The sequence below is a fragment of the Castanea sativa genome, chromosome 10 (genome assembly GCF_040712315.1).
Source record: "Castanea sativa cultivar Marrone di Chiusa Pesio chromosome 10, ASM4071231v1".
NCBI lineage: Eukaryota > Viridiplantae > Streptophyta > Magnoliopsida > Fagales > Fagaceae > Castanea > Castanea sativa.
The window spans coordinates 6,728,685-6,800,773 of NC_134022.1; the positions used below are offsets into that span (position 1 = coordinate 6,728,685).

Here is a 72,089-nt window from a genome sequence, read left to right on the forward strand (position 1 = left end):
CATTCTCTTTATCTTGACTAGGATTTACAATTAAATGGTGCCCTGACATAGTGTAAATGGTTGTTGTGGAGTTGTCTTTTTTCTCTTTTTGCCTTTTATTTACTTCTAGAAGAATGAAAGAGCGGTGGGAAATGTTAGGTCATGGTTAACAGTTGTATTGCTCGTAACAAATTTTTTATTTTTTATTTATAGCTTTGTGCTGAGAAAGTCCCTACTGATTAAGACATATTATTAAGTTAAATGAATTAAGCAAAACTGAAAGAAAATAGGATGAGAATGTCACGACAAAAGCTTTGCGGCTGAGGTCCACTTGGATTGAGTGTCGGTAGACCAAAGCTGAAATTCCTCGAACTTTTTGCTACATTTAGTAAATTGATTAAGGCCGTGATAGGGTTAGAAAGGGTGCACTTTATTGAAGTAACTAATGGGTTATTTGTGCAATTTATGGAATTTTTTTTTATATCAAAATATGATTTTGAATCAATTTTAATTTATGCTTTTGAAGTTAGAGATCATTTTTTTTTTTTTTTTTTTTGCTAAATAAGTTAGTGATCATTTTGATTTTAGTCTTTACAATTTCAAAATTTGAATTCACATTTACAACATTATATAATGTTTGGATTTAACCCTTCCGTCCATTTCCATTAATGAAATAATTGTTAAGTGTAACATGCATCTACAATTTTTACAAATGATCCAATTAAAATATGTCACTTCATTTAAAAATATACATAAGTAAAATAAAATAATTATTATCAAAATTTTTCTTAATAAGAAAAAAACAAAAGGATAAAATTTTCTCCTTCCACTCATCTATCTCTCTCTCTCTCTCTCTCTCTCTCTCTCTCTCCTTTGGAGAACTCAAAGCAACAATTACACCCACTGCAGCCAAGGAAGCCGTTGGAATCTGAAAAATAATAATAATAATAATAATAATAATAATAATAATAATAACAATAATAAAATCACAATGTTTTGCTGGAAAAACTCAATATGAGAGTTGACCTCAGGGACGGTCCTATGCATAGGGGTCTAAGACGACAATGAAATTGAGACATTTTAATATTAAAATTATATATATATATATATATATATATATATATATATATATATATATATATATATTACTTAAAATCTATTATTCTCGCTATTTAAGATGCAAAATTAATACTTAAATTTTTGTATGAAGTTTATCTAGACACATTTTTTGACTCAATTAATTTTTCTATTCTTCTTTTTTTTTTCTTTTTTTTTTCTAAGTTTCTCATATTCAAATGTATATTTTTGAGTAGATATTTATAATTAAAAAATAGTTTCCACCAAAAGAAACTTTATCTATAATTAACTAGAATTATTAAAAAAAAAATTCAAGCAGCACAATACTACTAAAACAAACACTATATATCTGTATCAAATAGTTTTTTTTAATAAAATAATATTTTTATATCTCAAAAGCATAGTGGATGAGGTTGTGTAAGTCAAAACCAAATAGTATAATAGATTACTCACAACAAAGGTTCCAAAAAAGTTTAAATTATAGCAATTCAGAAAAATTAATTTATCTATTTTAACACTTCATTTTACAATACATCCTACATCAAATACTCTATTATTTTATCATTTCATTTAAATATTCTTTCTTTATTTTTTTTTTTATTCTTTCCTTTATGCTCAGGTCTCTTTCTCTCTCTCTAGCTACAATATAGTGCCAAAGGAGGCAGTTTACTGTAGTTAGGTATTAAAACAATTGACTTTTGGCACCATTAATATAGTGGGTTTTGAGTACACATTTGATGTGAATGCTTTAATATATACATGCATTGTTCATTTTAGTAATTATAGGGACACGACAAAATATTATAAAATTTTCACTACATTCTTAAATTAGCATGCCAGCTCACACATGGCCTCACTACAGTCTTGATTAAATTTTTTTTTTTTTATGAAATCTCAATTTAAATATTTTGATATGTTAATTTGGAAATGTTATAAATTTTTGCTGTATTCACATAATAACTCTTCTTTTTATTGTTCTACTTTGTCGGTACCTTCCCCTAGTTAAAAAAATAATAATAAATAATAATATCAGTGCTTTCTTGTCTACAACTTGACAATTGACTTGTTGTAATTGTACAAGCATTTTTAAGTCACACATTTCAACAAGAAGAAAATGTATGGCAGAACATAATATAGTGAGTCAAAGGACTAAACAGTTCTCTAAAAAATGGAAAAAAAAAAAAAAAAAAAAAAAAAAAAAAAAAAAGAAAGAAGAAGAAGAAGAAGAAGAAGCAACAACTACACAATGGATAAAGAGCAAAGAATAGTAGAAGCTTAACACAGATCTAAAAATTTTTTAGAGCAAAACCGGAAGAGACGGAAAAGAAGAATTCGAGTCCGGCCATCGATGTTGATATAGGACACTGTTTAATGTTAAGTTTTTGTAAATATTAAATTTTAGAATTATTATGTAATTTTTGTCACCGAAATTACTTCTAGAGGCCACAATGCGTTTAAACATTTCTTTCAACTTGTCGCGGAAATTACTATTTAAATGCGGAAATGACCTTAGGGTTTTGATGTTTTTACTATTTATACGCATTTAATTCAATTATGTAAAATAAATCTTCTAAATCAAGTAACCAATCAAAAAAATCTTCTTTTATAAAATAACCATTAGAACTTGCAATTCTCTTATAAGGCCTATATAAGATTTGCTTACCAATACATTGCTCATGAGTTATGTCTCCGCTGCAATTATGCCTATTGTTTCTGTATGGCATATGGCAAGAGGCTCATCTTCCCCAGGGCCTAAATCCAAATCCGCCCATGAACAGTATTCAGCCTTGGGCCCACCATTCCTCATGGCCAATCTTAAGCAGTCCAAAGACGACAGCCTATCATTTGGGAATTCAACGCACGGCAAGACAATCCTTATAGACAGTAGTCTCAGCACCGCCATTGTTCGGCTATACCTCGGTGTGTCAGGAGTGCCTTGGAAAATACCACTGTCGAGCAACATTTAGTGGCTAGTACTAGTTCCAACATCCAAGCTCCTATTCCCAACACAAAGCAAATTCCTGTCAGGAATAATCAAATTGGGTCTCACCCACACGAGTGGTGCCAAAAGGCAATCATTATCAGCCCATTACCACCAGGCTATAAATAGGCGAAGAGAAGGAAAAGAAGGGGTTAAACACTAGAGAGGAGGGATTAGGAAAGTAATCGAGCATAAAAAGGAAGGCTTTTGGTTAGAGAGGCTAGCTACTTTAACGGGCCTTAAGTGAATCTACTCAGGAGCTACCCATTGTAGGATACTCAAAAACCCACCAAAACAAGTAAATTGTGAGCCTAATTACTAGGTTGGCCCATCAGTAGAAAATTGGGTACGCACAGTTTCCATTCTTCAACAGCGTCATTCTAGCATCAGTATGTGTGTGTCTGTGTGTGTGTTTTTTTCAACAAAAAAAAATATATATATATATATATATATATATATATATATTTGCGAATGCTTGTTGTACGTCACATAATACTCGCTAAGTTATTCGTCATTATTGTCTTAGTGGTTACTGTCTCGCTGGTTAGAAATCAAACTTGGGTAAGTCAAGGCTTTGATACCAACTGATGTCGCAGAAGCAAGCACACATAATGCTCTCTTTGATGGACAAAAACTAAAATGTTAACTTCTGGGTAATTAACCTCAAATTTACGAGAGGTTCTTTGAATCCACAAAGAGATAAACTGGAATCCCTTAGAAAAAGAGTTGACAAAAAGTCTATATTTATTGATAATAGTCTGATAACTGAATTGCCTTAAAAAGCTTCAATGCATTTAAATAGTAAAAACAAAACCTAAGGCAACTAGAAACCTTAAAATGACTACGAAAACATATAAAATCATAATTTGACTAAGGGTCTGTTTGGATAAAATTTATTGCTGAAAACTGAAAACACTGTAGCAAAATAATTTTTAAATGTATGAATAGTGCCGTAGAATCTATTTTTAATTAAAAAATTGTTGAAAAGTGAAGTTTGTGGGTCCCGTAAACAGTGCACGGGACCCATTGATGTGATGAAAATGGCTGAAAAGTCAACAATATACAACTATTGTTCATGAACAATAAAAATTGTCCCCCTAACACATGTAGCAGCAAAAGAAAAAAAAAAAAAAAAGAAGGAAACGTGATGTATAAAACGCAGACATACAATAAGTTGGATCCAAACGCCACATAAGGCAACTTGAATTTTTTTTTTTTTTAAAGCTTTGCTTTGTTGAGAGAGAGAGAGAGAGAGAGAGTTTTTAGTTCTCAAACTCCCACGTTAGAAAACGAGTTAAGACTCAGAGCACATCCCATGAGCCACAAAGTTTTTTTAATTTTTTTTCTTTTTTCTGTTACACGAGCCATATAGAGGGTTTTTTTTCTGGTTTTTCTTTTGAATTTTTTTTTTTCCTATTAGCTAATAGTTGGCCTTAATTAATACTCCTATAAGTAAAGAAATAACCATATTGGTTATAATTTGAGTATCTTCTTTCACTTGGCACCTTGGACAGTTGCCTCAATTTCCCTAGAGTAAGGGCTAGCCTTGGTTGATGTGTGAAGGAAACATTGTGCTCAAAAAACCTCACAGATATGTATAGCTTTTGTAGAAACGATGATGCAGATTTCATTACGATCTTTGAAAATTTGCAGAAAAAAAAGGTTGGAGGTGGTGTACAATGTTGTGGAAAGGAGGGTTGGGTTTGATTCTACTGATTGTGCCAAAAATGCTTGGAAAAATAATCATGTAATAAATCATTGATAAATTCAATGAAATTTCTAAAATATGCAATTTCAATTTGTGCATTTTTTTTATTCATAAAAATAGGGTATTATTGTTAATTTGATAAATAGCAAAAGTGATAAAGTACTAAAATCATTCGCATGTTAAAGCAGCCTATCTAAAATAACATTTTGACACCTTTTTTTTTATATAACAAAACTCAAGTAAAACTATCACACATCAGCCTTAACAATTTGTTCCAAAATTCATAACAATGTACAGTAGCCTCAATATACAACTATTGATGCACTAGTCACCACCAAACTATTAAAAAATATAAAGCATCTCTCTCTCTTTCACCATTTTCAGCAAGGAGGAATAGGTCAGAGATCGTAGTTGATCTTTGTAGATTTGGGTTGCTGGCGGTGGCAAAGCTCACAAATCGATACTTTGAATGACAAATCAGAGATAATATTTGCAAATTTTGTTGATATGAGTTAATTTGGGCTGCTAGAGGTGACAAAGCATGCTATTTGTTTGTGTTATGGTGGTAGAACTTGGTGGTTGTCTATTCTTGAAGGTATTTTTCCATCACATTTCTTAAATAATGCATGCATGTATGTAATTTTAACCTTATTTTTATTTGCTGAAATGGTGCTAAATTTTAATGACACAGGCTGGATAATGATTGAATACATATTTGATTAATATATATCTATTATTAAAGAAATCATTAAAGGAAAATATTAGGGATATAAGGAATTACAAACTACCTCTGTAAAGAGAGGTCAAATCTATTTTATTTAATAAAAATCACAACACTCAACATCTTATTCAGGAAAACTCTTCTTTTAAAGGATTTTTCTTCTTTTAGAAGAACTCTTCTTCTAAAAGTTTTCTCCTCTAACCACATGGGAAGATCCTTGACCCAATTTTACCAAACCATTTACTACATCTATATATTCTACTTCAATTCATATTCTTTGGTAAACAAGAAATATCAATTACGTCTTTGAAAAGAAATAGAAATTCCTTTCATATAATTAAACTCCCAAAAAAGAAAAGAAAAAAAAAATTATATATATATATATATATGTATGTATATATCTTTTCTTTCACAACAAGAAAAGTGAGATAGATGCAGATTAAGTCCAAAATTTAAGGTAATTTTCAACACAATCCTATTCCAATTAGTAGTATAGCTACAACAAATTGGCAAGTTGTTACTAGGGCTTAAATTGTTTATATTTGAAATCAATTTTGACAAAGTTTTCTTCAATATGCACATGTATTTTAAATAAAAGCACATGTAAATGATCATTATATATTGTCCTCCTAGTGGCTTGAAAGAAGTTTACTCATCAAGTTTGGGAGACAATTCTGTCCAATTAGCATACATTCGTTGCTCATCCAACATGCCTTTTAAACTATTAGATCAATGTCAGATTCGAAAATGACTACACATGTATCGATCGCTTGCATAAAATTTCATGTATTAGGCTTGTAATTGATCAATGTGTGGACAACAGATTCCGCAAATTTTGAATTTCCCGCAAACACAAATTGATATAATATTCCTTTCCAATGTCATATTTTGAATATATTTGTTTTAATATATCTACCAGTAAAATTGATAAACAACCATTTCTAACCTCCAATATGATCTTAGTGACAAAATTACTTCCAATATGATAAGCAATACAATTCAACTGGCCTACCTACCCTAACAATTGAGAGATCCTTTAATTTATTCTGTGTGACGCAGTTGTCCCTTTACAGTAAAACAATTGCACTTTTAGTTGCATGAGAAAACTTTTTTATTAATATATGCTGTTCTATTCTTGAGATTTAATGCTCTATATGATGGCCACAAGATTGTGGAATATTACAACCATTTTAGACATGGATGGTTATAAATTTCGGAGGTTTAATTTCCTGGGTTTTCTCAGCCATTAAATGTTTAATACAAAAAATTTAACCAAAAGATGTGGAAACCTGAAATTGTCACACTTCCAAGCGTTTAACGGTATATGTTGTCTAGCTAAAAAGATTCGAAATGTTTAATTTTAAAGGGGATTGTGATAAAAGATGCTTTATGTCGTGCTTACAGTTGAGGAATTTGATGATGCAATTTTCTAGGGTAAATTGAGAACGTGTTTCATAGAGAATCAGAAGGGGAATATATAAAGCACGAAAGCACCTAGCATTTTATCTTATGTATTCTTCAACAATTCAATGGGAAAACGCTGGCCAAAAGTACAGAATAAAAGAAAATCGGTAGATAGAACTTAGAAGAGCTCAAGAACCTCTAATCTAGTACTGTGATGATGGGTATATTACTTTTATTTATCCAGCAAAAAAGAACTATATTGCTCTTAATTTCTTTTTTTGGTTAGCAAAAAAGAAGAAAAAAAAAAAAAAAGGGAGGGGGGGGGGGGGTATATTACCTTTTCTTTTGTGTGTCTATGTGCAAGTAATTTCGGGTGGAGGGGTCAGGATGTTATGACAATGTTATAGCAAGATAAGACAGGGCACAAAAATTACTCTAGGAAAAATGAATTCCTTATTTTTAAAGAAATTGAGTGCCAACAATTATCTATTAAATAATTGTAGACAAAGTGCTATTGGGCATACCTTAGGATGACAAAGCAAAAAGGCATATATGAGGATATATGTGTGGGAATGTCTTAGCAAGTTGATTAAAGAAGTGTATTATTTGATCATAATTCAACATTCACTTAAAGAGATCTTCAATATGCCAATGTTTCCACCAAGGAATGAAATAAAACTGCAATCTGGTGTCATTTAAATGAATAAGCATATAGTTATGGAATCCTATCCTTAGTAATAATTGAGCAACTAAGGTATTGAAATATTTGATGCATATCTACATAATACATAATTAAATAACTATTTAATTCCTTTATTCCATAAGCTAAGATGAATTATTTATAGAATCATCTTCTTATTCATTATGAGACTAAAATAGATTTCTACTTTTTTTTTCTTGTCGATCTTCATCTAGATTCTACTTTAGAAAACACAATTCCGAATGAATTATTTCTAAAATCATCTTCTTATTCATTATGAGACTAAACTAGATTTCTACTCTTTTTTTTTTTTCCTTTTTGATCTTCAACTAGATTTCTACTTTAGAAAACACAATTCTGAATGAATTATTTTTTAGAAGCATTTTAGAAATAACAAAACTTAAGTACAATACTTAAGGTGTTATTCCTTAAGTTTCTCATTTAAAATTGAACTATGTGACTACTTAACTAAAAAATACACTTCTATCCCACGAGAAAAAATTCACATAGCAAAATCTTAAAATGAAAACTTACAAAACCTTACCTAATTACTGTACCTAAGTCTTGGTATCTTAGTCTAACGATAAAGAGTTATCATCAAAAGTGGACGTCATAAGTTAAAACTCTCTAAAATATATATATATATATATATATATATATATATATATTTGGAGACCATCTTCTTAAACCAAAGTGTACATTAATTGTCAAATTCATTGTGTATTAAAATCCCAACTTGTATTAATCCTCTCCATATATCGTTTCTCTTAATGTTCATTTGGGTATTTGTAGTTTCCGATAATTTATTTATATAGTGTTTAATAAAATTACTAACTTAAACAAAAAAAAATTTTAAAAAAAATTTTAATTTTAAAATCTTAAAATTTTAAAATCTCGCCTCTAAAAATCTAAAATTTGGAACTTAAACCTTTATAATCTGGCCCATCAACTTTTTGTAGAAAGAACCCAAAAATAAATAAATAAATTATAATATATATAATAAAAATAAATAAATAAATAAAAACCCATCAGATGGCAAATTTCCCAGCCCATGGCCCTCCAAATATACTAACAAAATCCAAATTCTCCTTTAAACACACACCAAATCAATAGAGATCCACATTAAAATTAAAAAAATAAAACAACAACAACAACAATTATGTCTGCATTACTGCGTGTGTGCTGTGCGTGCATCTATCCTTAGCGCCGCCTGTCCCCCCGCATGAATCCATGGGTTTCCGCTCAACTCAGGCTCTTGCTTCAATCCAAACCAGCAACCCAACCATTGGATCTCTCTCTCTCTCTCTCGATCTACTGTTAATGCTTAAGAAATTGCAATTTACTTCGGTAGTTTGCTAGTTTACCGTGGGGCGTGGGCTATTTTACTGTGCGCTATGTGTTATACTCTTATACAGATTTTTTTTTTTTTCTTTTCTTAAGTTATTTCAACTTTGTTAACTTTCAGTTTGTGGCTGCTATTAGTGCTATATAATAAGAACTTGGTTGGCAATCTTTTTAAATATAATATAATATATAACTTCTTATTGAGTGAACATATAACACTAACAATATTGTTGGGAGTGAATCTTTTTTTTTATATATATATTATTAAGTGAAAGTGTCAAATTAAGCAAATTTTTTTTTTTTTCTTATAACTTCCTACTAAATTTTGACAATCGATATTTCGTTAGTCAACAAATCGTACTAGATTATAACCATTGATATTTGGTTAATCAACAAATTAATGAAATCAGTCAAGCATTTTTCAAAATTTGACACTTCTTAAAAAAAAAAAAAAAAAAAAAAAGGCTCCGTCACTAAATTGGATCAAATTCCTTTTTGCCTTTTTCCTTCTCTTCTCCCGGTCCTTATATAGATACCGTCCATCCATTTTTATGGATACGTTATGGCATTTTGCACTTTCCATCTAAAAACCACGTGACAATGTTCATGAGGACAACCTCATCTAAGCATTACCCTTTTAATTAAAATGGTACGTTTCAAATGTGTCAACCTCAAACCAAATTACACCATGAGAGACAACGTGGATATAAGAGAGGACCTATACTTTTCTCTTTTTCCTTTTTCTTTTTTTTTTCTTTTTTTTTGGGGGGGGGGGGGGGGGTGTTGTTAATAAGGGACCCCTAATTCCCTATACTTTTTACCAATGACCCTCCTAAGTTGTACCTAGAACAAATATAGTAGAAACACTTTCCAACCCATTCACATCACAAACAAATTGCATCTTACACCAATTTTTTTATGATTTGGTCATGTGGGTGTCCCCACTTTTTATTTCTCTAAATCTACACCGTCCATTACATTTCCCTTACCTCTATTTATACTTCCTCTCAATTCATTTTCTGTCCCAAGCTCTGTCTTCTTTGACACTAACCAATCACCTCTTTCCCCTGTTTATATCCCCTGCATTATATCTCCAAATTCTCCCTCTTCAAGCTCATCAATGGCTTGCTTGGAGCTGAGTAAGAGGGTGAGTAAAAAGTCTCATATTGTTCTTTTTCTCCATAGATAAATATTAACTCATTTTCTCACTCCTTTTTTTTTTTTTCTCCCTATCTCTTTTTCTCCAAGGTACCATTTTTTACCATTGCATGTCATGTTTGTCTTTGAATTTTGATTGGTTATATACAGAAAGAATTGTACATGCATTCTTAGAGCAAAGTTGTGTGATGATAATGATCACATCTACTATATATAATTTGAATTTCTATTGATTTTGTTTTTATTTTTCCCAAGAACTTGCAGGGTAAGTTCAAAGAAGATCAAGACGCATGCACTCTTGATGGAACTGTTGACATGCATGGTCGCCCTGCAATCAGAACAAAATCTGGACGATGGGTTGCTGGAATTATCATACTTTGTAAGTTTTTAACACCTCACTTATTGTTTATAGGACTTTTCATTAATTTTACTAGTTTATATGGCAAACCCCCTTTTCAATGATCCCCTTCTTATAAGCTGGTATGCGTAAATTATAAAGGATCTTGAAGACCATATAATTCATATAATGTTAATAATTTTGTTAGTAACTTCTTCTTCTTCTTTTTTCCATATTCCTCTTTATTTAAGAAAGTCATGGAAATCACTTTCAAAGATCCTCCACTTTTTAATTCTCATCAGAAAGAAAAGAAAAAGGTCCAGCATCTGGCCTCCTAGGATTATGGATGCACGATAGAGGCATATTCATCATGCTTCTGTTGCTTAATCCCAACGCACTTGAGAATTTTCAGAGACCCATCACCCATGCCATGCATTTCTTCATAAATACATTTACATGTGAGTGATCGGTGTGCGTCCAGTTCTATGATTTTGCTGGCACTTTCAGGTGCAACAACATTTAAGGCCCTTCAAAGAGTTGAGTGAGAACTTTGTCTTGATGTCACCCTTTTATAAATATATATATAAGCAGTTATAACAAGAGCTTTGATAAGAGCTCCTTGTTACCAAAACCCGCATAAGGACAATAGTAAAGTTGAAAAATAAAGGGTTGGTGTAACATTTGGCACTCAAAAACCTAACCAGGTGTTTGCAAACTGCAACAGCCTCGTTGCATGTTGAGCTTTAGCCAGCTAACTATGAGTTTGAGAAAGGTACTCTTCCTAGGCGTCACCACCCACCCCCACTATTTGAGATCTTCATCATGACCATGCTTCCCTCATTGATTCTCTCTCTCTCTCACTCTGACACAGAGAGAGAGAGAGAGAGAGAGAGAGAGAGAGAGAATGAAAAGGGCGCTGGTAAAAGACATCAAGGTAAGAAAAGCATGCACATAAAAGTAAGACATATATGCCTGACACGTAAGCACATCTTTTACATGACGTGGGTATTTGCCACGTGTCTATTCGTCTCTAACTAATTACATTAAAGAATGTATTTGAAAATGAAAGATAAGCCCACTCAACCCCCGCGTGAGTTTGGTACACCAGTGCTCATAGCCATGTCTTCCCAATCCAATTCCTTTGTCAAAAATTTCAAAACCAAAAAAGCAAATTGGAAAAGATAGAAAGAAAGAGATCGAATAAGTGAGAAATTTGGTGCGTTCCGCACGTGTTAGTTAAAAGGAAAAACTTTTTAGGGCAATTATAATTTGATTATGTTGTTGCACTAAAAGTTAGGTAATAAACAAAAAGAAAACACCAACAAATAAAATAATGATGACAAATATAGTTGTCTTATGTCATATTTCATAAACATCGTTTTCTTGTAGTTCCATGTTTCTAACTATCTTAGATTGCTGAAAAAACTAATTATAAAATATAAAGTATTCTTTTAAATCCAAAATAATTTTATCATACCCAGCTTTCCCAGTTTTTTCTTGGGATAAGGGTCCTTCCTTCAAACTTGAGCAATTCTAAAATTTAAGTATTCTTGTAAATCCAAATTAACTTTATCATACCGGCTTTTCAGTTTATTTTTCTTTTTAGGTATATGGGTCCTTCCTTCAAACCAGTGGTAGTTGTTTGTATGAAGTCTTATCATATATGTTATGTTAAAGTGTGTTTGACAATTCCTTAAAAAAAAATCAGGATTTTAGGTATTTTGAAATTACTATTGACCACTTCCACACAGAAAAAAAAAAAAATCCTCTTTTAAATTTTTTTTTAAAAAAGTACTTTAAGCAAATAAGAAACCAACAAAGCGTTTATCCAAATGCACACTTGCCAAATAGTTTGTTTCTCCTCCAATAGTACTAATTTTAAATTAACATTTTTTTATAGGAATTTTTATAATTAATATTTAAAATGTAGTTTGGTCCTTTCTCTCCTATTCCACTAGCTGGCTAATGAGTAATGACATGAAATTCACTTGCATACAGGATTAGTGGAAGAGAATTAAAAAGAAAAAAATAAATAAATAAAAATTTTACTAATACCATTTGAAAGTTAAATATATGGTCTTCAAGTAATTGTTACAATTCACTACGGCAAAAGAGCAAAAGAGCTAATGTGCTTGCTTCATTACTCACGAAAGATTCTAGGGATGGCCTTTACCAAGCTTTTAAAGAAAGATCCTGAAGATATATACCTCTAATCTACTTGTCAAGTTGTTAAAACATTTGGTTTTTATGCACATGTATCATTTAGGATGAATGGTGCTTATTAATGGCCGACCTGTCTTCTAGACAAAAGAGTCAAATTAATTGAGATGGTTGTAACCGTTCATCTATAGGAAAGATACTGCACATGCAAAAAGATGTGACATTTTTTGCCATGATTATATGTTCTGGGCATGCAATATTCTAGGGATGGTCTTTACTAGCAAGCTTTTCACATCCTCTAGGTGTAAGATGAATTGATATATTCTTGACCTTAACTTAGCCATTTCAAGGGGTACTTTCTTCTGAATTAAGCCAAACAAATTGTTTTATATCCTTGAGTATACAAGCCCATAACTTTGTGTGCGTTTGCATTTTAAATAAATGTTCACCTAGCTTAAATTTCTCAAGCAAATGCGATTGCTAACTTTGTGTTCTGCTTTTATTTTTGTTCAATGAACCAATAGTGAACCAAGGTCTGGCTACCCTAGCCTTTTTTGGAGTGGGAGTGAACCTGGTGTTGTTCCTGACAAGGGTTGTCGGTGAGAACAATGCTGATGCTGCTAATAGTGTGAGCAAATGGACTGGGACAGTGTACATCTTTTCTCTGATTGGTGCTTTCCTTAGTGATTCCTACTGGGGAAGATACAAAACTTGTGCCATATTTCAGGTCATCTTTGTCATAGTAAGTGTCCTGAAGTTGCTGTATATTCAATTCCTGGATTAAATTTTAACCAGAGGAGAATTGAGTACTAATGTTCTTCCCATTCTTATGGTAACTATATATGTAAATGATGACAGGGTTTGGTATCACTATCTTTATCATCATACCTTTTCTTGCTCAAGCCTAGAGGTTGTGGGGATGAATTAAATCCATGTGGTGCCCATTCTAGCATGGAGATGGGGTTATTCTACCTTTCTATCTATCTTGTTGCCCTAGGAAATGGAGGGTATCAACCTAACATCGTCTCACTTGGGGCTGATCAGTTCGATGAAGAAAACCCCAAGGAGGGACATTCAAAAGTTTCCTTTTTTAGCTACTTCTACTTAGCTCTAAACCTTGGGGAGCTTATCTCCAACACCATACTGGTCTACTTTGAGGATGAAGGGATGTGGGCTTTGGGATTTTGGGTTTCAGCTGGGTCTGCATTTGCAGCACTGGTCTTGTTTCTTGTTGGGACCCCAAGGTACAGGCACTTCAAGCCGAGTGGCAACCCTCTCTCAAGGTTTTCCCAGGTCATAGTTGCCGCGGTGAAGAAATGGAGAGTCGAGGTGCCATCAAATGCAAAGGATTTGTATACTGTTGCTGGAAATGAGTCTTCCACAAATGGTAATAGGAGAATACTTCACACCCATGGATTCAAGTAAGTACAAGAGCATGATCACTAGCATATATATACTACTAATTACTTCATGTTACTAACCATTACAATGCTAACTTTTTCACATCTATATTATAGGTTCTTGGATAAGGCTGCACTTATCTCATCAAAGGATTTTGTTGACCAAAACCAATGTATTCGCAACCCATGGCGCCTCTGCCCAATTACCCAAGTGGAAGAAGTTAAATGCATTCTGAGACTACTTCCAATTTGGCTCTGCACCATAATATACTCAGTAGTCTTCACACAAATGGCCTCCCTCTTTGTGGAGCAAGGTGCTGTAATGAAAACTACTATCTCAAGCTTCCGAATCCCACCTGCAAGCATGTCTAGCTTTGACATACTCAGTGTGGCACTTTTTATCTTCCTTTACCGGCGAATTCTTGACCCATTAGTGGGTAGAATTAAGAAATCAGATTCCAAGGGGCTTACTGAGCTGCAGAGAATGGGAATTGGCCTTGTTATAGCAGTGATGGCAATGGTTTCCGCCGGAATAGTGGAGTGCTATAGACTAAAGTATGCAATAAAAGATTGCACAACATGTGATGGGTCAAGCTCCTTAAGCATCTTTTGGCAAATTCCTCAGTATGCATTCATAGGAGCTTCTGAAGTTTTTATGTATGTGGGTCAATTGGAGTTCTTCAATGCACAGACACCAGATGGGTTAAAGAGCTTTGGAAGTGCACTTTGCATGACGTCTATCTCGCTTGGGAACTATGTGAGCAGTTTGCTTGTAAGCATTGTTATGAAGATATCAACTGAGGATCACATACCAGGATGGATCCCAGGAAATCTCAACAAAGGTCACCTAGACAGGTTTTTCTTCCTTTTAGCAGCCTTGACAACAGTAGATTTGGTCGTCTATATTGGCTCTGCTAAGTGGTACAAGTGTATCAAGTTGGAAGGGAAATTTGAAGAGGCGGATGAGGAAGATGACATTGAAGTATGATGTAAGGTCTGTGGTACCCAGCTTATATAAATAAGAGAGAGGAATGGGGGTTGCAACAAGCACTTGCATAAAGACTTCACGCTTGAAGATATGTGGAGTAAGAGAAACATGTTTTCTTCCAACCAAGTCTCTTATTACGCTCACTTCTAGCTGTTTCCACTACACCTGACTCAATGTAGTATTTATCTTCATGCTCTAGGGACTAAGAGCTAGCTTAGCTTATATAGTGTTGGGTTTGAAGAGGTGTAGTTTCTGGCTTGAAGGCTTTTAGATCATCTTCCAACATCTTTGTCATCCGTTGGTTCCATTGCCACAACGGATTTAACTAATCTTCAGAACTTTTAGGGTAAAAAAATGACTTGGTTCTCTGTATAAACTGTACCACATATCTTTGCGTGGGAGCTAATCTTTGAACATTAATAGATGATTCCCCTTCCACTTCAAATGTATTTGGATCTTTTAGTTGCAAATAATTAATTATATATCTAGCTATATAAATAAAATCGCACTGTTATTATCTGAATTATTTGTTTTATATAATTGAGATCATTGCTGTGCATACATGAGTCTGAGTGAGATGATAAACTAATGAAATGGCTGGTATCATCTGCAAAAGAAGAACAAAAGATTGATTTAAACACATGGATTTTTTTTTTTTTAAATGTAAACACATGGAGATTTTGATGTTGTAACCGATATTAAGCTAAATCATTAATGAGGAAGATTACAGTGGAAAAATGAAATTTAATAGAAGCACATTTTAGTTTAGCACTGACCAAAAATTTTCTACACCAATTCCAAGTTGATTAAGGCCCCCATGTGCAATCAGAGAGACAAAACAAGCAGAGCTGCGGCATCTTACCGTTTCCCTAGCCAACAAGACCTGTCCAAGTTATTGACTTTATAAATCTGACAAATTACTGCTACAAAAAATAAATGATAGGGAGTTCACCAGGTGGGTCAAGAAGGTGACACCCTCCCAAGAAGACAAAAAGAGAACCATCTGTTCACGTAGTATGGAGAGGCAGGTGCTCTTCTAGGAGGGCATACTAATTAACAAGCTTGTACAGGAGTCCGCGGACAAGCAATTCATTTTTCTGGCAAATCTCCTTATTAGACTTTTGGGGCATCCCAGGCTTCAATCTCATTGATTATACGTTTGAATGATAACCTGAGTTTGCCAAATGAATGCTACGACCCTTTGATACTCCCAAGAATGGGGGGAGGCAATTGGCACTTTGTTAAAAGGAAGACAATCAGAATAGCTTATCGTATCATGTACAGATGACACATAAACATAATAATAGCACTAATATGATCTATATATAGTCAACGTGTACTTGAACCTCAAAAGAATGTAGGCTAGTGAGACCATTTCCATTTTTTGAATCTTCAACAATTAATAAAGATTTTTTCTGCACTACATTCCCAATAATCACCCAGCTCTAGTGGTTCTCAAACTAGTTAGAATCAGCTCGAGTTCAAACTAGGAAGAAGTCACAAGATTGCTAGTATCCAAAACTAATACGATGATTTTATTTTAGTATGAGCTATACGCTAACATAATATCTATTTAGGAGCCTTTTCACTAGTGCAAAATCAACCTTTTGAACCACATTGGACAAGAGTACGTAACATGCTCTCCCTACTTTGGCAGACAGAGAATCCTGAAGCATAGAATTTAGCATTTTACTTATTTAACATTAAAATTCTGTTGAAAAACATGGTTTTACATCTCATACAGAATCAAATAGCAGAATCAATAAAAGATCTACTCCATTCATGCAAGATAAAGAATAAAGAAACATATCTTGATATAGTGAAATTTAAAACAAAGAAGAAGATTGATCTTGGAAAAACTTTCAATCTTCGCCCAAATTCTACAAATGACTAAGGTGTGTGATCTCTCAATCAATTTTGTATTTCTTTTCCCAAAAGCAGTGTACTTGAAAAAGAAAAACTATTTTTCTTTTTTACAAATAACTGCCTAGAGAGTTATTCTATTTAATAACTCCTATTAATTAAATAATTAATTAATTATCTAATTTGGTCAACCTTTTGGTTTAGCCTTAGTTGTGACTTGGGATGGGACCAAGGAGACAAAACAAAGCTCTAACTTCAATTAGTTTCAGGTTTCTTCGTCAACTCTTGACAAGCTCAAAATTCTCATTAATTATATTTAATACCACTATAAAGATATAATTGCACTCTAGGTTTAATTAATAATATTATATCCTGAGACTTTATTATCTAATTAATTAAACCCTCCATGAAATTTTTTTTTTTTTTATGAAATTCATGAAAATATTCATAGTAACACAAAGTCATAATATATAATTGTCACTTTGAAAATTACTATCTCTTGATCATTTAGTTCCTAATTTAATCCTTTTAAGTTATTCATATATTTATGAAATCTTATTTCATAAAATATTGTTAAGGACATATTTTATGTAATTGTCTAATCCTTTGACAAAATGCACTTTACTTATAATTGAATAGATCTAGAATGGGTTTAGTACTTCAAGAAACATGTTGTTCAAGCCAAGTATTAAAGCCATGAAGATTGGACCAAGAAACAAGTGAAGAAAGTTTGTTCATTAAAGCTCGACAGATACCTCGACAGAAATGGTATCTATTGAGACTTAATAAAGAAAGCTCGACAGAAGCTGAATTTGTCAAGATCTACGAAATCAAAATTTTCAGATCTGATTTTCGGCCCATGCTGAATTATTTGTGTAAGGTTTCTTTTCTCACAACCCTAAACATATATAAGGCTTATTTTAAAAGCCGTCACAATGTGTATGCACATAGATAATATATGAAAAAGTGACCGAGTGCCTTATTTTCTCTATAAGAAGTTACAGCGCCTTTTGCGCCTTAGGGTTTTGTAACTAAGTACTTTTTGATCGTCATCGTTGATGAAGTAAAAAAATTTGCAGCCAACAACATCTTCTTCAAGTTGCTAGAGTTAGTCACATACTGGGAGCCGTGCATCATTGGTTAGTCACGTACTGGGATCCGTGCAAAAGGGTGGCATTCATATATTGAAGAGTGCAAAGGTTCTGAAGCGAAAAAAAGTTTTTGCTGTAAGTTCATCTATGAGGATTGTAGAGTCTAATAACAAAGGTTTTGTACTAGATCTGAAACTTCTTTTTGCTATAGCGAATTGCTTTTCGAGAAGATTTTCTCCCAGGTTTTTTACTATGAAACTAGTTTGTTTCATTGGTTTTCCTAGGTCATCATATCTTGTCCTATTTACTATTCTGATGTGCATGATATTGATGTTTGTTTGTTTTAACAAGATTTATTTATAATAAATCTAACTAACAACTTGGGTTTGAATCTTGTTAATTCTATCAACCGGGATCTAAATTTCCCAACAAATATAATATTTAGTAACTCTTTACTAAAGTGGTTAAGCCTGATGACACCCTAAATAACTAAATCCATTAAACTTATCTCAATAGAATATTTTATATCTTTAGAAATGACTATGGATTTCATTTTGAATTTTGAGAATATATGTTCTCTTATTACTACGTGTGATTTTCCAACATACATTTGAATATGTTCATTTAATAATACCGCAAGTTTTAATAGTCATTTCATAAAACATAATTAAAATTAATATCATCATTAGATTGGACAAATAGGTCAGATCGGTCAGGTAGGGTCAAATCAGGTACAATTTAGAAATGGGTCATCCTAAATGCATTACAAAACGGGTCAAGTCGATTCCAATTTCTAACTTATATCACCCTTCTCAACAATGGGCCCTCAAATAACATTCTTGATGTGGCCAAGGGTAGCCCTTCCAATTGACACGTAATAGTAATTTGTTGGGTTAAGATAAATTGATCCCGATTAATTAATTCAATTATCCAAGTTAATTAATTAGGTCAAATTACATGAAAATTTTGGAAGCACCAACAAATCACCAAATAAACTAAATGCAGTGAAAAATAAATTAATACAGTGATTTGTTAACAAATGGGGAAAACCTCTCTCAAAGCAAAAACCCCACCAAGTGAATTTAAGGTCATCACTTCCGAAAATCCACTAATCAATAATCAAGCGATTACAAGTATAAGAAATCTTACCACTACCCTGGCTTATCCCAAAATACCAACCTACAGTTGAACCTTCACTTCAATACCCAATTGAACTTGATCTTGTAGCAAACTTATTTGCTTTACACGAATCTCCAATCTGTGACTAGCTCATTTACACGGATCACAATACGTGACTAACTCCAGCAACTTGATTGATTATTATTGGCTGCAAAGTTCTTCACTTCATAAACGATGAAGATCATGAAGCATTTGCTTACAAAATCCTAAAGCGTACAAAAACAGTAACTTCACACAGAATATATGAGTTCTAAGTCTCTGTTTCCATACTTGAAGACTTTTAAAATAAGTCTTATATATGACTAGAGTTATAGAGAGAGAAAGTCTAATCATTCAAGTCATCATGGACTGAATTTCAGATCAAAGAAATTTGAAATCGTAATTCTTAATAGATCGAGTTTGTATCAAGCTTCTTCATTAATCTTCGATAACAGCTAGTGTCGAGCTTTAATGAAACAGTTTTTCTTCACTTATTTCTTGGATCAAACTTCATGTTTTTAATGATACCACTTTATATGTTTGAACAACATACTACTTGATACATTAAACCTAACTTAGATCTACCTAATTTCAAGTAAAGTGCATTTTGTCAAAAGATTAGTCAATCACATAGAAAATATGACCCTAACAAAAATATGTGTCATATTTCAGCTCCTCTTTCTCATAGTAAGTTATGAATTTGCTAGCTATTTAATTCTTGCTCTAAATTACCATTAGGAGAACAAGTGATGGTCTTTACATTCTTAGGGTGCATACATGCATTTGATGACAAGGTTTGGTATCACTATCGCTATCATCATACTTCTTCTTACTCAAACCTAGAGGTTGTGGAGATGAAAAAGCTCAATGTGGTACTCATTCAAGCATGGGGATGGGGTTATTTTACCTTTCGATATACCTTGTTGCCATAGGAAATGGAGGTTATCAACCAAACATTGTTACATTTGGGGCAGATCAGTTTGAAGAAGACAACCCTAAGGAGGGACATTCAAAAGTTTCCTTTTTTAGCTACTTTTACCCAGCTCTAAACATTGGTTACCTCTTCTCCAACACCATACTAGGCTACTTTGAAAATGAAGGGATGTGGGCTTTGGGATTTTGGGTGTCAGCAGGGTCTGCATTTGCAGCTCTGGTCTTGTTTCTTGTTGGGAGCTCAAGGTACAGGCACTTCAAGCCAAATGGCAACCCTCTCTCCAAATTTTGCCAGGTCATAGTTGCCACGGCGAAGAAATTGAGGGTTAAGCTGTCACCAAATGCAGAGGACTTATATGTTGTGGACGGAATACAGTCTTCGACAAATGGTAATAGGAGAATACTCCACAAGCATGGATTCAGGTAAGTATAAGAGCATGATCATTAACATATATAATTCCATTAGGCTCGTGTTACTTGGCAAAAGATCCATCAAATTGCTTAATTTTTAATAGGAATGGATTGTGTTTCATGAAATATTAAATTTTAAGACCTCTAAAAGTTATTTGGACCAATGGTTTTCCAATGTTCAAGGTAGGAGTCTTGATAAGGTTAAAACTAGTATTGCCAAACAAGCCAATAATTATTCAAGCTAAACCCACATAGAAATGATAAAACTCATGTGACTGTCCACTACAATGCTAACTTTTTTCATCTTTATTATGGGTTCTTGGATAAGGCTGCATTTATCACATCAGAGGATTTTGATGACCAGAACCAGGCTATTTACAAACCCTGGCGTCTCTGTCCAATTACCAAAGTGGAAGAAGTTAAATGCATTCTGAGACTACTTCCAATCTGGATCTGCACCATAATCTACTCAATAGTCTCCACACAAATGGCCTTTCTCTTCGTGGAGCAAGGTGCTGTCATGAAAACTACCGTCTCAAACTTGCAAATTCCACCTGCACGTCTAGCTTTAACATACTCAGTTTGGTAGTTGTTAGCTTCCTTTGCTAGTGAGTTATTGACCCACTTGTGAGAAGAATTAAGAAATCAGATTCCAAGGGGCTTACTGGGCTTCAATGAATGGGAATTGGTCTTGCTATAGCAACAGTGGCAATGGTTTCAGCTGGAATAGTGGGGTGCTATAGACTAAAATTTGCAATAAAAGAATGCACAGAGTGTGAAAGGTCAAGCTCCTTAGGCATCTTTTGGCAAATTCCACAGTACGCATTTGTAGGAGCTTCTGAAGTTTTTATGTATGTAGCCGAATTGGAGTTCTTCAATGCGCAGACACCACATCGGCTAAAGAGCTAGCTTTGGAAGTACCTTGCTTGTTATCTATCTCACTTGGGAACTACATGAGTATCTTACTTGTGAGCATGGTTATGAATATTTCAACTAAGGATCACATGCTAGGATGGATCCCAGGAAATCTCAACAACGATCACCTTGACAGGTTTTACTTTCTTTTAGCCGCCTTGACATTCCTAGATTTGGTTGCCTATATTGGTTGTGCTAAGTGCTACAAGCGTATCAAATGGGAAGGGAAATTTGGAGAGAGATGAGGCAAAATAAAGTAGAACAATGCTAGAACCACAAAAAAATTGCATAACTTTTGTCGCAACTTGCCACGTGCCAAGTTGTGAATGGTCACAACTTGCCATGTGATAAATTGTGGCAAAAATTGTACAATTTTTTATGGTCTTAGCATTTTTCATTAAAGTCAGATGTAAAGCTTGTTGTCCAAGCCTTTTCTTCTTTATCTTCTTCTTTTTTCTTAAAAAAATAATATATTAGAAAGCTTTATTAATAGGTAACATTATAAAGCATCATCAGCTAAAACTACTGTCACTGCAACAAAAGTGGGCTATGGTGACGAAATCTAGTGAGGATAAACAATTTCGTCACCAAATGACAACATTTAGTGAGGAAAAGAAGAATTCATCACCAAATATTATAAAAATATTAAAATGGGTGACAAAATCAATATTTCGTCACCAAAGATGTACAAATTGGTGACAAAATATTTATTTTGTCACTATAGGTCATGAAAAAAGGCAAACCTAGGGTGACGAAATATTCGCGTCACTAAAGACTTACCAGAGGTGACGAAATTTTAAATGTGTCACCCAATATTAGGATGTAGGTGTTTTTGGTGACGAAATAAATTTGTCACCTATTGTTTAACCAAAGACTAACCGGAGGTGATGAAATTCCAAATTCATCATCCAATATTAAGATGGAGGTATTTTTGGTGACAAAATAAGTATTTGTCACCTATTGTTTACAAATAATTAAGGATTGCCATGGGCATGGTATACCCATATATACCCGGTTTGTTTATCCATAGATATCCATACCCTACCCAAAGCTAATTTTTATAAAATCAACAAATATGCTCAAAAACCACTAAAATGACCAATATATCCTCAAAATCTCTAAAATAAGCAAAATACCCATGAAACCTTTAAAATGACCAAAATATTCCTACAATCTCTAAAATCACCAATTATGCTAAAAACCCACTAAAATGAGCAAAATACCCATAAAATAACCTCAAAATGACCAAAATACCCCCAAAATCACCAAATATGCTCAAAAATCACTAAAAATTACCAAAATATCCCCTAAACCTCATAAATGACCGAAATCCTCTAATCCTAAAAAATGACCAAAGTACACACAAAACCTAAAAAATTACCCCCCGAAACCTAAAATTTGGCCAAAATACCCCCAAAACAAAAAATTACCAAAATAACCCCTAAACCCAAAAAATAACCGAAATAGCTTTGAAACCTAAAAATTAACCAAAATAGCCTTAATGCTTTAAAATTACCAAAATACTCCTAATCCTTAAAAAATGACCAAAATACCCCCAAAAACTTAAAAAATGACCAAAATACCCCTGAAACCTATAAAATGACAAAAATGGCCCTAAAACCTATACGATGATAAAAATACACCCTAAACCTAAAAGATGATCGAAATGCCCTCAAACCTAAAAGTGACCAAAATACCCCTAAATGACAAAAATACTCATTTTTATAATTTCTGGCTATTTTGGTCATTTTTTAGGTTTAGGGGGTATTTTGGTCATTTTATTGGGTTTCGAGAGTATCTTCGGTTATTTTTTAGGTTTAGGGGGGTATTTTGGTAATTTTCATATTTCAAGGGTATTTTGGCCATTTTTAGGTTTCATGGGTATTTTGGTCATGTTTAAGTTTTGGGGAGTATTTCGGTCATTTCTTAGATTTAGGACGTATTTTTGTCATTTTTAAGTTTCGGGGGGTATTTTGGTCATTTTGAAGGTTCCTGAGGTATTTCAATTATTTCTTAGCTTTAGGGTGAATTTTGGTATTTTTTTAATTTCGGGGGATATTTTGGTAATGTTTTAAGTTTTAGGGGTATTTTGGTAATTTTATGATTTTAGAGGTATTTCGGTCATTTTTTAGGTTTAAGGTGCATTTCGGCAATTTTAGAGGATTTTAGGAGTACTTTGGTTATTTGCAAGCTTTAGAGGCAATTTGGTAATTTTGATAATCGGGTAATTGAGTGGATTGGAGTTTACCCATAATAATTTGGTTGAGTTAGGTTTGGGTTAGATTTAATTAGTTAAATGGATAATAATGTGTAAATTACACCCGATTGGCAGGAAAATTGGCATGCATGTTAAGAACAAATAGAACATGTAATCCAACGGTTGGATTTTCAAAATATGAATTCAATAATAAGTTATTGGGTGGTGTAACATTTTTTAGAATTACATCAGGTGTAACTTGAACCCAAACTTATATTTTTTAATTCAATGTGAATTTCGACAAATCTACCGTTAGATTACATTATCTTCATATGTTTTTCATGCTTACAAAATTTCAAGGTGATTAAAGATTAGGCATGTCATCAATCAATTGTCTAAATTCAAGTTTTTGTAGTTTAAAATAACGCATAAAAGATGAGTTTAAAGATCAAATGGCAAATTACACCCGATTGGCATGAAAATTGGCATGCATGTTCAGAACATATATAGAATGTAATCTAACAGTTGGATTTCCAAAATATGAATTCAGTAATAAGTTATTGGGTGATGTAACATTTTTTAGAGTTACATTAGGTGTAACTTGAACCTAGCCCTATATTTCTTAATTCAATGTGAATTTTGACAAATTTACCGTTATATTACATTATCTTCATATGTTTTTCATGCTCACAAATTTTAAAGGTGATCAAAGATTAATAGGCATGTCATCAATCAATTTTTTAAATTCAAGTTTTTGTCGTTTAAAATAACGCATAATAGATGAGTTTAAAGTCAAATGGTAAATTACACCCGATTGGCATGAAAATTGATGTGCATGTTAAGAACATATAGAACATGTAATCCAATGGTTGGATTTTCAAAATATGAATTTAATAATAATTTATTGTGTGGTGTAACACTTTTTAGAGTTACACCAGGTGTAATCTGAATCCAGACCTATATTTCTTAATTCAATGTAAATTTTTACAAATCTACCGTTAGATTACATTATCTTCATATTTTTTTCATGCTTACAAAATTTCAAGGTGATCAAAGATTAATAGGCATGTCATCAATCAATTGTCTAAATTTAAGTTTTTGTAGTTTAAACTAACGCAGAATAGATGAGTTTAAAGATTAAATGACAAATTACACCTGATTGGCATGAAAATTGGCATACATTTTAAGAACATATAGAAAATGTAATCCAACGGTTGGATTTTCAAAATATGAATTCAATAATAAGTTATTGGGTAGTGTAACATTATTTAGAGTTACATCAAGTGTAACCTAAACACGACCTATATTTCCTAATTCAATGTGAATTTCGACAAATCTACCATTAGATTACATTATCTTTATATATTTTTCATACTTACAAATTTTCAAGGTGATCAAAGATTAATAGGCATGTCATCAATCAATTGTCTAAATTCAAATTTTTGTAATTTAAAATAACGCATAAAAGATGAGTTTAAAGATCAAATGGCAAATTACACCCGATTAGCATGAAAATTGGTATGCATGGTCAAAGCATATAGAACATGTAATCCAACGGTTGGATTTTCAAAATATGAATTCAATAATAAGTTATTGGGTGGTGTAACACTTTTTAGAGTTACACCAGGTGTAATTTGAACCCAAACCTATATTTCTTAATTCAATGTGAATTTTGACAAATCTACCGTCATATTATATTATCTTCATATGTTTTTCATGCTCACAAATTTTAAAGGTAATCAAATATTAATAGGCATTGATGATGCAAAGAAGATCAGTGGGATGGATGCTTCGGACTTGAAAGGACTACTGGTTTTCTCTGCGGCCTGAAAAAGAAAGAAAAGCGAATCAAAGGCGACCGGGGCTGCCGGCCAAACACCCTCCGATGGCAAAGTTAGTTTTTCTCTCTATGTTATCTGAGTTCCAACTTTTTTGGAGTAAAAAAAAAAATGAACATACCTTGGCCTTGTCTGAAACAGCCTTTATATAGTGTTCTTATAGACGATTACCAAAATTGGAACTTCTCCTGGATTCAAGGAGAGGTAGAAATCAAACGTAACTTGCATAACCGTTTAGAAGTTATGCTTTTGTCTCCACAACGGATACCTGACAGTTATGCGTGGGATAAGGAATTACCGCGTTATATTCGGAGATTTTTCTAAGTATGATACTCTCGTCCTAGGATTCCTTAGTCAAGTATGTTTCGGCACAGGCGCAGAGGCTACCTCGTCTAACAGTCACACCTTCAGGACGAGGTTATCCGCGCTTTGGACGAGTGTCTATTTTCTGGTGGTGCTTACCTCGTCCAGAGCTCTTCTTACCTGGACGAGGTAGCTGCAAGTAGGTTTCGAAGGGTGTTTACAATTCCCAACCGGCCACGGACGACCTTTATGGACGACTTGGAGATAGGCAAAATCAGTACCCCATCAGGCATGTCATCAATCAATTGCCTAAATTCAAATTTTTGTAGTTTAAAATAACACTTAAAAGATGAGTTTAAAGATCAAATAACAAATTACACCTAATTGGCATGAAAGTTGGCATGCATGTTCATAGCATATAGAACATGTAATCCAACGGTTGGATTTTCAAATTTTGAATTCAATAATAAGTTATTAGGCGGTGTAACACTTTTTAGAGTTACATTAGGTGTAACTTGAACCTAGCCTTATATTTCTTAATTCAATGTGAATTTTGACAAATCTACCGTTAGATTACATTATCTTCATATGATTTTCATTCTCACAAATTTTAAAGGTGATCAAATATTAATAGGCATGTCATCAATCAATTGTCTAAATTTAAGTTTTTGTAGTTTAAAATAACGCATAAAAGATGAGTTTAAAGATCATATGGCAAATTACACCCGATTGCCATGAAAATTGGCATGCATATTCAGGGCATATAGAAAATGTAATCCAACAGTTGGATTTCTAAAATATAAATTCAATAAGAAGTTATTGGGTGGTGTAACATTTTTTAGATTTACATTAGGTGTAACTTGAACCTAGCCCTATATTTCTTAATTCAATGTGAATTTTGACAAATCTACCGTTAGATTACATTATATTCATATTTTTTTCATGCTCACAAATTTTAAAGGTGATCAAAGATTAATTGGCATGTCATCAATCAATTGTCTAAATTTAAGTTTTTGTAGTTTAAAATAACGCATAAAAGATGAGGTTAAAGATCATATGGCAAATTACACTCGATTGACATGAAAATTGGCATGCATGTTAAGAACATATAGAACATGTAATCCAACGGTTGGATTTTCAAAATATGAATTCAATAATAAGTTATTGGGTGGTGTAACATTTTTTGGAGTTACATTAGAATCAACTTGAATCTAGTCCTATATTTCTTAATTCAATGTGAATTTTGATAAATCTACCGTTAGATTACATTATATTCATATGTTTTTCATGCTCACAAATTTTAAAGGTGATCAAAGATTAATTGGCATGTCATCAATCAATTGTCTAAATTTAAGTTTTTGTAGTTTAAAATAATGCATAAAAGATGAGTTTAAAGATCATATGGCCAATTACACCCGATTGGCATGAAAATTGGCATGCATGTTCAGAGCATATATAAAATGTAATCCAACGGTTAGATTTCTAAAATATGAATTCAATAAGAAGTTATTGGGTGGTGTAACATTTTTTAGATTTACATTAGATGAAACTTGAACCTAGTCCTATATTTCTTAATTCAATGTGAATTTTGACAAATCTACCGTTAGATTATATTATCTTCATATGTTTTTCATGCTCACAATTTTTAAAGGTGATAAAAGATTAATTGGCATGTCATCAATCAATTGTCTAAATTTAAGTTTTTGTAATTTATAATAACGCATAAAAAATGAGTTTAAAGATCAAATGACAAATTACACTCGATTGACATGAAAATTGGCATGCATGTTAAGAACATATAGAACATGTAATCCAACGGTTGGATTTTTAAAATATGAATTCAATAATAAGTTATTGGGTGGTGTAACATTTTTTAGAGTTACATCATAATCAACTTGAATCCAGTCCTATATTTCTTAATTCAATGTGAATTTTGACAAATTTTCCGTTAGATTACATTATCTTCATATGTTTTTCATGCTCACAACTATTAAAGGTAATCAAAGATTAATAGACATGTCATCAATCAATTTTCTAAATTTAAGTTTTTGTAGTTTATAATAACGCATAAAAAATGTTTTTAAATTTATTAACTTAATTAATTAAAACTACTATTTTTTTTTCCTAATAATAATTATCATAAGAAGAATGAAAAAAACTAAATTCCGTGAATATCAATGCTAAATCATAATTATCAAGTAGTAGTGGTAATATATATATATATAAAATAATAATAATAATAATCTTTTTGAATAGTAGTACATAGTATAATGTACACTTAAACAAAAAAAAATATACACTTAACCAAAAAAGAAAAAGAAAAAGTATTATAACGTACAGTGTTACAAGTAAAACAAAATCTAAATGCTTAAAAGAATGTAAAACTTGTGTGGCTCCTATTCATTCAATATTAAAAACTAAAAAACAAAGGTGTGGCTCTCATTGACTATTTGTGTATACAAATATCACTGCTGCACTTGCAGACTAGCAAGGCAGTGAAGCGCACACCGTTTAGAAACTAAAAGTAGAGGTTCGGTTTTTTCTTTTGAGCAGTGAATAGCACGTAGTGAAATTTTTTGAGTTCTTTGTGCGTGGTGAGCAATTTTTAGGCGGGTTCTGAATTTTTAAAGTTTCTTCTTTTTATTATTATTTTTTATTAGATAAAATTCATGTGTAATATTTTAGGTGCTATTGTTTAAGTTCATCTCTTAAGATTCTTCCACGTGGCTACTTAATTTTAAAAATACACTTCCATCATGAGAAAAAAGCCACGTGTATTTAATAATTTTTGATTCCCTATTATTTGTTCATGTATATTTCTATTTGATGTTCCAATTTATGTTTCGTACTTGGGAAGAATTTGTAATGAATAGACATTATATTTTATTTTCTATATAAATCTATAGTTGCAGAAATGGCCAAAAAGCGCAAAGATACTCATAATAAAATAACAGAATATGAGATGGAAAGAGCACAAAGAATCAAGCAAAACCAAGAGAGAATAAATGCTTTGGAATTGAAGCATTTGTCAACTTTTCTGCCTAAATCTGGAAATGTGGGAAGAAAAAGAGTAAGTGTTCAGGTAGATGACGACGACTATGTACCAGCTATTGGTGATGATGAGTTATCTAGTCCTTTAAATAATGAGGTACTATATATATGATTTGGTGTATGCAATACTTCGTACTTTGTAATATTGTGATGAAATAACTTTTTTTTTATGAATTTAAAAATCTGTACATATTTTAGTATGATACAGATGACACCAAGACGTAGCACTTGTTCATGCCGTGAGAAATTTACCCCAACAGTCCAACATAAGGGTCCATTATCGAGCCTACTTCTCGGTGGAGATTCTGAGGTATTATATACATGATTTGGTGCCTGAGATACTTTGTAATATTGTGTTTGGAATGATCAATGACAATCATCGATTGAAGATATTTTAAATGATGAAATAACTTGTTTATATCTTAACTTGTAATAAATTTAGATATTTTTGCATGATACAGATGACTCGTTATAAGCATAAGGAATCTACACCAGTAGTCCAGCATACCGGCCCATCATCGCACACGCATCTTGGTGGAGATTCTCTTGCCCAAATTTCTACTAATGTTGAGGCACAGCTTGTGGGCACACCGTCTACCACGGATGGTGAGATATTTAAGTTCCATTACTTGATTTCATAATCACACTATATTTGGTTCACTTGTTGATTTAATTTTTATTATGTCTTGATAGCATCGACTTGTAGACGTGCCCGTGGCATGACGCGTGGATTAGTGGTACAAGGACTTGTTGAGAAATATGGGAAGCTACCGGTCCGCATTGCCCCAGAGTTTTGTGCTCCTGTTGGTGAACATGCAGGGAAGTTTGCTAGCCAAATTGGTGTACAAGTGCGTATGAACTTGTCCACTATGAATGTTTATAGTTGGAAGAATGTTGATAGCAGTGAAAAAGATGTGATCATTCAAAATGTGGCGGTATTTTAAATGTTTATAGTTGTCCATGAGCTTGATTTTATTGTTTTAATTACATTGCTTTATACTTTATGTTGTATTTTATAGTGTATTGTTGATGCTGTCACTAAGCATATTGAATTCAATGAATGATATTTTCTTTATACATACCTCACTTTGCAGGATCAATTTGATATACAAGGAGAATCTGTACTTGTGAACAAATCTCTAAATACAAAGTGTGGTAGATTATTGAGCAGCCACTACAACAAGTTGTTCGCAAAATATAAGAAACTTGTGAAGGATGAAGGAAACACATATGCAAGAAACCACCCACCAAAAAATGTCACACGAGAAAAATGGATTGAACTAATTGATGAAAAGTGGAGTGATGAAGATTGGCTGGTAATTAATACTTTGAAAATTTTAATTACAAGTGAAGTATGTTCTCACCTTTCACCTACATAATCCCTACCTATATATGCATTGGAGTAATATTTTATGTAGATCTTATTATGGTGTCATGTCTACTAGATTATTCGTTCTATCAAATTTGTTTGATTAATATTTATTTGGAAGGTGGAGTAGATTTATATTATAATCTATGTGTATATATATATATATATATATATATATATATATATATATATATATATATATGATGGTACTGACGAATACTTAACTGACGAGGATAGTTATAGACGAAGTTGCCTTCACCGACGAACATGAACAGTATCCGCGTCACCAAAAAGAATTAATGCCATTCAATGCTGCCAATAAAGCTCCAACCGTTACAAGACCAGCTGGACGAACCGACGGAAACGCATTAAAGTCCATAACTCCACCAGAGACGTTATCAAGGAGTCATTAACACTCCAACGGCTACAATCCCCAAGGGTATATAAAACCCTCACAACACCAATACAAGGTACATAAAAAAAACAACATCACCACCTGAATCATTTTTGCTGGTATTTCAATCATTATCTTCTTCGATACTGACTTTACCATCGGAGGCGTTGTGGCAGGCACCACACCGGTGACCACTTGAGTAAATTCCTGCTCCCACAGGTTCGTCAGAGTACTTACCGGAGCCGTTTGGACGAATCCAAGCAAACCAACGAGATACTGCTTCATCAGTTTGGCGCCGTCTGTGGGAACGACTTTCTTATACAACCATAACGTGGTTCCTACCAGCTCCAGATGGAATCTAACCAAGACTCAGCGGCCTTGGCGCAGCAAGTGCGAAACCTCGCGGCCACCGTCGAAGAACTTACAAGACAGAATCAAGAGATGAGACAGAGGTTACAGCAAGAGGAGAACCGGTCCAGAGCTGTTCAAGAAGACGAAGGGGACAGCCATGGAAGGAGTGACCGACGGAGAACGGTAACCCCCGAAGAGCAGCACTCTGACATCCTCCAAGAGATGAGGAAAGAGATGGATGAATTACGAAACGCCATCAAAGAGAAGACTGATCGAAGCTTGGATAAAATGGTCAGAGCGACGGACTCCCCTTTTACCATGGCAGTCCTGGAACGACCAGTACCAGCGAAATTTCGGCTACCTCAGCTTGAGCCTTTTGACGGGCTCAAGGACCCCCAAGATCACCTTAACACCTTTAAGACGACCTTAGGCCTTCAACAGCCCCCTGACGAGATCATGTGTCGTTCATTCCCCACTACGTTGAAAGGAGCCGGACGAGAATGGTTCACGAGATTGCCCACCTCGTCCATCGACAACTTTGAACAGTTAAGTAGTGCTTTCCTGCGCCATTTCGTCGGGGGGCAACATCCAAAAAGACCAGCGGATCACCTACTCACTATTAAGCAAGGAGAGAGGGAGACCTTGCGATCGTATGTAAAACGCTTCACTCGGGAGACTCTAGAGGTGGACGATGCAGACGATAAGGTCCAGCTGACGACATTTAAGGCAGGGCTTAAGTCCCGAGAATTCGTCGTCTCATTAGCAAAGAATCCACCCCGGACGATGGCAGAGATGTTGTTGAAAGCTCAAAAGTATATGAACGCTGAGGACGCACTGGCGGCCATCGTAGACGAGGGGAAGCTAAAGACGGAAGGAAGGAAGGAGGACGAACGCAGGGGACAAAAGAGGGAGCGTCCGAGCCGTCGGGGAGGTGACACCGATAGACGAAAAGACGAGAAAGCTCCACGACCGGTAAAATTTACACCCCTAATTATGCCTGTTGACAAAATTTTGACACAGATCCAGGATCAACACCACCTAAGGTGGCCAAGGCCCTTGCACTCGTCACCAAGTGTACGGGACAAGAGCAAATACTGCCGATTCCACAAGGACCACGGCCATTACACAGAAGATTGTCGAGATCTGAAGGGACAGATAGAAGAACTGATACAGAAAGGAAAACTTCAGAAGTTTGTCAAGAAGGGGGACTCCAGCAGGTTCAGAGAGGGCAACATGGGCCAGCAAGAGCCCTCGTCCAAAAACGAGAGCCGCCGATCTCAGCCACAAGAAGTAATCGGGGAGATAAGCACGATAGCAGGAGGACCTTTCATGGGAGGATCGTACAAGTCCCTCAAGAAAGCATACCAGAGACAAGTAAACAGTGTCCATATGGAACCCCCGTTGAAACACAGACGGACGAACCAAGATATATTCTTCAGCGAAGAGGACGCGAAGGGAGTCAGGCAGCCCCATAACGACCCTCTGGTGATAGCGCTCACAATCGAAGGGTTCAATACTAAAAGGATCCTCGTCGACAATGGTAGCTCTGCAGACATTATGTACCTATCGGCCTTCCAACAATTGAAATTAGGTCCTGGTAGATTGCGTCCGTTTGAATCCCCCCTCGTCAGCTTTAGCGGTGACCGGGTATACCCCAAGGGCATTGTGACACTAAAAGTCACGATAGGCGCCTACCCGAAGCAGCAGACCCGTCATCTAGACTTCCTGGTTGTAGATTGCCCCTCTTCGTACAATGTGATCATTGGGAGGCCCACGCTCAACCAATGGAGGGCAGCAACGTCCACCTACTGCCTAAAGATAAAATTCCCAACTGAAGACGGAGTCGGTGAGGTAAAAGGAGACCAAGTCTTAGCTAGAGAATGCTACCAAGCCGTGTTGGCTGCAGGAGAAAACCACACGTGGACGATTGAAAGAGAAAGAGAAGACAACATGGAAGCCCTAGAAACTGTGGAACTCGTTGAGGGGGAAAGTTCGAAGGTGACGAGGATAGGTACAACTATAAGCCCCGAGATGAGGAATGAACTCGTCCGTTTCCTTAAAGGAAATCTAGACGTATTTGCATGGAGTCACGAAGATATGTCGGGCATACCATGCCAGGTAATCCAACACGAGTTGAAGACAGATCCTGAGAAGAAACCCGTCCAGCAGAAACGACGGGTCTTTGCCCCCGAACGAAACCAAGCAATCATGGAAGAAGTTAACAGATTGTTACAGGCAGACTTCATCCGAGAAGTTTATTATCCCGAATGGCTGGCCAACGTCGTGTTAGTGAAGAAAGCAAATGGAAAATGGAGAATGTGTGTAGACTTCACGGACCTAAACAAAGCCTGCCCGAAAGATAGTTTTCCCCTGCCGAGGATAGATCAGTTGGTAGACTCCACGGCTGGACATAAATTACTAACATTCATGGATGCATTTTTAGGTTACAACCAGATAAAGATGGCTGAGGAAGATCAGGAAAAAACTGCATTCATCACAAGCCAAGGACTCTACTGCTATAAGGTGATGCCCTTCGGACTAAAGAACGCAGGGGCAACGTACCAAAGATTGGTGAACAAGATGTTCAGCAAACAAATTGGAAGAAACATGGAAGTGTATGTGGACGATATGCTCGTCAAGAGCAAAGAAGAGTTGACTCACCTGGACGACCTGGGAGAGACATTTAATACCCTCCGGAAATACCAGATGAAGCTCAATCCTAGTAAGTGTGTTTTTGGGGTAGCTTCGGGAAAATTCTTAGGGTTCATGGTATCCCAAAGGGGAATAGAAGCAAATCCGGAAAAGGTGCAGGCGATACTCAACATGGCATCCCCCAAAACCATCAAGGAAGTCCAAAAGCTCACGGGAAGAATAGCTGCACTAAATAGGTTCGTCTCTAAAGCGACGGACAGATGTCTCCCATTTTTTAAAACTTTGAAGCAAGCGTTCACCTGGACTGACGAGTGCGAGACAGCTTTTCAAGAACTCAAGCGTTACCTAGGCAGCCCGCCTGTCTTGAGTCCCTCAAAAGCTGGAGAGAGCCTCTATTTATACCTGGCAGCCTCATCCACAGCCGTCAGTGCGGCCTTAATCCGAGAAGAAGATAAGAAGCAGCTCCCAGTTTATTATGTCAGTCAAGCCTTCCAAGGAGCAGAAGCCAAATACCCCAGGATTGAGAAGATTGTCTTCGCCCTAATAGTGGCTTCGCGGAAGCTACGACCATACTTCGAAGCACACCCTATCCTTGTAATGACGGATCAGCCCATCAGGAAATCCATGAGCAAGCCTGAAGCAGCTGGGAGAATGGTCCAGTGGGCAATCGAACTCAGCCAGTTCGACATCGAATACCATCCCAGAACGGCCATCAAGGCACAAGCTTTAGCGGACTTCATAGCAGAATTAACCCTCCCAGACGATGGTGACGGCATGGACGAGGCGGAACAGTGGACGATTCAGACTGACGGATCGTCAGCCCAAAAAAGGGGAGGAGTAGGGGTCATTATAAACACCCCCAATGGAGAAAAACTCCAATATGGAGTCCAATTAAAATTCCCGGCAACCAACAACGAGGCTGAATACGAGGGCATACTGACGGGACTAAGACTTGGCAATGCTCTCGGGATTAAGAACTTGCTCATTCAGAGTGATTCGAAACTAGCGATAGGGCAGATCAAGGAAGAGTATGAGGCGAAGGAAGAAAGGATGCAGAAGTACCTCAAGCTGGTCAGACATCTAGCTCGTGGGTTTGATAAGTTGAATTTCGTCAGGATCCCGAGAAGCCAGAATGCAGAGGCAGACGAGGTCGCCAAGATGGCCTCGTCTATAGAAGAACCAACGGACAAGGAGATTCTCATGGAGATTCAAAAATACCCTAGCATCGAGGAAGTCCCGATATTCCCCATCCAGAACATAGGCGGTTGGATGGCACCGATCGTCTCATATCTTCAAGACGGACATCTCCCTCATGACTCAACGGAGGCCAGGAAGATTAAAGCAAGGGCGGCCAGATTCACAATTTTGAATGATACCTTATACAAAAGGGGGTTCTCCTCGCCCTATTTGAAGTGTATCGACGAGGAAGAAGCTAAGTACGTCCTCCACGAGATCCACGAAGGGATTTGCGGGGACCACGCCGGGCCCAGATCCTTGGTAAGTAAGGTTATTAGAGCAGGGTATTTCTGGCCGACTATGCAGGCAGACGCTATGGAGCTCGTCAAGAGGTGTGATAAGTGCCAGAAGTTCGGGAACGTCCAGAGGCTGCCAGCAGAGAAGATGACAACGATTACCTCCCCCTAGCCATTCGCACAATGGGGGATCGACATTGTCGGCCCGCTACCCCTGGAAAAAGGACAGGTACGATTCTTGCTCGTCGCTATCGACTACTTCACTAAATGGGTTGAAGCAGAAGCACTAGCAACGATCACAAAGACGAGAATCCGTAGCTTCGTGTGGAGAAATATAATCTGCAGGTTCGGGATTCCGCAAACGATCATTTCAGACAATGGCCGACAGTTCGACAGCCAGGGATTTAGAGACTTTTGCTCGGGACTGGGTATCAAGAATAAGTTCTCGTCACCTGGGCACCCACAGTCTAACGGACAGACGGAGGTAACTAATCGAACACTGCTCAAGATCATAAAAGCACGACTAGACGAAGCTAAGGGCGCGTGGCCAAAAGAATTGCCCAAAGTCTTGTGGGCCTACAGGACGACAGCAAGAACCCCCACGGGAGAGACGCCTTTCAGGCTCACTTATGGCACTGAAGCAGTAATCCCAGTCGAGGTGGGTATGACCAGCACCCGGCGAGAAGTCTTCCGCGAGGAGAACAACGACGACCAACTTCGAATCAATCTGGATTGCTTAGACGAGGTAAGGGACAAAGCCTCGAACCTGACGATGAAGTACCAGCGTAAGGTGACTGAATACTACAACAAAAGAGTCAGGCTCAGAAGACTAGAAATTGGCGATCTCGTCTTACGTAAGGTGACAACTGCAACTAGAGACCCCGCCCACGGGAAACTTGGCCCCACATGGGAAGGACCTTACAAGGTCGTGCACTACTCCCGACAAGGCAGCTATCACTTGGAGACCCTGGACGGACAAAAACTCCCGCGACCTTGGAACATAGAAAACTTGAAGAAGTACCACCAACAGACATAGGTCAAGAATGTACTAATTACTGAAAATTAATGAAATGATTTTTCAAATGATGTGCTCATACAGGTACCAAGTCTCGGAGAGTTAGAAATAAAAAAAATCTCAGTAATAAGATTCCGCATAGACGGATGTACATTACTGACGAATACAAAAGCAAAGAACTTTTGTCTAAGTAATAAGATTCCGCATCGACGGATGTACATTACTGACGAAGACAAAAGCAAAGAACTTTTGTCTAAGTAATAAGATTCCGCATCGACGGATGTACATTACTGACGAAGACAAAAGCAAAGAACTTTTGTCTAAGTAATAAGATTCCGCATCGACGGATGTACATTACTGACGAAGACAAAAGCAAAGAACTTTTGTCTAAGTAATAAAATTCCGCATAGACGGAAGTATACTACTGACGAATACTAAAGCCAAGAACTTTTGTCTAAGTAATGAGGTTCCGCATAGACGGAGACACATCACTGACGAACATTACTGACGAACATTACTGACGGATACAAAAAAAAATACATTAAGTGATCACGTTCCCATTAAGTGATCACGGATGTACATTAAGTGATCACGTTCCCATCCAGTGGGCGAACATTACTGACGGATACAAAAAAAAATATTTTTATAGCAGGAATTTACTCAAGTAGATGCAATATTATAAAAGCCTAAAACCTGAGGCCATTGTTCCAAAAAAAAAAAAAAAAAGAAGAGAAAACCCATAAACACTGGGCTAGAGATACACATGAAAATTTCTAATTGTCCAGGAAATTGAGCCCGAAAAACATGTCAGGCACCTAAAAAAAAAAAAAATACATGTAACAAAAGCCTTTGGATTACAGGTTCAAACATCCGGGTCGGCATCGTCTCCAGCAGGGGCATCAAGGGCAGGGGTGTCGATGACGGGAGCATCAGGAACGTCTCCAGGAGCTTCGGCGGCGGCGGCTAGGGCAGCCTCGTCAGCAGAGATCTCCTTGTCGACCTCCTCCATATCGAGCGCCTCCAGATCCACCCCGGAAGGATGCTTGATGCAATACCTCCTCAAGAGCTCAAACCCCTTAAAGTACCAGCTGAAGAGCACAGAGTTGTACTCTTCAGTCTGCTGGAAGCCCTCGATGGCCCTAGAGGCGACGACCTTGATTTTTTCCTTCGCGGCTGCGAGCTGCTCGTCCTTTTCCAGAACCAGCTGCTGTTCAACCTTAAGATCGTCGCCCAGCTTTTTGACCTCGTCCTTGTATTGGTGAACATCCTCCATCGCGGTTGTCAGTTCCCTTTTCAGCCTCGAGTTCTCCATCTCCAGGACTTTGATCCGAGAAATCGAAGACTCGACCTTGGCCTCCTGAGCTTGATACTCCGCTGAAAGATGGACGGCTTCCCCCAACACCTAAAAAAAAAAAAAAAGAAAGGAGCATGCAAAAGAATAAATAAGAAAGAGAGAGGCTTATGTGTAAAGGCGTCATAAGAAACAAACGATTTACCTGGACGAGTTTATGGATATGACGACCCATCAACTCAGCTGGAGTCGAACCTGAAAGCACCTTCAGGTCGTCGGCGTTCACTACCCCACGAACCCGATCTGCCGCCAACTTCTCGTCATCCCAAATAGTGGACGATCCGGCGGTATCCTTTTCTTTATCCGATGTGCGAGGCCTCTTGGAAGCGGGTGTCAGAATTTCTTCTACCGAAGTGGCCGGAGAAGCCGTCCTCGTCGTTTCAACGCCCGAAACCACGGGTGTGGTCGAGATCGTCGTAGTAACGGAAGCAACCTTGCCCTTCACTCGAACCACCTTCTTCCCAAGGCTCGACAAGGGTTCGTCTTTTTTGGACCTTATTTTTTCATACATGCCTTTGTTGAATTTCGTCGTCATCTCTGCAAAAGGGAAAAATTTGTAAGAGAAAGAGTAAATTGAACAAGTACAGCCTCAAGGTCAAGACCGACGAACTTAGTAGCTTACTCTTCTTTCCCTCGATATCAAGGCTTCGTAAGACGTAGGGAGACGGGTCGGGGCCGAGGTTGTAGAAAGCGAGTGTCCTCGGGTCTACCAAGTCGTCCCAATTGTCAATGGATTGGGAATAAGTGATGGCCGCCTCAACGCGCTCCTTGTACCTGCTTTTCAACTTCGGTCTTCGTTTAGCTGCACGAGGACGAAGGAAATTAGCAACAATCACCCAAATATATATATATATACATATGTAAAAAAAGGGCGAGAAAGAAGACTGACGCACCTAAGGTCGGGGTTCCCCACCGACGAAGCAACCTGGGGATCTCACCCCAGTCCTAGCTGGAGGGAGTCTCAAAATGGTCCCCAGACACAAACACAAATCTGGACTTCCAGTATCTGAAGGACGAAGGTAAGCCCTTGACGATCCTGGTTCTTCTCTCCCAAGGTACTAGCTCGTAATACCCGTACTCTTTGGACTCTTTTAGACGGTATAAATATACGAGCTCGTTTACCTTAATCATATCCCCGTTAGTGGCCAACCATATTTCCATACAATTGACCACTATTCTCCACGAATTGGGCATAAGCTGCCCGGGGGCAATCCCCAGATATGCCAGGAGCTCCATCACAAACGGGTGGACGGGAAGCCTAAGTCCACAAGTGAAAGCGGCCTCATAGAAGCACACTTCACCGGGAAAAAACGAGTAAGCCCTGTCATCGTCAGTGGGGCGACGAACACGGACCCGCTCTGGAAATTGAAATCTATCCCTAAACCGGTTGACGGCGTCGGAATCTAATCCGCACGGCTCCACGAGGGCATGGAAAGCCCTAATCTCTCTAAAAGTCGAGACGGTCGTATCTCCCTCCATAGGATCGTCGCTAGACGACAACCCAGTATCGAGGTCACTAGACCTAACCTCTGACATCAACCTAAGCTTCTTCACCAAATCTTCAAACCAATCGACGGACTCTCGGAGCAATGGGTATAAATCACCCAAAACAACACCTAAACTGCTACCCTCAGAAACAAAGCCCCCCAAATTGGGGAAAACACCTAATGACCCCCCTAAGCGAGCAAAAAGAAAAGAAATAGAAGGACAGTTTTCCCTAACCTCTAAATTACTGACCATGAACTTCCAATCTACAAAGAAGAATACTAAGATTCCCACAGAAGGAAGAGAGAAACAAACAGGGAGAACCACAAAAAAAAAAAAAAAAACAAACAAAAATCAGATACTTACAAAGAAAAAAAGAAGAAAAGAGAGAGAACGAAGAAGCTTACCTCGAAGAGAGCAAGGAGCCCAACAGCCAAGAACCAAAAAGGAGCAAGGAAACGTGCGAGGAGGATGCTTAGGGGAGAAAAACTGGAGTTTGGAAGGAAATGAAAAAGTAAAGTGCAGAGAAATGAGTTTAAAAGCCAAAATAGAAGTGAAAACCGAAAATCGGCGGGAAACCCAAGGGTCAGTCCCTTTCCAACCCCATCACGCCATGTGGCCACGACCCACGTAACGCCGCCATAATGCATTCAATGCGGCACGAAATCCTAAAAAAAAAAAAAACTGTTCGGCTTCCACGATCGTCACTGACGACCATAAAGCCCGGGGGCATCTGATGGTACTGACGAATACTTAACTGACGAGGATAGTTATAGACGAAGTTGCCTTCACCGACGAACATGAACAGTATCCGCGTCACCAAAAAGAATTAATGCCATTCAATGCTGCCAATAAAGCTCCAACCGTTACAAGACCAGCTGGACGAACCGACGGAAACGCATTAAAGTCCATAACTCCACCAGAGACGTTATCAAGGAGTCATTAACACTCCAACGGCTACAATCCCCAAGGGTATATAAAACCCTCACAACACCAATACAAGGTACATAAAAAAAACAACATCACCACCTGAATCATTTTTGCTGGTATTTCAATCATTATCTTCTTCGATACTGACTTTATCATCGGAGGCGTTGTGGCAGGCACCACACCGGTGACCACTTGAGTAAATTCCTGCTCCCACAGGTTCGTCAGAGTACTTACCGGAGCCGTCTGGACGAATCCAAGCAAACCAACGAGATACTGCTTCATCAATATATATATATATATATAACTTAAGTCAAAACTCTAATATTTTCTTGGTCTTTATTCTTAATAAAAAGTCTCAGCAAGAAATGCTAGAAACAGAAATAAAGAGGAAACGGTTGACAAACACATTCATAGATGTGGAAACAAGTCGCTTGCAGTTAGGGTGGATAAGGCGGTGTGTTATTTCAATTTCTCAAAAGCTTAGTATATTACTTGTTGTAATTAATTAACTTGTCTTCTAACATTGAAAAGCATATAATCAGAGACGGAAAAATGGAGGTCATATTCCTAAGCTAGCACAAGTCTACTATGATACCCACTTCAATTCAAAGACAAAACAATGGGTACACCCTGATTGCGAACATACATATGTATGTATATCAGTATATGCCTTGAGTTTGCGAAACTAGAATATATGTATTTTTATTCTATATATGTTTGCAAAACTAGAACATATATATTTCTGATGATTTCTATTATTTGAAATGATAGCAAGAGATGTTGAGAGTGCGAGATGAGCATTGTAGTACTCCTGAAGCACAGCCTTTGACTGAAGAGGAGATATCTATAATGGTTCTTAAGCCGAGATCTGGCTATGTAAAGGGACTTGGCATGAGGCCTTCCTCATCTCTTAGGACGCCTACCTTATCTTCCCCAACTCAGTATACTCAACAACTCGAGGGTCGAGTAGAAGAACTCCAAGATGAAAACTACAGGCTGGAAGGTCAAGTAGAAGAGCTCCAGGATGCAAACTTCAGGCTAGAGGAGAAGATGGATTGCATCAAACAATATTTGAGGAACAAGGGTGACAGTGACATTTGTGGCAGTGGGGGGAGCTCATCTACTAACTAAAACACATCCTGGTTAGTGTTTTATTTGCCTACCTAAGAGCATTAGTATTGGGGCTTGTATATGGTTTATGTTGCTATATTTTAGCATAAAAACACAAAAACAAGTATTACCCTGTCTCTCAATTGTTAACATTTTTACAACTGTGCTATAGTAACCTCTTATATGTATGAGGGTACCGTAGCACAATTGTGCTATAATTGTGTTTTTTGTTAAATGATGGTGGTGGGTTTTTTGTTTGTGGTGGTAGTTGCATTTTTTTGTTTAATGGTGGTGGTGGGTTTTGTGTTAATGATGGTGGCTGGATTTTTTGTTTATTGTGTGGTTGGGTTTTTGTGTTTATGGTGGTGGCTGGATTTTTTATTTTATGTTGGTGGTGGGTTATTTGTTTAATGTGATGACTGAGTTTTTTTTGTTTATGGTAGTAACTATGATTTTGTATTAATGGTGGTGACTGTGTTTTTTGTTTAATGGTGGTGGTGGGTTTTTTGTTTATGGTGGTGGCTGATTTTTTTGTTTAATGTTGGTGATGAGTTTTTTGTATATTGTGATGGTTGGGTTTTTCGTTTATAGCAGTAGCTGAGTTTTTGTGTTAATGATAGTGGCTATGTTTTTTGTTTAACGGTGGTGGTGGGTTTTTTGTTTATGGTAGTGGTTGGGTTTTTGTGTTAATGGTGGTGACTGTGCTTTTTGTTTAATGGTAGTGGTTGGGTTTTTTGATTATGGTAGTGGCTGAGTTTTTGTGTTAATGTTAGTGGCTGTGTTTTTTGTTTAATAGTGGTGGTGGGTTTTTTGTTTGTGGTGGTGGCTGAGTTTTTTGTTTATTGTGATGGCTGAGTTTTTGTGTTAATGGGTGGTGGCTATGTTTTTTGTTTAATGGTGGTGGTGGGTTTTTTGTTTATGGTGGTGGCCATGGTTTTTGTTTAATGGTGGTGGCTAGTTTTATTTTTTTAATAGTGTTGGCTAAATTTTTTTATTCGTTGTGGTGGGTGGGTTTGTGTTTATGATGGTGACTAAGTTTTTGTTTTGGATTTCACTTTATTTGTTTTGTTTTAAATTGGGATTTTTCTGCATTCTTTATGATTTCTCCGTAGTTTGTAATGTAGGTTTGATTTTTATTTGATGAGAATGTTGTGGGTCTTCTTTATTTGATAGTTTGGCTTCATATGATTTTGCATTATGATTATTTTGTCTAGTTTGTTATTGGGTATTCTATGGATATTTTTTGCATTATCTTACTAATAATAATCTTTTTGTTGTTGTTGTTGTAGTACATCTTATTAGGAATATGGGTTTGCAGTCTAGTTTGTTATTAATGTATTTTCCTTGATACTTGTGCAGATTTGGGAATGGTGGCAAAAAGATAGCTTTTGTGGGACTACTTGAACTCAATTAATTTTCTGTAAAGTTTGGAAGCTAAAACATTATTTGTATGTAAATGGTTGTAATTACTTTGTGAACATCTTTATTGCATTTTTAGGTTGTATGGATTTTATTTATGGATTTGGTTAGAAATGAATGAATGTTTTTTTTTTTTTTTATGGATTTGGTTAGAAATGAACAGGTTAATGTAATGACAAGTAAATGTAAAGAATATTAATAAAAAAATAAAATTGGTGACGATAATTTTTGTTGCCATATTTGACTATAAGCAGAAATTGGTGACGAAATAATTTGTCACTTGATCTATTGAAATTTAAAAAAAAAAAAAAACGATTGGTGACGCAAAACTTTGTTGCCTGATCTATTGAAATTGGAAAAAAAATACATTTGGTGACGAAATATTCCGTCACTAGAAATAAGGTTTAGTGACAAAAATATTGGGTGACGAAAAACTTTTGTCACCTGTCATTTTTTATAGGTGACGAAAATATTTCGTCACCTATCATTTTTTTATTGGTGACGAAACATTTTCGTCACCAATACATTCTGTGACGGAGCTAAGGTGACGAATGCTGTTTCGTCACCATATGTATTCGGTGACGAAATAAGGATATATTGTGACGAAAGGTTTCGTCACCATAGTCCATTTTTGTTGTAGTGTGTGAAAGACAGGTAAATCCTCTAACCAAACAGTTGTAACAACATAATCAACAACATTACACGCTACTACTCAAAAACATCTAAAATCGGTAAATCACAATAGTGTAAGGATAGTTGCAACCATGAGATGGACACCAGAATCTGTCCATAAGTGTTATAAGAATTCCTGCCTACCTTAATCACTTTAACTGAAGCAAGATCATTCCATTCTAAAATCATATCAAAAGACCAATTTCTAGACAGAAGTTCTAGACAAATAGAGTGTTTTGTCAACAAATAGTGTTTTGTAAAATATTAAATTGATAAAACGCTCTATTTGTTTTGAAGTAAAATATTTCCAAACGTAATATTTTACAAGTAAAACATTTTCAGTAAAATATTTTCAAATATTTTTTATGACGTAAAATTTTTCAAAGAAACTACCAAAACCCATTGCTCAGCCACCGGAGATGCTCATGTCAAAGGTCTAGGGACCAGACCATTTGAACCAATAACTAAAACAGTGGCTCCAATGATTAGACCGTTGCACCGAAAACCGAAATGTCTCTGGCAACCGAACCTCTAGTTGCCGGAACGGCATCTCCAAATCGTTGGAACCTACTAGCCAGCCACTAGACTAGCCACCAAATGGGAGGAAAAGAAGCCACTATGTGTTCTTATAAAATATTTTACCAAGTTTTCAAAGGTAAAACACTTTATAACTTTTTATAAAGGATTTTCTAGTCAATGGAAAATATTTTATAGGTTTGATCACATTTTACATCCAAATAAACACCTGAAAATAGAAAAACATTTTTCAAAAAATATTTTACTTCAAAATAAACAAAACATAAAATAAAAAGATATGGGAATTTATGTGGTAAATGAGAAGTTAGTGTGTTAGTCAAATTTGGAATTCCGCATTAATAAGGAGAGAAAGTCGTTATTAATTTATAAGTGTGGAGATTTATTGGGCTTAAATGTAATGTAGGAGAAAATGGGTTCATTTGATTGTTTGGCTATTGTATTCTAGAGGAAACAAGTCAAGAGAAGGTTTATTGCACCAATCTTGGGTTTTGTGTTTTGCCGACTAAAAGGGCTTGAATCTTCTTAACGAAATAGTTATGTTGAGTTTCTCAAATAAATTTTTTTTTTTTTTTTGTAATTTTTATTGTATTACATTTTAAGTAGATTTAAAGGGTGCTTACACAAGACAATCTCACTGAGAATGTTGGAGATTTAATAAGTCCTTCCATTTTAAAGAAGTACACTTCAATAATGGAAAAGAAATGTCCACCAAGAAGGCTTGAATCTCTTTAAAGAGAACGACATAGTTATGTTGAGTTCCTCAAATAAATTTTTCTTTGTAATTTTTATTGTATTAGACCAACCATTTTAAGGAGATTTGAATGGTGCCTACACAAGACAATTCCACTGAAAATGTTGAAGATTTAATTAGTCCTTCCATTTTAAAGAAGTCCACTTCAAGAAATGAAAAAGAGAAGTCATTTTCTACTTAAGCCTTCTCAAAGTCTCCCAGGTTCTCAGCGGCAATAATCCTTTTAAGGTTTCTATTGATGAGATAAGTGAGAACGAACGTTGAGCCCATAAAAATAAAAATAAAATAAAAAACTAATAATATTAGTATAATTGTCATTTTCTCATTTCTATCTTTTAAATGGTCTTGCATATCAACTTTATAATTACTATGATACTACTTACACTTCTGTCCAGAAAATTTGGGAGCCATTAAAAAGGTATGCTCGGGCATATTCATCTTGTTTCTATTGCTTAATCCCAACGCAATTCAGAATTTACGAAGACTATGCATTTCTTCATAAATACAACATAAATGTACATGTTTCTCATTCAGCAACATATATGTACATATGTGTCAGTGTGCGTCGGTCCAGTTCTATTAATAACAGCTAGCCATTCAAAGAGTTGCGTGGGAATTTTGTCTGGAAGTAATAGTTTTTATATAAGCGGTTATAACAAAAGCTTTGATAAGAGCCCCTTGTTCCCAAAAACCATACAAGAAGGACAACAGTTAAAATAAAGGTTAGGTGTAAGTGACATTTGGCAGTCAAAACCTAACCGGTTTTGCATGCTTGCTGATTGCTGAGCTTGCTTTAACTCTTTTCGAGTTTGAGAAAGGTTTTATTCATGCATGGGCTTCACCTACATTGATTCACACGCACATACAGAGAGAGACAGAGATCTGACATGAAAAGGGCACTGGGAAAATGCAGAGGTGAGAAAAGCATGCACATGAAGTAAAAGACGTGCCTGACACATGATCGGTGCGGCGGTGCCGTTTACATGCGACCTTCCACATGTAACTGCATCTCTAACTTCTTCCTTTTTTTTTTTCTTTTTTTTCTTTTTTTTGACAAAAATAAAAGTTGACTTCAAACAAAATCTAAAGAAAACAATCCGAAAAGGTGGTCTCACTAGTTAATACGAGGTAAACATGTGCGGTTGAAAGAGTTTTGGGTAAACAAGGTGTACTACTAAGCATATGCAAGAGTGATTGCTCAGTTTTGCAGGATATTCTTTAGTGCAGCCATGAGTTACAAGAGTTTCAGCATGGAAAAGCAGCACTTTGGTAGCATAGTATTAGGGTGATTTTGTCCACATGATGTTATGGTTCTGTGTAAGCAATTTATAGATGCTCTGATTTTTATCACTTCCTGTAAATAGACAAGTTTATCCACTTATTTTGAGTGAAGGAGTATATTTAAAATATTCAGATGTTTCCAAGCAAGAATAAGAAAAGCAATGAAGTGAAATTTGTTAACATGTTTTTTTAGTTAAGATTGATAAAGGCAAAGTAATGCAACGACATAAGTTACTGAAAGGGATAAGGAAATAAAAATTGCATGTCCAATTAATGTCTGCCATCTAGATTCTAGACTTGATAAACTTCATGTGAAATCCATAATGGTTTAATTTAAGAGTCTAAAAGTTGTCAAAGACCTTGGAAATGAATGCATTTTTTTAAAATAAATAAATGAATAAATTATTGCTCTGCTTTCTCATTGTTTCTTGGAAACATGATTTCTTATGCATCTATTTTCAATTTGAAAGGTAATCGTGACTAAGACCGCTACGGAGGTGTAGCTTGATGGTAGAAGTTCTCAAGTTGTTTCAAACTCTGTTTGTTTCAACAATGATATTTTCTAAAAAATGAGTCATTTTCCAAGAAGCATTTTCTATAAATCTATCTCATTTTACAATGTTTGGTAGCAACTTTAAATGAGTTGAAAAACAACCTCCTAACTTCCCTTATTTAGCTTACTGTGAGATAAATTGGTTTCCAAAAAAAATTAATAAAAAACAATCTCTAAAAATAAACTATACTTTTTATGTTGACTAAAGATAGTTTTCCTTTGACTCATCTTTTTTTATGCTACCAAACACTAGAAAATAAGGAAAACTATATTTACACAAGGTTTTCTATCGAAACAAACGGAGCGTAAGTAATTCGAGTGATAGTCCCAGCAAGATTTCAGTGGTACACATGGTATTACCAATTGTTGCCACATGACTTGAGCCCACACCAAAGACCCCATTTTTCATTCAGCGAGAAAGAAAAGGAAAAAAAAAATGACCGAGGTGTTTTGAGTGCCACGGTAAATTGACGTTAGGGTAAACTAATGAGGTTAGTGGGGTCTGAGGGTTCTCTTTATTACATAGGTTTTACAAAATGTTGTTTGTAACATTACTATGTAGTATGATCCAATCCTACCCACACGGTACATAGTTATAGTAGTTTGTATGCTACTATGCCAGCACTAGCAGCAGTTCTGTATTTTATGTCAGAAGACTGAATGGACTGATTGCCATACTATTACTGCTGCATACCCAGCAACATCTTCCTCAATAGATCCATTACATCTAGAAAACCATACATGACTTAGCTTAATCGAAAATCGGTTGATAACATAGGCTTCTTAACTTTCCATACCCCTTCTCCAGGGTGTTTTTTTATTTTTATTTTTTCTTGTATGGTTTAAAAAGAAAATAATGTTAAGAGAACAATACAAGTCAAGCAAGTTCCTTCTTAATCCTATACGTATATCCACACACAAAGCACTAGATCTCTATGACTCTACCATGATACTGGCAAGTGCTGGACTATCACAAAAGTACAAAACTTACTGGTAAAGCAGAATAGTAGTCTGATGTATGGATGACATATAATATAGCATTAATATGATGGGTCCTAGAGTCAATGGGTAAGAGAACCTCAAAAGAAAAGTGGGAAAGAAACTTTAACAAACATAAACTAATCCAAGATACAGCTTCATATGGGGTTGATTTGCAAAAACAATCCACAAAGCCAGACGTGAGAATATTGAAACAAGCTTGGACAACGATGGACTTGGCACCTTATATGAATCAATCAAAGAAAATATATAATTATGAACTGTAATTCTAATGGCGCACCTTTGCTATATTTAAAATCTAAAACAATAAAGTAATTTGGCTAAATTACATTTTAAACACTATAATTTGGGAGGGGTAACAAATTAATCATATAGTTTCAAAAATAAAAAATTAAACATCGGCCCATTTAAGTGGAACCCACGGTGCTTGGGGTTAATTTGTCACCTTGTCATACCTCAAGATTTAATTTGTTACTTTTGAAACTTTACAGTTTAATTTGTTACCAATAATATTCTGCACTGAATTACCAATAATCACTCAACTTTTGTGGTTCTCAAACTCATTAAAATTAGCTGTAGTTCAAACCGGGAAGAAAAAACCACAAGATAGTTAGTAGCCAAAATCAAAATGATACTTTAATTTAAGTATGAGCTACTCTAAACAAGATCTATTGAAGTAGAAGGCTCTTCACTAGTGCAAAATCAACCTTGGACTTTACGGACTTGGATGTGGTGAGTCGATTCTTCACGCCAGATTGGTTGTGCACCACTTTGGACAAGAGTCACATACTCTCCCCCCTTCAACAGACCTTTACCCTGAAGCATAGAATTTTAACATTTTACTCTAATATGAAAATTTGAGTGGACAAACGATAATATATCATCCAGAAATTACTGACCACTAATAGCTTAAGGGCTCTGGAGAAGGTCTCCTCAGCATCATTTGAAAACTGCATGTATATGGGCATGACACCATGATAAAGCACCAGCCTCTGCTTAATCCTTTCTCTGCTAGGCATGAAATCATTTCAAATATATTCCAATGCTACTCCCAACAAGACATAAAAAGTAAAACTACTACTTTTTCCTCTTCCTTTCTGGTTTTTTGTTCTGTTTTTTTCTTTTGTTGTATAGGAAGCCCATTAAATTTTAATGCTCCTTGCCTATTGAATTGTTTAAAAATTAAGCAACAGTTGGTATAAAGAGACCATCTAGCTTCTTCAAATATGCATACAACAGTTGATTAAGCCAGGCAAGTAATTCTTCCCAAACATATTTATATATTTGTAGAGTCAGATAAATTGCATATGTAACTTCATGGGAAAAATAAATCCTTGAAGCAGAAGATATCCAGGTCCACCACCTGAAAGAGTATATATACCAGTACTTTGTAGGCTTTTCAAATGGATTAGCAGGGACTGTTATACAGTGGCACACTCTTTTGCAAAATTGGGTTCTAATCATTATAATGTTTCAGGTCCTGTATTACCAAGGGCATTTCCAAAAGAAGCTCAGATAACTCTTTTGAGGGGTATTTCTGGGCTGTCACTCTTGAGCAAATACACACAAACTGACTGTTTTAGCCAGACATTAGCATATTTGAATAGCAACATGATAGCCAATGGAATTAGAGCCCAATGCCACCTTCAACCACTGTGGCACCTCCAAACCCAGTATGGGGGTCATGGATGAGGTCAGAATGCAAATCCCATCGTGCATGAGTTGATACAAAGAATAAAAATATGATAAATGCACAGATGTCAGCATGTCAATCATTCTAAAGAAAAAATGTTGGCCACTGCAACGTGTCACTAAATCAGTAGTACTCTTCTTTTTTTTCTTTTTCTTTTTTGATAAGTCAGTAGTACTCTTCTTATTAACCAACATATATGCTTTTGTCCAGGGTAAGATCACATTATAAATTATGACATGTGACTTGAAAAGAAATTGAAGAATATTATATGCTATAAGGCTACTGAACTCACTCATTTGTGAAGGCAAATATTGTTGAGGAAGGCCGATAATGGCTTAAAAGTACAGCCATGGATCCTGTTCTTGTGAAAACAATGATAGGAGTATTGAGAGTGTTAGCCATAGTCGTGGCATGGAAAGCAAACATTTCACCCATATGGCTCTGTGAAAGAATGTCCAGGAAGTGATCAGATTTAAAAAGAGTAACTGCAGCAGTTCTCATTGAAAATTTTTGGTTAGTTAATGATTCATTAATAAGAGCAAAATGGGTGCAAGTGCAACCCAAGTATAAGGGAAGAATACAAGAGATAAAAACAGGCCGTAACTTCTCGTTTTAGTGAATGCATACCTTATAGCTACCCAATTGAATTGGAGGAGTTGTGCTAACTGGTAGACTTGACTCAGTCCTTAATGCCACAGTATGCATTACTTTAACAGCTTTCAATGGATACCTTGAGTCATTTAATTATGCAATTAATTAAAAATTTTCAAATAAGAATAAAAATGAAAGAGGAAAAAGAGAAGTCATCTAGAAGGGGACAGAATAACCAACTCATGTATAATAAGAATAGAGCAATCAGAAACCAAAAAAAAAAAAAAAAAGAGAGCAAGCATGAATATCATCATTGATGACTTGAAGTATCTAACATCAACAACAGGTAACAAATAAATAAACAAGTGCATACATGGAAGAAACCTCATTTTTTCTGGGTTAAAGAAATGATAATGGCATACAACCAAAAAAAGGAAAAAAGGATGATAATCCACATGAAAGACGCATTATCATTACTGACGCATAAATTTGAAAATTTGAAATGCTATTATAGTATAAACTTAAAAATTTTAAAAATAAAATAAAAATAAAAAGATGAGGCCACCAGACACACAAAAACTTACTTTCCGTGGGCAGTTTCTCCTGAAAGCATGATTGCATCAGCACTTTCTCGTACTGCAATTGCAATGTCAGAGACCTCTGCCCTTGTTGGTGTAGGATGATTTATCATACTTTCCAGCATGTTTGTCGCTACAATTACTGGTTTCTGCATACTTTGACACCTTCGAATTATGTCCTCCTGTTTGAATGAAACATAGGATTGAGTTACACAATAAAATCCAATACAACATCAATCACACTTTCTTAAACTCCAGAATATAAAGGGGAAAATATCATATGATGACATAGCAAGGCTACATATAATTAGAGATAGCAATTCCACCCTCAGTTTTTTTAGTATAATAATAAATTAATAATGCAAGCTTGATAAGGTTAGAAATTTAACACAGAAGACAGACTTATCTATGCTGCAACATATCTTTTTCACTAGTCCAATTTAATCCAATACTATTCATTTGGGTTATTGCAATCTCCTCCGCTTAAATTCCTGGCATATATATTACAACATATTACATCCATGATACCAAATGCTATCCCCTGCTATGTGCTTCTTTCCTAATCAAAATATAGAAGAGCAACTGCTCTTACAAAGTTAGGGAGTCATTTACAAAGCCCAGCTTATGGGCCAGGTGTGATGCAGGCAGCAGGAAATCAGCTTTATTTTAATTTACTTTCATTTTCATCAATAGCTTTCAAGTTTCAAGTGAGGGAAATTTTGGCCTTTCAGTAATTTTCCCAGCAACAAGTTAATAGGGTTGGAGTCTATGTAAGGCCCATATAAGACATGAACTATGTGTAAGGCCTACATGAGGCATGTCCTAATGTATTGGATTAGGGTGCACATGGGTTGGTTAGGCTAGGGTTGAGGGTCAAATCTGCAGCCCTCAACGCCCAAACAACACCAAACCAAGTCAAATACAGAGAGCCCCCAATTTCCAATGGCCAACTCTAAACTGTTTGACAATTAGGACTCTTCAGAAGCCCGTACTCCAAAGACCATTTGAGACCATAGTAAATAGGTCAAATAGCTTGCAGAACTATAAACGGCCAAATTTCTATGTCAAGCCCAGCATCCAACACCATCTGCACTTTGAACGAGGCTCCTAGCTGCTGCAGGCACTGGATCCCTTGTGGGGTGGCTTTACTTAAATTAAACATGCATGTAAGTTCATTATTTAATGTATGTGATATCTAGTGAAGAATTTAGAATAAATAGTGTCTAAAAAGAAAGCATTGGGTCTTTTGCTTCAATAGTTGATATAAACAACAGTACAAACAAACGTATGATGCTAGATCAATTCTTCCCTGATGTAGATGTGAAACACTTCTGATGTTCTAGTTAGTATGGGGCTCTTGCTTTAATAATTGAATCAAACATTTGGTGTTTAGAATTTAGATTTATTCTTTCCCTGACTCAGTTACACAATACTTTTGATGTTTAACCAAAGAACATATTATCCTATTGTATCTATAAGAAATCAAAACAAAAAACCACCAAATTAGTTAACTACTATAGCAATATATGTCAAGCAACTTCATCTTAGACTTATCATACTTTCAGTTGAAATGTCAAAAGTATGGTGTATTCATTACATCAATTTACTAATTTACCTGCAACAAGGGAACTTCCTCAATTGGAAGTTCAGCTCCAAGGTCTCCACGGGCAACCATTGCCTGAAAAGTCAAGAAAACTAGTAGTAAGGAGCAATTGGAGAGGATCATAATATGATGTTTGCTTCACAAATAAATGGTACCAACCTTTTTTTTTTCTTCCAAAATATGAATATTATCTATATCTAGATTACATAGTCTACACCTAGCACTTTAACAAAGAAAAAGAACTCTCACAGCATCTCATGATAAGCACCTTATAAAACAAATTTCCATTTAAAATCTAAAAACTGAGTGCATTATAGAAGGTCTGGTCATATTAGACAGGGCATAGGTAATCTATGCAAACACCATCACTAAACCTTATTTTTGTATGAGAAAGTTTAAAGTTAAGGACTAGAAATTGTTTTTGTTTCAAAAAATATATTATATAAAGTATTTCACAAAACCTTCTAATTTTAATACGGCTTAAAGAGTAAAGCCCAAACCTCTCTTGATGAGTTAGAAAACCGATACGCCTTTGACTGTTTGACAAGCTAAGGAATACATACATCTATAAGCTCAATAGTGGCACAGTACCATAATGTTAATATTTCACTCAAGAAAGTAATTTTCTTTTGCTTCAGACTTTTATCTACCTAAGGCTTTTTTTTTCTTTTTATTGCCTCTTATAGATTTTTACTTTTAAGATATCTTCACAAGTTATATTTCTTCACCACACCCAAAAATAAAGAAAGACTATAACCAATGCATGATGGAAATAAGCACAACATGGTTTATAAAATTTTCTTCCCTTGTTACTTTCTGCAGCAAACATATGTAGCATACACAATACTTAAATCATAATATTAACACTAACCCCATCAGATGCTGAAATTATTGAATGAAGATTTGGTATTGAGTCTGCACTTTCAATTTTGACAATCACATGAATATCCGCATTGCTATCTACAGAAGAGGTTTGAAATAATTTGAATCAGAAACAGTATGTAAAGTAAGTATACCCCAAAAAATAATAATAAATTGAATAGAGCGTAAAAATGAAAATTAAAAAAAAAAATACTTCTTAGGTAATCCTTCAACTCATGGACCACTCTCGCGTCCTTTACAAAAGAGACTGCATAGAAATCAACTTGGTTGTCCACCCCGAATTTGATATCTTCCCAATCTTTGTCTGAGCAAATGAAAAATATATAACGAATATCAATACCACAGGTAGATGAAGTAGATCCTTGCATGAAGACCATTTACATATGAAGAGTACCCGTAATTGAAGGCAGATTTGCACTTTTTCCACGCACATTTAGATGACGCCTTGATTTTAGTTCTCCACCATCAACTACTACACATTTAACCAGATCCTTTGTCTTTGACTTAACAGCTAAAGACATCATTCCACCTAGCACATAGATTTAAAATAAAATAAAAACCCTCATTAGGTCTTGTGACCGGATCGGCAACTTGGGAATTGTATTAAGTTTAAACTTCAGCAGGGTAAATATTTATTTTTGTACAGGGATTTATATCTTAGAGCTTATGTCATAATAATAATAATAATAATAATAATAATAATAATAATAATAAATAAATAAATAAATAAATAAAAATGGTAAATCACCATCAACAATTGCGAGATATGACATTTTTCAGGTTGATAAATCAAATATATGAATAAAGGACTAACAAGCTGAAAGGTGATGTAAGGGTAGCCATCTTCCAAGTCAGTAAATGACAAAAATTCAACTATTATGTAAGAGAACACTACAGTAAATCCAGTGGAATAATCACTTGCATCTATGACATAAAACAGCAACATAGTTCAGTTCTTTCCTACAACGCAGATCAACTTAGTCAAAACCCAACAAATGGAGGTTAATTAGAAACCAGCTCAACTAATGGTAGTCTGTCCAGTTCTCTAATTAGAATCCAGTGGAATAATCTCTATCATTTATTTTGGTCAAATCATTGTGGAGGTATGGCATGGAGACAGATGCAATATGGAAGAGGGTTATAGAGGCAATGTATGGGAATTAGTGGTGGTTAGTGCACGAAAACTGTGTCAAGTGCATATGGTGTTAGCCTCTGGAAAATCATTAGAAGTGGTTGGTTGAACTTTTCTAAACTCCTACGATATGATGCGGGTGATGGTACTAGATTGAATTTTTGGAAGCATGTGTGGCATGGGGATTGTACCCTCAAGGAGGCCTTTCCAAAATGTTACTGTATTAGTAGGGCAAGGGATTCTTCAGCTGTAAAGGTTATTCTGCTGGGAGGATTCATTGGGATGTTCAATTTTGTTATTTAGTGCATGATTGGGAGCTCGAATCTTTGGCTTTGTTTATGGACATTGTCCACTCTTTGTCTGTGCAGGGTCTTGGTTTGTTGGAAGTCAGCAATGAGTAAGGGTTTTGAGGTTCAAGGATTTTATCTTTCTTTATACCCTCCTACTATCATATCTTTCCCAGGGAAAATGGTGTGGCAATCGAAGGTTCCTCTAAGGGTACCTTTATTTTCATGGTCTGCTTCTTTAGGTAAGATTTTAACAACAGATAACCTTCGAAAAAGGCGTATTATTGTTCTTGATTGATGTTATATACTTATGTGTGCAAAAGGTGTGGGGAGTCAATGGATCATCTTCTTCTTTATTGCCCTATAGCATATGAACTGTGGTCTTTCGTGTTTTGCTTGTTTGGAACTCACTGGGCTATGCCGTATAAGGTTATTGAGTTGTTCAAGTCATGGCAGGGTAAGTTCAAGCAAAATTGTAATATAGCTTTTTGGAGGTTTGTGTCGCATTGCTAGAAGTTTTAAGGGATGTGAACGGTCTAGGCTAGAGATTAAGTCTTTTTTCTTTCATACTCTCCTTGAATGGAGTTTGGTTTTATCTCATTTTTCATGTTTTTTCCTTCTTGTTTTACTTGATCATGGTAATTTTGGTTCTTGATTTTTGCCCCTACAGTAGATTTCCAATGTACTCAAGTTGGCTATGATTTTAATAATATTTTACATTACCTATCAATAAAAAAAAAAAAAGAATATCTGTCCAGTTATCTATCTAGATTGCTACTTCACACAAAAAAAAATATAGAGAAAAAGATGGACTAAAAAGGATATAATCTACATGCAGATCTGAATTCTCAACATGAATATCAACTAGCCTAAGTAGTAACGTCCCTTGGTGTTGTATCAGAGACTAGGGATCCAATCCCACTCACACCAAAGATGGAGGTCTTTAAGGGAAGGGGAGGGCTACCCTTCATTGTATATCCCAACATTTGGCCAAAAATAAAAGATATGAATTCCCAACCACCCCATCACAGTGATCAATAATTTAACAGGTTTCTGCATATGGAGAAACATCTTATATCCTACTTCTTGTAAACTTGAATGAGTCAGGGTCCTCGGGGATTTCACCCTCATTAATAATTCAAACAATATATGCACAGCAAACTTTGCATCAGATAGGACAATAACCCAACATTCATTAACTAATGCACCAATTCAGCACCCATGAGAGGCATCTATTCTTACCATCAACCAGTAGTGTGTCTCCAACCTCCACATCATTCACGAAGTCATCATAATTTACACTAACAGTATCATCTGTGCTGACTCCTCTTTTAATAGTGAAGTTAAATTCTTGTCCCTCTTCAAGCTGAATTGGTTGAGGTACATCTCCACTTCTAACCTCAGGACCCTGCATGAAGAGAGTAGAAGCGTAGTGTACCAATAACTTCACATGATTTTTCCGTTTGGGGTATGGAAGTAAAAACCTACATACACATGTAGCAGTAGGCCAACATATACATATATGGCAAAATTGAACCAGATAGATACTGATGTGTAGATAAAACAAATGGTAGACAGAGAAATTTGGGTTATGCAATATGTTGCTTAGTTTATAACTTAAAAATGAGTGGTCAGTATAACTACTTCAGAATGCCAATATAAATTCATACGCATTGTGTAAATGTTAATTTTAAAAGAAGCAACCTTTTGACTTTCACCATAACTTCCACAGACAGCTCCTATACCAAGAAGTATATTAAAGAAAAAAAAAATGAAAAATACTTCTATGTTCTGTAGCAGAAACAAGAATGTGCTCCGCCCTAATTAAAGTAACAGGTTATTTATAAAAATAATAGTAGTAGTAGTAGTAGTAGTAGTAGAAGTAATAATAATAATAATAATGAAAATCTTACATCCATATATTCAGTTCAAGTTTCAACATTGATCTACTTGGAATTGACCAAAAGTAACCTCAAACATGTATCAATGTAATAATGTCCTATACTTTTAACTAAGCATCACGGAGGAAACCAGTTGTTGAAGAATCAAAATATATTTTTAAGCAACAAACCTTAGTGTCCAGCATTATGGCTATAACCCTGTCTTCAAATTGAGCATTGTATTCTTTTACCAGGTCTATTGTCTTCTGGTGTGATGCATGGTCCCCATGTGACATATTTAGACGTGCCACATTCATTCCAGCTTCTGCCAGTTTCCATATCATTTCACGTGAGCTTGAAGATGGACCAATTGTACAGACAATCTTAGTTTTTCTTAGAGAATTTGAAGTTCCCCTTTCCTGCCCAAGAGTGTTATCACTAGACTGAAGCTCAAATGGAGAGTTCAACTGATCCTGACAAAAGAAAAATAAAAAATTGAGCTTGTTACACGGTTACAAATTACACAAAAAGAAGAAAATTCAGGGGAAAAAAATGGAATTGACAACATATTGGATCAAATAAATGCCACTAACACATCCTTAACGCGAAGTTGATAAACACAAATCTAGATAGGATTTTTAAAAATCTTAAGAATTCACCAACCGTAAAGCATTCTATATCGGAGAACTGTATCTAATCAAAGTAACCGAAATGTGAAATTACACAAAATCCATTTCTACCTTAAAAGTTCTAATTTCTTAGAAATACTCCACTTCTTAACCAAAAGTCCCTTAATTGATATCTTTGATGCAAATTATTTTTAACTGCACCTTTCAAAAAGTCCACGTACAGTTAGAGCATGAGAGCAAGGAGAAAAGATGCTTAGTCACTAAGCAATGGCTTCCCCCCCCCCCCCCCCCCCACACAAAATAAAAAATTAAAACTTTTTTCTTTTTTGGATCAGCAAGTTCTGCTTTCATTAGCATATTGAATCGTTTTTAAGCATATTACTTTCCTTCACTCATATTTTTCAAGAACCAAACCAAGGGTAAACATTCACATCAAATCTTCAAAGGGTCTGGCTCAACATCTCAAAAAGAAAATTTTTTCTCAAATTCCACTAGACTTAGATAGCACATTGAACATTAATGCAGAGGCAAGGCAAAAAAGGAAGATCCAAGATTCAACATGGGTAGAACATCAATACAAGAGAATTTTAAGTGATGAATCAACATGTAATTATTACAAATATGGCCTATCCCTGTTACTATTAAGAGAAGTATAAATCAACTCTACCTACTTGCCAATGAAAAACACTAATGGAAAGAACTGTTTAAGACTTTGACTTTGGAACTACTTATCAGCATGTCTTTAAAAGTAGAGAAAGTAGTTGACCAGTGCTAGACAAACACTAATGGAAATTCTAAATCTAATGTCATTAAGATCACCAACTAAGCCAAAGTGTTTGAATTAGGCCTTTTTTTTTTTCTCGAGATTTCCTACGCTTTCTCATCAACTAAACAGAGCAAAATCATATAACCAACTTTTAAGGAAGTCTAGGCTGCCTCAGCCCTTTAAAAATACAAAAACCAAGTTCCAAAATCCCAACTTCTTCAGTTTCTCACACTTTCTCATTAACCGAACGGAGCAAAACAGTTTCATAAAGTTTAATTAGTTCGTAAAGCAACCATCTTTAGTTACCAAATAACCAAAAAAAAAACCCAAAAGCCAAAACTCCATTTCCTTCTTTTTCCTACACTTTTTCAGCAAACAGAAAGAGTAAGAAACCCAAAAGAAAAACTAAAAATCAAGAACAACTTGAAAAACCCATGTGCCAAAAAAAGCAAAACTCACAAATCCTAGAGGACCATTTGGGGTAGTGAGTTGGCCATGCTGACTCTGCTCAGTGGCCTTCATCGATCTGACTGAAAAGAATTGCTTCTGAAAGCACTTCCTTCTGGTTCTGGGTTGGAACACAAAGTCACTCAAGTTTTTAGAGGAAGCAAGGCGATCAGAGGCCTTGGTAGTAGTGGGGTCAGGATTCAGCAGTGACATTGTAGTCGGAAGATTCATTGTCGCCATTGAACTCTTAGCTTCAGAGAGAGAGAGGGTGGCGGAGAGTTATAGAAAATGTGTGAAAGCGAAAGAAAGAGTGTTTATATTACGTGTTTGCGTGAGAAAGTGAGAGAGAGAGAATGCGAGGACGAGAGCCAGTCTCGTTGGGGACAGTTGGTATGCGTCTCTTGGCGGCTCTGAGGACTCTGAACAACATATAATGATATCCCACATAAAAATTAAAATTAGAGAAATTAAAGCCTCAATTTTTATTTTTATTTTTATTTTTAAGGAAATTCTTTTGAAAAAATATAATAATCAAACTTTCTTTCTTGTGAATATTTATTAGTATACCCTATCTATCTTCTATGTCCAAAAATAACAAATTTATGGTTTTTTTATAAAAAAATTTATGGTTTTAAACTCGAGACTTTTCAAATTATGATAATGTAAACACTCTCTTCATATATTTGTTAAAAGCTAGTTAGTACTTGGTAACTCATGAAATGCACCTAAAAGTTAATAAAATTTCAATTTTCTTTCTTTAAATTTTAGCCTTTAATATAAAATTGACACTTATGATAGTTATTAATAGACATTGATCATAATTATATTTATATGTATAACTATCAAACTATCAATCATTTAAAAATAATATGATTTGATAATAAATTAATAGAATGTAAAATATAGAATAAAATCTAAATCTAATTAAAAAAATTTATACAAAATAAAAAGGTATTATTAATAAAAGAGGGGAGGGGGTAAGAAATTTAAAAAGCCAGGGGCCATGGCTCCCTCCCTAAGCCCTTAACAACCATTGACAACAAAACGATTTTTTAAGGGAAAATGGTGTTGTTTTATGCTCCATTTGTTTTGTTGTAAATATTTTTAATAAAATATTTATGAAAGTTTTTGGTATAACATATAAAAAAATTAAGCACAAACCGCCAAAACTAATAGCACTGTTTGTCGAACTGTCAACTCCATTTGTTGTTTTCAATTCCAATTGTTGTTTTCAATTGCCAAATCAGTAACCTAGCCACCAAATAAGAGAGAGAGACACTGTGTATTTTTATAAAAATAACGATTTTACAGTTGTAGGAAAATATTTTCAATTTTGACCAAATTTTACAATGAACAACGCACAATAATATACTAAAATCAATTTTTATCAAAACATTTTACAACAAAACAACAAAGTGTGATAGAGTAATAGGTATCTGTAAGGGTGAAGGGCCCAAATAAAGATATTGGGCCGTCGGCTTCACCCAAGAACGTCAAAAAACCCAAAGACAAGCACGTATTAGTGAAGACAAGTAGATTACTGAGCCGAGAAAGAAGTTTAATCATGATGAACAGATGACGTTGTCCGAGGAGCAATCCCTTCTTGGCCAACAAAGTGGATGCCTAAAGTCCGACCACCCATCAAGTACTAGGTAGTAGGCAACCATGCTTGGGAGGATAAGCTTTAGAAAGAGTTGAGTCAACAGAGAATTGAGAAATATCTGAGAAGAAAGCTTCTACCACCGCATTGAATGCTCTGCATCTAACCCCCTGGTTGCATTAATGTGGAAGTGATGTCTGAACAGTGACTTTCAATCTTACAGCAACCCACAAAGACTTCAGAAAAGCGCTGATGGGACAAATATCAAAGAGATTAGCAATCTGATCTGCACGTAGAAGACTGAAATAAAAGAAGGGAAGAGAATATAAAAGGAAATGATTCCATCATAGAGGAGGAGGATCAAAAAAAGAAAATCCTTGTATAACCAAGAACTTGAATCTTTGTATTAGTCCAGGAGAAATATAAAAGAACATACCATCCTCGGACCTGACTGAGTAGTACCTGTTCTTTTCAAACTGTTTTTCTTACTCATTCTAACACCAACTAGCCTATTGTGATCTCTAATTTAAATACACAGTTCATCCAAACAGTCTAACCCCCCCCCCCCCCCACACACACAGTTGTCCATACTCAATATTGTGAAAGCCTTAAAAATAAATAAAAAAACTAAAATATTGTTTCCATATTTAAAGTTTGCATGAATTTCATTTTTCAACCCTTAAACTTAAGATGTTTATTTTTTGTCTTTAAATTTTTTTTCCTGATAGTTCAGGAATGAAATCTTGGACTTAAAAAGAACTTTTTTCCAACAGTTTTGGGACAATAAAAAAATATCATTTAAATTTTAAGGACAAAAGGTGTAAGATTTTCATTATTTTAGGAATTGAAAATGATTATCATTATTTAAGGGATTGAAAATGAATTTTTTAAAGTTTAGGGACAAAAATAAAATTCATTCAAATTTCAAGGACAAAAATAATATCTTAACCCAAAAAAATTTGTATGTACTACAATAATATGTGATAAACATGAGACAAAAGATATAATTTTTTATAATTTTTCTGCTAAATGTAAAATGTGTGACAAAAAAATAAAGTTAACTTATTTTTAATTAGTTAATTTATTAATTTAAGAAAAAAAGGGACAAAATTTTTTCAACCCTTAAACTTTAGATGTTTATTTTTTGTCTTTAAAATTTTAAATTATTTTTTTCCTAATAGTTCAGGAATGAAAACTTGGACTAAAAAATAACTTTTTTCCAATAGTTTTGGGACAATAAAAAAATATCTTTTAAATTTTAAGGACAAAAGGTGTAAGATTTTCATTATTTTAGGAATTGAAAATGATTATCATTATTTTAGGGATTGAAAATGAATTTTTTAAAGTTTAGGGACAAAAACAAAATTCATACAAATTTCAAGGACAAAAATAATATCTTAACCCAAAAAAACTTGTATGTACTACAATAATATGTGATAAATGTAGGGAAAAAAGGCACATGAATGTATATTGAGCCATGGGCCTTGTTCGATGACATTTAATAGTCCGAGGGCAGGTAAACGTTAGCAAGGAGGTACAAATTAGTGAGTTATGGAAGGATCCTAGTCATGAGGGTTTCGGAAAATCATCCAAGGAGAAATGCCTCCTCGGCTAAGCAGAACAGAAGTCAAAAGGTTTGATCTGCCATCAAAAGCAACACTCCGGATGATTCTGCTAGTAAAGATAAACATCAGAAGGAAATAGAACAAGGGGAAGCTATGAAATATCTAAGAGAAAGTTATTGTCACCGCATTAAATCCTCTGCAGCTAACTCTCTGACCGCATTAATGTGGAGGTGATATATGAACAGTGATATTCAACCTTACAGCTACCCCCAAAGACTTTCAGGAAGGTGCTGATAAGACAAGGATCAAAGCAAACAGCTTGACCTACACGTGGAGGGTAGAGATGAAGAAAAACAGGAGAATATGAGGAAGAAATACCCCATTACAAAGGGGGACAACTGGAAATCTATAGAGAAAACATTGTAATAACGTGAACTGTAATTGTAATCAAGTTTAAGAGAAATATATACCAGAGTTATTCTCCTCGGACTTTGTCGAGGAAGATTTACTTTGCACAAAACCTGTTTATCTTTGTTTTTCTTGTCACCTTTAACCCATTGTGATTGTTGTCCAACTCACCGAAGTCTAATTTCAAGTTCACTCTCTACAAATTCATTATGTTGAGCTCTTTGGGCCTTAATCCCTTTATCTTTTGGGCTTAGGATCCAAACCGCACCCCTACAATAAACATGAGACAAAAGATATAATTTTTTACTGTATAACTTTTTTGCTAAATGTAAAATGTGTGACAAAAAGATAAAGTTAACTTATTTTTAATTAGTTAATTTATTAATTTAAGAAAAAATAGAGAGAAAAACAAAAAGCTTTTTGCCAAACAGACACCTAACTTTCAATTATATAGGACTATTTGGTAAGTGGATTTTTGTTTATGTTTTCAAAATAGTATTAAAATAATTTTCAAAAAATTAAATTTGAAACTAGTTTTTACTTTTTAGAGAACAATTTTTGCATTATATCTATTTGTCTCCCATTTTTAAGAAAAAATTTTAAAATATTGAAAAAAAATGGAAGACCATTTTATATTTTTGAGACAAAAATTTAGCTGGTAGAGTATATATATAATCAACCGTAAAATAAAACACCAATGAATTATGCAAAAAAAAAAAGAGTAAAAGATATTTATAAAAAAAAAAAAAAAAAATCAACACCATGCAAAACATCTATTCATGCTCTCTAGCTTCCTCCTTTATCTGGGGCAAATATGTTGTTTTCAAAATTTTGTGATAAGGATATGCTCATTTTCTAAATTTTTTGTATGATAATGATAAGCTCCTAAATTCTAGAAAAAGAATAATTTGAACAAATCTATGGGATCCATTATTTTTAATTTATTTAAAAACATTTTTTCCTCTTTAATTGTTTTCAAAATCTTATTTTCAACAATGAACTAAAGAAATAATCTTCAGAGAATCACAAATGTGGGAGTGGGACTCACTATTTTTGTTTTTTTTTTTATTTTAAAAATTGTATTTAGATATAGCTACCTAATAGGCCAGCTTGCTTTCTGGATTTGACACGTGCATGAACGGTGCATTGACACGTGGATGCATTGGAGTTTCACTTAGGTCACACGGTGCCAACTATAGGTACATTCTGCTATCATCGAATAGTTCAAGTCCCGGCAACAGCACTTTGAAACAAACTCCCTGGGCCAGCGATTTACCCCGTTATGGGCTCACCCGTCGCGAACAGTGATTAGTCTCTGGTTGAAAGCTTTGAGGATACACTGTGGGCAACCAAAAAAAAAAAAAAATATTATCGGTCTGAACAAAAAAAGAATAGTACCGATCTGATCAAAACAGGTTCTCCGTCACATGGGTCCATGTGTCGATTCCAAGTTCCTAATAATATTAACAGTGTCTATCATGTCAAATCATGGTTACAGTTTGGTTATTCTACTCTCTCTCTCTCGGTAAAATATATATTTTACCATATTGACGTCCAATTTTGCATAATATATTTTTAATTATCTATTTTTAAATAATTAAAAATATAGAATCATATTATAAATATTTATTCAAGTGAGTTATTTCGTACAAAAACTAAAGAGTTTAGAATTAATAAATATTAAAAAAATAGACAATTTACATTTCTACTTAATAATATTCTTACAAAACTTTTTAAAGAGTTAAAAAAAATATAAAAATAACTATCAATAATATTTAAATTATATATCTGAGAGTTATACTTTACATTTTAATGTATATCTTTTAAGTATATTCATACATATGCATGGGTTACAAGTCATTTTTAAGTAATGAGTGGGCCACTAACTTGCATGACTTGAAGGGTTGATACTTGAACCTGTAAGTAGATAAATTTCACTAGAAATAAGTAGCAATATGGGCATTAAACATGTGGTCTCAATTCTATTTTGTTGTCAGTTATCCTCACAAGAATCAGATCTTAAAAATAAAATCTAAGCAAAATCCAAATGATATCATGCCAAATTCAAATGTCATTTTACTACAACAAAAAAAGAAAAAAGAATTTAGCAGGAAAAAAAAGCCCCACATCTCCATAGAGAGAGAGGGGGAGAGAGAGAGAGAGAGAGAGAGGGAGAGTTAGGTCCACAACAATCCTAAACGGCAAATAGAAACAAAAAAGGGAGCTCTACTCTATGGTTACTACTCCTATCTCACTTAAACGCTACTCATAAGTGATATGAGATCACTTATGCAAAAGTGTTATTACTCGAACTCACAATCTTTGACTCGCAAGATGATAAGTCACAAAGGCATCCTACCACTAGGTCATCTCCACAAGTGGTAGGTATATATGTTATTTTTGTTTTGAGTAAAGTCTCACATTAGATAAGAAATGATTAATCTATAATAATAATAATAATAATAATAATAATAATAATAATAATAATAGGTGAAACTGAGAAAAACTCAAATTAGAATTCCAAATTAGAGTTCCAATTTTGCACCATGTGTCCTAAATTATTTATTCTTAAAGAATTTTATTTCTTAATTTTAGAATCAAATGTAGGACCACATCATAAGTATTCATCCAAGTGAATTATTAAGTACAAAAATCAAAGAGTTTAGAATAAATGAATTATAAAAAAAAAGAAAAAAAAAAGCGCTTCACAATAATTAAAAAAATTTGACAATTTAGATTTTATACCTAATAATATCCTTACAAATTTTTTAAAGAGTTAACAAAATATAAAAATAACTATCAATAGTATTTAAATTATATATATAGGAATTATATTATGCATCTTATTGTATATCTTTAAGTATATCCATTCATATGTATAGGGTTTCAAGCTAGTATATATTAATAGGTTAAACTAAGAGAAAATCCAATTGATTTCAAATCGAATTCTAATTGTTGTCTAATATTGCGCCACGTGTCCTATGTGTGTGTGTGTCTATATATATTGTGGGGGCAGAAGAGTCAGAGTATGTTTGTGGGCCTTGGGCTTGGTCCGAGGGTATTAACTCGTCCGAGGAGGTCTTAGTGATAATAACTATACTGAATATAAAAGCCCACAAGCAAATTAGTATGAGAGAAGTTGGTGGAAATGGTCCAAGGAGGTAGATCTCTTCGGCTCTATGAAGTAAAGATTGTACCATACACCCTGATGTATGAAAGAGGATTCTAGAAGGTCTGCTGAGGGACGATATGTTCCACATGAGCACAGGGTGAAGGAGGGAATAAAAAATATTTTAGAGAAAACTGCTACCACCATATTAAAGACTCTGCATCTACCTTTTTGACCGCATTAATGGAGAAATGACCTCTGAACAGTGGTGGGCAGTGTTACAGCTATTGTTTAAGGGCTTCAAGAAGACGGTGGATGGGACAAATATCTAAATTGATGATCTGATCCATACGTGGAAGATGGTGGGAAAAATGAATAGGATATAAAAGGAAAAGAGTGGGCATTCAAGGAGGGGGATGGGGAAAAGGAAGAGAAAAACACTGTACATATCCCCTTCAACCATAATCTATTGTGAAAAGTAGAAAAAACAATATAAGTCATTCTCGGCTTGTGTTCAAGGAGTATTTCTGTCATATAATCATTTCATTGCGCATGTATTGGCGATCTAGCCCACCCTAATTGTTATCCAATATCCATAAAACCTAAGTTTATAGTCCACGCTCTACAAATTTCATTGTATAAGGCCTTTTGGGCCTGCATCCTTCACACGGTTGGGTCCGAGTGCAAATTGTGTCCTTACACACACACATATATATTTTTAATTTCTAGGTGAGTTAATATTGTGCAAAAGACGAAGAGCCTAATATATAAAAAAAAATCAATAAAAAAGAGTAAACTCATGTGTATATCCAAAAAATAAAATATAATATAAAAACAAAGAAGAAAGAAAAAGTAAAACTCATGTATATATCTATAACTTAAATAAGGTATAATTTGAATCCATATATGTGTAATTGTGTTGTTTTTAATTGTACCGTGCATTTGCACGGATTATACATTAGTATATATTAATAGTCAAAGTTGAGAGAAAATACAATTAAATTTTAAATTAGAGTCTAATTTTGCGCTACTTGTCTTATCTAATTTTTAAATTTGTTTGTCAATTGAATTATTAGGTGCAAAAGTCAAATAGTCTAAATTCAATTATATTCTAAATTGAATTTTAATTGAAGTTCAATTTAATGCCATGTGTCCTATCTAATTTTTTGATTTTTATGGCAAGTGAATTATTGAGTGCAAAAACCGAAAAGTCTAGATCCAATTAAATTCTAAATCATGTCTAATTTTGCGCCATGTGTCTTATCTAAATTTTAATTTGTGTGTCAAGTAAATTATTAGGTGCAAAAATCAAATAGTCTAAATTAATTAGATTCCAAATTGAAGTTTAATTTTGTGCTATATGTCTCATCTAATTTTTTAATTTTTGTAGCAAGTGAATTATTGGGTGCAAAAATTGAACAGTATAGATTCAATTAGATTCTAAATCATGTCTAATTTTGCGCCATATGTCTCATCTAATTTTTAAATTTTTGTGTCAAATAAATTATTAGATGCAAAAATCAAAGAATCTAAATTCAATTAGATTCTAAATTGAATTTTAATTGAAGTTCAATTTTATGCCATATGTCCCATCTAATTTTTTAATTTTTGTGGCAATTGAATTATTATGTGCAAAAACTGAAAAGTTTAGATCCAATTAGATTCCAAATTGTGATTGGTTTTAAATGTACCCATGCATATATATGGAATTACATGCTAGTCTACCATAATTAGAGCCTTAGCATTAAACTTAATACAATTTTAGCCATATTTCTTCTAAAAACGTTGCTTTTCTAGTTTAACTAATCTACAATATAGAGACAGCCACATTAAGTCATTAACCTCGCTACTCTATCACTATTATATTTAAATATTATATTTCTCTCTATAATAACTTCTACCCTTTCCCTATTTTCGGCCAATTTTATTTCTTCACCCTCTTTCTTTTTCACATATACAATTCACATATTAATCTGAACTTTAATCACATTCTAAAATAGAAATTTTAGGGCATATTTGGTACATCAACTTAAACACATGTGTAGATACTCGATTTTGCACCTATGATTTAATTAAGGAAGATGACTGGAATGATCATCCATGTACTCCAAAAATCATGATTGCATTACATGCATCAATTTGTTCTTGCATTACATGCATCAATTTGTTCATTGCATATCATAAAAATGATATTGAGATTCTAACGGTCGCAATGGTGTGTCAGGTTCTTAAATCGAACTATCGGATCGAAAAATATCGCATGATCAAGTTTGCATGGTCAACATGCATTATGTCAAGGAAGAGTCAACCATGTACAATTAATTTAAATTAATTCTGATTGGTTAAACAATTAAAATTAATTAAATAATGTTGTGATTGGTCGATAATTAGTATCTAAAATAGGATTGTATGCATAGGAATAAAATGGATGATTGGATAACAATAAAATTGTAGATAATCTGTAACAATAAAATTGTAGATAATTTGAACTTCATCAAGATTTATTTTAGGAATTTATTTACTAGATAATTGTTCCCAAAAAGTTTGAATTTTCTAGAAAAAAGATTTAAAAAAAAAAATCATAGATTAAGGATGAAAACACATCTAGGTACAAGGATCAGATCAAAAAACCCTAGAAAGAGAGTCCAAAACGCACTCAAACATGAAAGTGTGTTTGGCGTCCAAAAGCACCATTCGGCACTTTTGGAGTGCCGAATTAGCTCCTTTTGGGCTTTGGCCCAACGTCTTTCGGGTGACAATAAGATACACCCTTTTCGATCTTTTCGCAAAATGATGAGTCCCAATTCGCGTTCTACACATCGTAGCTATTTTTTAGAGTTTTCTGGCCTCTATAATTAGAGACTGGATCTCATATTTCAAGGACTTTTTTTTGGTGCTCTAAGAGCATACGTTTTTAGGCTCTCAAATCGCTCATATTTGTTGATTTCTTTGATATTTGCTGCCAAAATTAGGGTTTTTAGGTTTCAAAGATAATTGAATAAATTTCTTTAAACCCTGAAACATCCTCTCAAGAACAAAAAGTGCTCCATGCAAGAGGTTATTTTCAATCACCCTATTTGTTTTTCTCTTTTATGGTTCTTGTTTATGATGATGCATTTTTTTTTTTTTTTTTTATCAATAACATGAATTGTTAATCATTGTTTTGTTAAAGCATGATCTTGTTTTTTATATAATTGTTGTGATCTCTTTCTTAATTTCAATAATTTGCATATAACTAATTCTTTTTCTTAAACAAAAACGGATCTGCATTTTTCTTAGATGTAGATCTGATTTTTTTTTTTTTTTTCAGTCAAAAATGGATCTACATCTTTATTAGATGTAGATCTGAATTTTTTCTTTAATACATGCAAATTTTGAAACAAAGAAAAAGATTATGCATGATTGTATTCATGATTGTTTGTTTTATTTAGTTCATGTAGCATAAATTTATCTTATGAATGAAATTCTCTTCATAAAAAATCTCTTCCATATTTTTTTGAACCTATAAAAACAAATTTGATTTTTTTTTTCTGTTATCAAAAGCCATTTTTTTTAATCATCACAAAACAGATCTGATCTTTTACCAAGTTAAAACCTTTTTTTTTTCAAAAATGTATCTGATTTTTCTAAACTAAAAACCAAAATTTTAATCATCAAAACAGGTCTGAGTTTTTCTCTCCAAAAAATCACTTTTTTTTACAAAACAAATTTGGCATTTTTGACAAACCAAAATCAATTTTTTTTTATCACTAAAACATATCTAATTTAAAAAAAAAAAAAAAAAACAAAGAAGAGGATTCATTCATAAATAAATTTGTGTGATTTAGTTTTGTGTATATACAACATGTCATTTATAGCATGCATAAATGATACATTGGTCACAAGAGTCTAGAAGACCATACTCTGTCTGGGCAGAATAGGTGCCTAACACCTTCCGATTCTGTAACCTAGCCTCCGAATCGAGTTCTTTTGGATAGGTAGATCTAAGCCTTGTCTTTATTTTTTATTTTTAGGTAGAATGTAACTAGGACAAAAAGCCATGTAATTATTTGGTAGTTTGTAACTAGAATCCAAAGCCATGTAATTTTCAATTTTTTGAACATGTATTTTTTTCAATCAATGAGAAGGATGCTATTTAGTCATGTATTTTATATTTATATTTTTTTCAATCAATGAGAAGGATACTATTGAGAGGCACTTTTGGCGAGGTCTCTTACAACATGTTTTCAGTTTTTAAACAGCATTATACATATTTTCACACACTTTTCACCCACACTTATTTCCAAAAAAACTAAAAACTATTGTTTAAACACACGTACCAAACGAGCCCTTAGTTTTTTTTTTTAAACCTAATTTGTTCACATTAATAAAAAATAAAAAAGACGAATATATGGCTCTGCGTGCACACATGCGCACATAGCAAGAGAAAGAGGGAAAATATTTATTAAAAAAAAGGGGATATTGAGCTATAGTAACATAATAGATGTATTGAATTAGCGTACATAAATTAGTTTGGCTCAAAGTTTTATTGAGTATGGGGTGGAGGTGGAGCTATTTTGGAGGGTTTAGCTATTATATGGTTTGTTGAGCCAAATGTGAGTGCTCTTAGTCTCAACTCGTAGCCTTAAGCTTTTGGGTAAAGTGTTATCTTTATATGATATATAAAGATAATATATATATATATATATATGTAAAGATCAAATATTAACCAATAAAGTGTTCATTAAAAGAAATGTATTGAGATTTTAAAAAAGAAAAATGTTGCGTCCACAATATTTTTACAATATTTTTATTAAAAAAAAAAATGAAAATTTGGGATGTGCATTATCTATCTCTCTTTCAACATATAAGAGTTTTAATTAAGCCAACTAGTATTAGGTAATGGATAATATTTCTCTGTGTTGTGCACAGAAGGTCTTTCAGACTGTTTTTATTTTGCATTTCTTCTGTGTGTGTGTGAGTTTTAAACTTTGAGTTTCCCATACATTGAAATAGAAAAATTGCACAAACTCTCTCAAATCTTTGTCTCTTTCTCAATACAGTGCTCAAGTTCTTTTATTTTTTTTTTGGGTTAAAAAAAAGAAAAAATGGGTAGAGGGTGGCGACCAATGTGACTTCCTTATCTAGGCGTAACCATAATAGCACCCTACTCACTCTCGAGCGAGACCCCATACTCTTAGTCTATAAGATACTCACTTGTTATTCTTTGGACCATTTGAGATGGAGTTGAGATATAAGGAGCACCAACACACAACTAGTTGTTGAGGCTCGAACCCAAGCCATAAGACTTGTTGGCCCGATACCTTACCAACTAGGCCACCCGAATGTTGGTACAATACTCGAATTCATTAGTACTTGAAACATTATCTCTTTAATAAATCAAGGTATTAAAGACATATTTTATGTAATTGGATAATCTTTTGACAAAGTACATTTTACTTGTAATTGGATAGATCTAGGATGGATTTAGTACTTAAAAAAACATGTTATTCAAGCCAAGTATTAAAGCCATGAAGATTGGACTAAGAAACAAGTGAAGAAAAGCTATTCATTAAAGCTCGACAGATACCTAGACAGAAACAGTGTCTATCAAGACTTAATGAAGAAAACTCGACAGAAGTTGAATTTGTCGAGATCTTCGATATCAGAATTTCCAGATCTGATTTTTGGCCCATGTTGAAATATTTGTATAGGGTTTCTTTTCTCACAACTCTAGACATATATAAGACTTATTTTAAAGGCCGTCACAGTGGGTATATACATAGTGTACATATGAAAAAGTGACTAAATGCCTTATTCTCTTTAGAAGAAGTTACTGTGTCTTTGCGCCTTAGAGTTTTGTAACCAAGTACTTATTGATCTTCATTGTTGATGAAGTGAAGAACTTTGCAGTCAAAAACATCTTCTTTAAGTTGCTAAAGTTAGTCACGTACTGGGATCCGTGCATCATTAGTTAGTTACGTACTGAGATTCGTGCAAAATAGTGAAGTTCATATATTGAAGAGTTTAGAGATTCTGAAGCGGTAGAAGGTTTTTGCTGTAAGTTCATCTACAAGGATTATAGAATCTAAAGACAAAAGTTTTGTACTAGATTTGAAACTTTTCTTTACTATAGTGAATTGCTTTTCAGGAATGTTTTCCCCCAGGTTTTTTACTGTGAAACTTGTTTGTTTTATTGGCTTTTCCAGGTCATCATATCTTGTCTTATTTACTATTCCACTGTGCATGATATTGATGTTTGTTTGTTTTAACAAGGTTTATTCATAATAAATATAATTAACAATTTGTGTTTAAAACTTGTTAATTCTATCAACCGAGGTCCATCGCTATATTGATCCTCTCTCTCTCAATCAATTTGTCTCCTAAAAGTTCCCTTCGGTAGTCGCCCCTTGCACCCAAGGTAAGAGCAAAGCATCTATTTCTACGAATTTTCTCTATCCATCTTGCACTGAATGTTGGACCAAGGAGTAATCCTAAATACACAAAAAAAAAAAATTGACAATTATTTCCACACTTGTTAAGTTGACAAGCTTTTATTAGTTCTCAGACATATCACTAAAATCTTTATTTATTTAATTTACTACTAGCAATTTGTCATATTTAAGGATGTTTGCGATACAGTTCGGTGCGGTTTTAGGCCATTTTTAGTAGCATACTTTGCGAAGCGATTTGACCAAAACCATCATTACACAACACCTTAGTTTTGTACTTACATGTGCATTGTGGTGTGGTTCATTGTAGTGTACAAGGTGCGGTTTGATTGGTTTTGGACTAGTATATTTTTCAAAATTTTGAACTGGATTGGCCTAGCTTTAAACTAAGTTTTCCTTTGTTTTGGGCTGAATTTTAAACTATTAGGCTAGTTTTTCTTTATTCTAGGTTAACATTTCCTAATCAACACTTGTTGGGTTGGTTTGAACTAGCCCAAAGCTTTGTTTTGTTTTTTTTTTCCTTGTAAAAGATTGTGCCTAACAATGACATAGGGTCACAGACTACATAGTCAATACCTCAGTAACTTTTAACACAACACAAAAACCTGTAAGAAAAAACAAGTTTTATAAACACCAATTACTAGTTTATTATTAATAAGTAATAACCATGATAATATGACGGTAAATTACCGAAACAAAAACTTGTGTAACAAAAAGTAACACGAGTACAAGACAAGAAATAATTTCATGACAAATTAACATTAAACTAAAAGTACCACACATATATACAAAACATAAAAATAATCTACTACAGTAAACCATACACAATTATAACTCTTAAATAGGGTGTGGTCGCTAGGGTTTGATTTGTGGGAGTGAGACTTGAGAGAGACTAGCAGTGAGAGAGGGTATTGGGAGAGAAGAGTGAGATTCAGATGGAGAAGTGAATGAGGTTTTGGATTTTGGATTTTGTATTTAACCAAAATGAAGCTTTTTTTAATATGAAATTGAAACGCATTAATTTTGGGCTCAGTGGGATGACCACTTATTCATATAATCTATATATGGGTGAGGTGCGGTTTTGTACTTTTGTGTGGTTTACTAATCATAAAACCGCACATTGCACCACACTGTGTGTCGCCAAACGGTTCACTTCCACTTGTGATGCGGTTCGGTTTCTCCTAGGTAATTTTGATTGGTTTATGTGTGATCGTGCAGTTTGATCGATTTGATGAACATCCCTAGTAGTAGTAGGAAAAAAAATATTTAAATTTGTTGTGTATTCATTAAGTCTTTTTTCCCCCCTAACTTTCTCATAGAACTAAAAATTTTTTTTTTTTAAGTTTTACTTTTGTGGTTGGAAAACTTTTAAAACTGGAGACAAAAATTCTTTGTGCAGACGTGGTGTTTTTAACAATATAAAATGTAAA

General features: G+C 34.6%; 2 protein-coding genes and 1 pseudogene across 4 annotated transcripts; 2 read left to right on the forward strand and 1 right to left on the reverse strand.

Annotated features, from left to right (window-relative positions):
- Positions 1-9,946: 9,946 nt before the first annotated feature.
- On the forward strand, positions 9,947-15,480 carry LOC142612727 (protein NRT1/ PTR FAMILY 7.3-like). Of its 3 annotated transcripts, none has more exons than XM_075784866.1 (5): positions 9,947-10,061; positions 10,328-10,451; positions 13,094-13,311; positions 13,428-13,990; positions 14,087-15,480. In XM_075784866.1, the coding sequence occupies exons 1-5, from the start codon at positions 10,035-10,037 to the stop codon at positions 14,955-14,957; spliced, it is 1,803 nt and encodes a 600-aa protein (XP_075640981.1). In that variant the 5' UTR covers positions 9,947-10,034; the 3' UTR covers positions 14,958-15,480. The 3 variants fall into 3 exon arrangements, with proteins under 3 accessions (XP_075640981.1, XP_075640982.1, XP_075640983.1); XM_075784867.1 differs by having other exon boundaries at positions 9,953-10,061; positions 10,337-10,451; XM_075784868.1 differs by having other exon boundaries at positions 10,054-10,162.
- A 4,245-nt stretch (positions 15,481-19,725) lies between these two features.
- LOC142611937 (protein NRT1/ PTR FAMILY 7.3-like) lies at positions 19,726-21,573 on the forward strand (annotated as a pseudogene).
- Positions 21,574-47,495: 25,922 nt separating this feature from the next.
- Positions 47,496-57,949, reverse strand: LOC142613953 (pyruvate kinase isozyme G, chloroplastic). The gene is made up of 12 exons (XM_075786476.1): positions 57,559-57,949; positions 55,896-56,177; positions 55,067-55,232; positions 52,800-52,934; positions 52,599-52,709; positions 52,395-52,483; positions 51,536-51,598; positions 49,927-50,102; positions 49,379-49,481; positions 49,044-49,192; positions 47,958-48,066; positions 47,496-47,874 (listed from the first exon to the last, which is right to left on the reverse strand). The coding sequence occupies exons 1-12, from the start codon at positions 57,784-57,786 to the stop codon at positions 47,761-47,763; spliced, it is 1,725 nt and encodes a 574-aa protein (XP_075642591.1). The 5' UTR covers positions 57,787-57,949; the 3' UTR covers positions 47,496-47,760.
- Positions 57,950-72,089: the final 14,140 nt, after the last annotated feature.

Coding starts and splice junctions, on each gene's coding strand:
- LOC142612727 (XM_075784866.1), top strand. CDS start 10,035: ATGGCTTGCTTGGAGCTGAGTAAGAGG. Junction 10,452..13,093: donor TGCTGGAATTATCATACTTT/GTAAGTTTTTAA, acceptor ATGAACCAATAG/TGAACCAAGGTCTGGCTACC. Junction 13,991..14,086: donor CTTCACACCCATGGATTCAA/GTAAGTACAAGA, acceptor TCTATATTATAG/GTTCTTGGATAAGGCTGCAC.
- LOC142613953 (XM_075786476.1), bottom strand. CDS start 57,786: ATGGCGACAATGAATCTTCCGACTACAATGTCACTGCTGAATCCTGAC. Junction 55,233..55,895: donor CCATAATGCTGGACACTAAG/GTTTGTTGCTTA, acceptor CTCTTCATGCAG/GGTCCTGAGGTTAGAAGTGG. Junction 52,935..55,066: donor AGACACACTACTGGTTGATG/GTAAGAATAGAT, acceptor TCTATGTGCTAG/GTGGAATGATGTCTTTAGCT.